At 31.6% G+C, this 72089-nt stretch overlaps 1 protein-coding gene across 1 annotated transcript; it reads left to right on the top strand.

Moving 5' to 3' along the window:
- Positions 1-22196: 22196 nt before the first annotated feature.
- On the top strand, positions 22197-50786 carry LOC124366787. The gene is made up of 14 exons (XM_046823389.1): positions 22197-22362; positions 24460-24566; positions 24724-24817; positions 27011-27190; positions 27964-28447; positions 29042-29374; positions 29988-30116; positions 37685-37745; positions 42611-42679; positions 42846-43011; positions 46334-46513; positions 46975-47048; positions 48074-48187; positions 50664-50786. The coding sequence occupies exons 1-14, from the start codon at positions 22197-22199 to the stop codon at positions 50784-50786; spliced, it is 2280 nt and encodes a 759-aa protein (XP_046679345.1).
- The last annotated feature ends 21303 nt before the right edge of the window (positions 50787-72089 follow it).

Here is a 72089-nt window from a genome sequence, read left to right as displayed (position 1 = left end):
TGTCGAAAGAATATTCTCTTAAAACAAACCTGTCTTTCACCATCCACTGTTATGCAATATTTTAAATCGGAAACAAACGTTTAAAGTTTTACTAAATATGATATCTGGTTAAACCTTTAACTTTTAAGCTGCACTTTTTTATAATTCGGTGAGAAAAGCTATAAACTAAATAAGAACACCATCCCGTTTCAACTTAATAAACACATTTTTTAAATTTCATATACATATTGTCAAAGAAAATTTCCCGTATAAATTTACTTAAATAGAGCTGAATTAATATAGACAGTCTGATAACCAAATATTAGTTTTACTTTTGAAGAGAAGGTTCAAATTTAGACCAGTTACGTATTTAAATTGAACCTAGAAATGTTTGTAATACTGACGAGATTGTCAACATTTCGACCCAACCTGGTTTGTTTGAGAATAAAGGTATTCTAATTTTCTTACTAAATATTTATAATGTAATGTTATGTATATCACACGCATACACACATTTATACATATAAATTTCATCACAGATATAGGTATGTGTTAACATATTATCGAATTTAAAATATTAAAACACATTATATTCTGTTAATAAAATATTAATTTTGAAGTATGAAAACCTGTTCAACCAAACCGAGAGATAAAACTTTAAACATACCAGATATGCCGCCTAAAGACATCGGCCTTTATTGCCAAACCACGCGTTTGTAACCACAAGACTATCATTTCACTGAAGCCAACATTAATTTCCTGAAGGTGTAAAGCTACCTCTCCATTACATTCTATATATATATATATTTTATCTACTATATTCAATCAACGAGGCACTTTTGAATTAACTCTACATTTAATTCAGTTTATAAACAATCTGTGGTAAAGAGTTCTATTAATATGGAAACATATTTTATAGAGTATACAATATTTCATCAAGTCATTTCTATAGAACTAAATATTTTACTTCAAAGCTCTATTATATTAATTAAATCGTATTATTTCTGACTATTAATGGTTATATGTTTAAGCACATAAAATTATATTTTTAATGTTAAAGTTATTAGACTGATATGAGCACAAAATATTATTATTTTTGTGTTTCAATAATATGTTTTACAGTAAATAAACGTTTTTTTTAAATGTAAATTTCCTGTTCACATTTTATAACCTGATTTTATAATAAATGCGTTCTTATATTGCAAAGATATTTATGGGGAATGTTTCTAACAACGGAGTTTTTATACCAAACCCTAAATTTCTATCAAATACTTTCGAGTTCGTGGAGATTAATTGTTTATTTAATTTAAAGCTTATAACAATTAATTACGATTGTTCCACGAATAGTTGTCAGCTTACAGTATGCAATGCAAAGATGAGGATATTATAGCCGCACATGCAATCATTCATATTCGTTGATATCTTAATACGTATCTCATTAATCTCGCCATAATTATTTTGTTACATTATACAAGTCAGAATATATTTGATAATACCGGAAGTCTTAATATTAACACCCACACCTCTCTTCAATTAATTGTCTTATGGATAGAGATGAATTTATCTACTGTGAGGGGCAGGGATTTTGATATGATCAAATGAGGAGTTTTCTGGTGTAAAAAGTTTTTGGCCCACCCAAAATAGGGTATTTTGGGAGTAAGTCAAAATTTTAAAATAAAAACCCCTATCAAGTGGCACAGTTCGCAAAGTAACTTTACTTAATGTGTCTCACATAATAACTGGTGACCAATGGCAAAACAAGCCATAGGTATTCTCATAACTTCCTAATGGGATTTGGTCAGACAAAACAAAACCTAATAAATGCTATGTTAATTATGGTTGTTGATATTTGATGATTATTGTAATAACTTGTTTTATGATTTCGTATCGTAAATTCTAAAAATAAATAGTAAGTGCATGTTTCATCTGCCTCACAATAAATGTGAAAAACATTCCAATTTAAATTATCCACCAACTTTGATTGAAAATCATTTTAGAACTCTAGTTTGCGCACCTCTTCTTCTTTTCTTAATATTTTACCTGATAGGTTTTCCTATTAAATATTTTTGACTTACCTTTATAATACTACATTGGGAGGGGAGAAGGGATGTTATGCAACAATCTTCATACATCATAGAACTACTCAGTTGATAATAAACATCTAAAATAAATCATGCCATCTTTGTTTATGAGAAAGTTAACAGGTGTTGGGACTTTTAAGACAACCGGTATAAATAAATTAATGTATTTACAATCATTAAATTTTTAGAAGTAGCAAAAGTCTTATTTAAATCTTATCAAACAATGAATCACAAAAATTAATAATGCAAACAAATTCACCCGGCAAGTGAGAGATCCGCATTCGAGTTCCGGTGGAGCAAGTAATTTTTTGTGATTAAATGTTTATTGAAATTAAAAACGTATTTAATAATGGAATATACGTGCGCGCGTGATCTCTAGTATAAACTAACCACCTTCGTACATTTGAAATTTGAAATTGAAATTAAATTTTACAAGGTAAATTGATTGTGCATGTCACTCCATGAGGTTTGGCTGAACACTAGTGAAAATATAAAAATCGTACTATGGTCAACGAGGTTACAACAAAAACATTGCAGAATTAAAACTTAAGATCTTTTATTGATATTTTTCCTTTTGATCCTGTAGAGCTTGATTGGTAAGTTCGTATATTGTAATAAGTATTTCTTATATTCTATTGGATCCTTCAATATTTATTGTATGTGCTTATTTGTTTACAGGCAAATAAACTGATATTTCGAGGATGATGCATGTTTTAGCATTATTCTGCTGAGTGTTGGCAATAGCCTACATAAAAATGATAAATATTGTTGAATAGATCTTGTGGTAACTGTGATGGTAATGGAAAATTCGTGAAATATGTAAATTACTTTGAATTAAAGTAGTATTACGCTACTTTTAAAAATGTGAGAGTAATACATTAAGCTAATGAAATGATCTATAGATTTAAAATAGTCTATGTAACCTTACCAAAGCCTGATAGGCGTCATGATGTATGATGCACTGCTACCTCAATTTAACGAAAGCCTTCTTCTCTAAAACGGTATAATTGTAATTCTCGACCAGTGACCATTTACACTTTTGCACCACGTTTAAAGTGATGTAAATATAAAATTCCAATGATGTATGACGAAATATTAGAAACAGTAATGTAAAAATTTAAAGTGAAAACCTTCAATATTAGTACGTGAAAAGTAATTATAACATTATAATATGTCACAATTAAAATCGAGAGAAATCCCGTATATTTACGACTCTCTGCTTATTTATTTATCCTTTATTTCCCCGACCAATAAACAGTTGTTTTACATAGTCTTGCCGCCTCACCAAGTTCAACAAAACTATATGGTACTTTGGACGGCTGAGGACCTGCGTTGAAAACAGCTATGATGTCACATTGATACAAATATTCAACTTTTAACTTTCATTTAATTTACTAAAGGCTATAAACTCAAATTCGGCTTTAGGGCAGCGCACTAGCTTAGATATCTTGGTTTGTATGTGTAATAAATTTGATCGAAAAAGTACAATTTTTTAAAATAATACTTAATAGTAATAGTTAAAATCAAACGCATATTTGAGTCCCTAAAAATCCTAATTAATTCTTCCCTCAGCAACGACGAATAGCAACCCTGTCACCAGGAAATCTGACAACGCCGGCTACCGGAATTCCCAAATCTCCTTATCTCTAAACAAATAAGCAAATAAAACCTGCCCTCAGTCAAATTCCAATATGTTTCTAGAGTGGACAGTGCGGTACCTCAATCCGCTACTCGCTTTAAACATGACTGAGGAGGTACGGGAACTCCGGCGCGCGGTACTGTGTGTGTGCTCCCCTTGTAGTATTCACGGTGTCGGTGTTTGTGATGTAAATAGTTATAGTGTGTGTCGAATGCTAGTGTGTTATAACAATTTGAAGTGAAAACCAATTAGTACGTGAAATAATTATAATTATAAAATAAAATAGTAATAAATTACATTATTTTATTTATTACCATAATCAACACGTATAAGTAATGTTAGAGGATAACTTTCAGTATTTTATTTATTGTTTTACTTAAGGGAAATAAAAACATTTGCATACCGATTTCGGAGCATAACAGCCAGGAAAGAAAGCATCATTGAAGGCACGCAGGAAATATCTGGTTCTGGTCTGAGTATGAATGTAATATACAGTTTTTTCTCAATATTTAATCAAAATATCTAGAACAATTTTTAATTTTATCTTTTATCAATCAATCAATCTTTTATTAAAAGAATATTAGTATTTCCAATTAATATTTAATGGTGGGTTAAAACTTTAATGAGCTGAACTAATTGAATGTATTTGTAAAATTTATAACAAGGCAAAAGCAAACATGGTGTTGAAAATGTTTGTTTTACTAGTATCACTTTTATTGCCCGTTACAATCCTAACGGCTGCTTTATCTCAATATCTAGAGACTTACTGTAGCGCTGTCGGCGTACAAACATCTGCTTTATAACGATACATTGTGTACGTTGTGAAGTGCTTAATAGGCTGTGAGATTTATGTATCATTTGTACATTTCCAATAAACCAACTGCACGATATGGGTCTAAGATATGAAGTATTTACATCTCTGTACCTTGTATAACAATGAAAACTGGCTGCAATTTTAGATAAGCGGCATAGGCTTTATCAGTCGAAGACAAATTAAAATTCATCGGAGAAGGAATCAAACCTGTTTACACAACTACTTAGATATGTTAAAGATGTTTGAGCATGTAATGTCAGTCTTAATAACTGATGGGTTCATTCAAATCAAAACTGCAAATATTAATTTATTCGTGCTTAAATTGTACAGACTTTGAATTAAATGTTTTTTATATTTATGCTGGAGAATGTTTGGTTGTTTTATCCTGGAGTTTTTTAAAATTGTGGTATTGATTTCATAGCCAATCATTTTGTTCCTTTTATACATTCCTCGAAGTATCATTAAATGTTAATGACAATTTAAAAGTTAGTAGTAAGACGTCTTTGTAACAAACTCAGTTGTAGTGAAAATAAGATTTTTAACTACGAATTAAATGAGAAGGGAGAAAATTTATAAGTTGACGGTTGTGAAGATTAAATTTTTGTTACAAACTTATGCTTCTACTCATTAAGATTATAAAATAAAAACTTACTAGATAAAATATCTTTGACAACTGCCACGAATCAAGTTATAAATGCAAATGTTGGTGACTGTCACAACAATAATAATGATACATTTGTAGAAGAGTATAGTCACGCGTTTTGATGAAGTACTATTTTTAGCACAGACTCATCAATCGATATATACGTTTTTATTGGCTATTGTCAGAGGTATTTAAATATTCTAGTTAAATTTGAATTGAATATCATTGTAGAACATGTAAATTCATTCCTCTCATGTTCACATGATAATTCTATATGAATCCCGTACTCTTATAAGTAACATCTTAACTTGTTTTAAATTCACAATGGTCCACCGTTAACAAATTTCACTTTCCATACAGTGATACACCTATAGAAAGAATCACATGCATCGCTCCACTTTAATATGTGTTCATGGTAACGCAGCTGAAGGTATCGTGTGCGATATTTCCAAATACCTACAATTGAAATTTAAAGCTAAAAAAGTATGGTTTAGTTCTTACTACATTGTTTACATTTTTACATGATATGTATTTAGAGTGGTTAAAAAATAGAATAACCAAGATTATTATGAACTTTTAAACATGTAAAATACGTTGAACTTTCACGGAAGTAATTATTTTGGATTTTGCATAGAAGCTTAAGCTCAGAACATGCTTAAAAACTTATAATAAAGTAACAATGACATGTAAACACACCCGTTTTTGTCTACAAAATAGTATTTTTAGGGTTGAGAATTCCTGAACATTACAATAGCAATTTGTAACATGTGCTGTACACATATATGCTTGAAACAAAGTGCAACAGTATTTAACTGAAACAGATTAAGCTGACTTATCCTGAATTTATTTATAATAACTTCCCAAATACACGTGTTATCTTTAATACAGATATTGTAATTTAAGACATAATTGGTAATACATTAGCGGAAGACACCAACTTAGGAATTAACTTTGTTACTCTATATAACTGAACGGTCCAATTCGTGTTGGCATAAAGTAGCTAAAAGCCACTGCAATCTTCCACTTGTAAGTAAAAACATCCACTGGCAAAAAGAATGATTAGGCACATCATACGCTCGGTTAGGCATGAAGTTTCCTTGTAGTGTCTTACACAAACAAAATATGACAGTCCAAAAATAGGACCATGTGTACAAAGTAATAAACTTATATAAATTGGTGATATTGTATGACAATGTGTTTATAAGTCATAATAACGACAGTATTCTCAATTATTTTATGTACACTACTAATGAGTTTTCAGAAATTTAAATTTTGGATAATGCTTTACACGTGGTTTGAGTACTTTTAAACCTCCCTCTTGCGTAAATTTATTATTTTACCTCTGTTATTTGTGTATTTTACTTATTGCTAAGATGTACTCTTGACGTTTTAAAGTTTCAAACGTATTTCTAATATTTTATTTATAATCACTTAAACGTACAGTTAAAAATTAAGTTTTCATCAATTGTAACAAATAGTGTCTGCTTTTACTATCACATTTGTATCGTAAAGTAGTTAATTAAATTTCATACAATGTAAATTTCGCAACCTAATCAGCCAGTATAATATAATATTATTTTACATCCAATGTTCCGGAACTAAATTATTGGGCGGAGTAACTACCTAATTGGCACGGGTATGAATTTTTTCTTCTAACCCTTTGTAGCAGCCCAACTACGTAACCGATCAGACCTCGCGCGCTTTGTCCGTAAGTAAAATTTATCTTTTCGTATTATTAAATTAGCCCTTTGATGATAAACGTATAAAATGGATGTAACGTAAGGTAAAGATGTGAATAGTAAAGTAACTTACCCTTGAAGATCGTTTATTTGCTTGATTGAGATAGATAAAGGTTGTGGCGTCGTCCTTATGGCGACAAGCACGTTGTTATAAATAGTAATTTGTATCATTAAATGGCTAATACCGTCGCGAATTTGTTTTAGGCGAGTTTACGTAGCTGATGTATCTCACGTGTTGTTTGAATAGATGGCTACCACTTCCCAACTCTACTCCTCTTCTAGAAATAACCGTTCTTAGACTACAGCTTCAATGTCTCGTGCCAAGACGCCGACACCCGGGTTGTGAGTCTACCTATTGCGAAGGGAAGTGAAATATTATTGTTTTGTAAAGTAAAACGTCGTACGCATAATTCAATAGAACATTGGATATTTTAGGCCCACCTAGAAGATATACTTTTTAGTTATTATATTCTAATTGGCAGCAACGTGGCTTTACATAACTTTTCATTTACCATCTAAAAGTGGTGCTTTTAAGTTTTCGTAATTAAACTGAACTTATAAGTAAACTTTGTATTTCTAGTATTTATTACTACGACCTCAGAAGTCACCACCCCCATGTGTTATCGTCATACGGTACACATTGTTATAGACAGTTAACCTCAAAGATGAAAGGTCTTAACTAGATTTCCCGCGATAAGCGGCTTCCTTAAACTACCTTCAGAAGAATCAAAGGGCTCTCAGGTTCCAAGATTTTTTGGAACTGTTAATTCTATAACAATCCTTTCAATGCCCTAGTTTCATTAGTAACATATAGGATTGTGCAAATCAGTTTAAACCCGTCAACGCGTTGTATACGAGGTATATCTATTAAATAACGGGACTGACGCTGCAGTGGAACGAGTGCGCATGCGTCAACCAACAATGACCAACAGCTGTGTAGTTTGAGACTTCCTCTTCAGAATGCAGTTAGTCTCGTTTCTGTAAACACCATCGTTGTGTCATAACCTTCATTTATGTAAGTGTTGTTATTTTGTTTTGCCGGAAAAATGGTTAGCGTAATAATAGAGCAACGAATTGTTATTAAATTTCACGTTAAACTTGGAAAAACCGCTACCGAAACCTATAATTTACTAAAAGAAGTGTATTTCAGTGAATGTTTATCGTGGATTCGTGTTTTTGAATGGTTTAAGCGTTTTCAAGATGGTCGACAAGACGTAAAAGATGATTTGCGGCCAGGTCGTCCTTCAACATAAAAAACGGAAGACAATACCTAAAAAGTTGCTAATTTGATTCGGTCTGACGGACGATTAAGCATTTGTGCAGTTGCTGAATCTGTAGGCATTGATAAAGAATGTGTACGGCAAATTTTACATGACAATTTGAACATGCGAAAAGTGTGTGCAAAAATGGTACCAAAAATTCTTACGATTGATCAACAAGCAGGTCATAAAAATGTTTGTACTGACACTTTGAATGCCATTGAAAATGACCCAAATTTATTTTAAAGAATAATAACATTTGATGAATCGTGGTTTTTTACTTATGATCCGGAAACGAAGCGCCAATCCATGCATTGGAAGTCCTCAACTTCACCGAGAGCCAAAGAAGCAAGAATGAGCAAGTCAAAATTTAAAGCAATGATGATTGGTTTTTTCGGCATTCGTGGGATTGTGTACCTTCACTGGGTTCCTGAAGGTCAAACAATTAATCAACATTACTATCTTGAGGTATTTAATAAACTACGTGAAAGAGTAAGGAAAAAACGACCCGAAATGTGGAAGGACAAATCATGGATTTTGCACCAAGACAATGCGCCAGCTTATTCCGCGTTATCTGTCAAGCGGTTCCTGACCAAGTACAGCATCCCAGTGTTAGAAAATCCACCTTACTCGCCAGACCTAGCACCATGCGACTTTTATGTTTTCCCTAAGGTGAAATCTGCATTGAAAGGTACGAGATTTGAATCCGTAGAAGCTGTTCAAGAAAAAGCGGCAAGACTCCTGAAAGAGTTGACAGAAGATGACTTTCAGCATTGTTTCCAACAATGGAAAATTCGCATGGAGCGTTGCAGGGATAGAAAAGGGGTGTATATTGAAGGTGATAATAAGTAATTATGTTTAAATGAAAATAATTTTTTTACAATATCAGTCCCGTTATTTAATAGCCATACCTCGTATAATACTAACTGGTCCAAAAGACTATAGTTTACTACACTTTAAATATTCAAGTGACAAATAATTATAATTCTATAATTCAAATTCCTTATAAGTATAATAGCAAATGTATAACCTCATAGTCGAAGTGGTGTTGTTAAGAGCATTACGTATCGTACAATCAAGCTTAGTTGTTTTACAGAAAATAATAAGCGTAAATTATGTTTTTATGTATTCATAATTTTAGCATACATTTCTGTATACGGGTATTTGCCACAATTGTAGGCATTGAAATAATTTACCTACAGTACCAAGGTGAAGAAGCAATAGGATTATTGAATTTGGTTTAAAGAACATTAAATGACAAATTTGTTTACTTTAAAATAAATTTGGGATTGCTTTAACCATGGGCTCTACTTAAAATCTAAATCTAAAGTTATTATTTGTCAAATAGAATAGTTGTGAAGGTGCAACATTGATTTGGAATAAATTAACTCATCTGCACTCAAAACTGCAACTGTTGACTCTGCCGTGTCTCTACATCCTAGAGACAATCTTTTTTTGTATGTCTAAATGTGCCATGACACGTGGCCGAGACATACATTCGTATGGGACAAGAGGCAGAGATACCTACCGAACTGGAAGTCACAGGACGGGGGTTTACGAACACTTGCCTTCGCAGGCAGGAGTTCGTTTTCTCAACAAGTTGCCAAATTCAATCAAAAACGCCCCAACGCCCAAGGCATTAAAAGCTCGTTTAAAACGCTTTTTAGCGTCTCAAGCATTTTATAGTGCGGACGAGTTTATGGCATTCGACTGGGTGACCGCACAATTGGAACACTGACAACCAGCGTTGGAAAATGGGAAAATTGGCATGAGAGAATGTGGGGCGACTGAATTTCTGTATGTTTGACTGGTCTCAATGTGGAGTGATTGGTCCAAATTATAAAAACATGAAAAATGACTATTGCTATACATTTTTGTAATGTTCTGGCAAAAATAAAATGATTTGATTTGATTTTGATTTGATTTGATTAGATTCCAACAATAAAATCAAGTAAAGATTTTTGATCTTGTTGAAAATGTGTTGGCCCGTTACAACTGAATTCTTAATATAATACAAATTTACACCATTATTTTCTTAACATACTCTGATTATGTCAAAATTCAGAAAACCTGTGGATTTTAAAGTACACTTTAAAGTACTAAATATGCACAAAACGTACTCTTTTTTACTTAAGATACAATTTTTTGTTGAACTTGATACCTCATACTGGCGTATTGAAAGCCCAGAATTAAGCTAAGGAATTCCAAAAGCGTTATTTGAGAAGATACTTTTCAACTCGCATTCTTTAATATTCTAAATGAGCTTACAGGATATTTTTATTTAGCAGTCAATGAAAAAGTCATGTCTTTTTCTGCTGATGAATAGTTTTATTTATGTGGCTGAAGTTTACCTTAAGTTTAGTTAGGAGAGTACCTAAAGCGTGTAGTAAATTTGGCTAAAGTTTGATTAGAAAAGTACCTGAGGTAGTAAGCTGTAAGTCAACTGCATATGACCCGATTTCCTTTTCTTATACCGTTCACTACATTTTCAGAAGACATTCACGGATGACCGAAAACTGTCGGCCGAGTAGCCTTCCTTGGATTAAGGATAGTAAAAGTACAAGCAAGCCAATACTTATTTGTTTAAAAAAAATTTTATACAAACAGTTATTAAACCGTAAAAATATACTTCATCGTATTAAAGTGGATATTAAAATATGATATACATTGACGTAGTTACAATTAAATAGCTTTATTCCCATAATTTTCAATGAGTTTAAATATAGATTTTTAAACAACACACGTGTATTATTCAAGATTTAACTAAAAAAAATACTATGGGCACCCATCAAGTCTGTCATTTCTCAAACAACATACAAAAAATAGGTTACAAAATAACTAAGAACATCTTGACACAGGAATACTTTTTCGTGTTGTTTTAAAAATTTGTAAGGAGAAATAGAATTTTAATACTTTGCTTTCTATGTAAATTTAAGAATCGTCTTAGTTGAACACTTTGCTGGAAATCGAAAATTCCCTATACGTAATTTTCACATTGCTCGAATAATTTTAAAATTCACTATTTAATTAATGCTCCCATTTACACTGGAATCTGAAAGAATCCTTTGAAAAGAACTACTATAATGGTAAAGATATAGTTATTTTTCACTATCCAATTTCATAAGTTTACCGACCACAAAATGTTACCGAACTTTCACATAAACTTTTATATTTTTTAGAACTGCAAGACGCGTTCCTTAATATATTAGTAATGTATGAGTGACACAACAAAAGAAGACAGTAACTTTTGTAATTAATTCTTAAAATAGCATAAATAGTAATGGAAACATATGATAAACTATATCATGCTCTACTACTAGTTTCGTCGTTGGAAGTTGAAATGAGGTCTGATATTGGCTGCCGATTGAACATCAAGTAATTATATCACCATATTCCTCTCCCAACTACGGTGACAGCAATTAAATGATAATTGTTCTCTAATTAGCTGTCGACTGTCATTAGCATTAACGTTGACATGGATTCCCGGTATATCATTAACCACCCCCCTTCATACATACACACACACACGCGCGCGCGCGCGCGCGCGCTCGCACGCACGCACTGTGTTAAAAGATGTCCATTACTATTATTTAAAATCACGTTATAAATAAAATTAGTATTGTTACCGTGATAAGCATTTTATAGACATTTTAACATAGTAATACAACACTGTTATATAATATATCTAACTTTATTAAGGGATTAAAGGATTTCTGTCAAGATTCGTGCAATGCTGATATATTTGTTACTCACTCAGATGGGCACAGTATTGAATAAATGATTAACATTTTATATATTTGTTTTACAAGTAAACTTTTTTAAATTTAAACTTATTGTGATTTATAAAGTTCAAATTTGATCTATTTTGCATACATATAATTTAGAACTAGTATAAATTTTCAAAATACACTACGCAAATCACACTTGGGAAAATGTTTGTATTAAACTTGACATCCCTTCCAATTACATCGGGACAGAATTAAAGCTACCAAATGGTTTCAGGCCTAGTGTTATATCATGCATATTTACCTGTGTGACCACTGATTTGAGCTACCTCTAACAGCAGCTCTTAAAAGTACTCACTGTGGAGAGATGATGTATTTCTCAATGAAATTTAACTACATCTACGGCAAGTATAGAAAATAGAAGCCATAAATCTCATGTTATTGTTCAAACTTGTGAAGGGATACTATCCCTTGTTTTAATAAAATTTTGACTGGACTACTAATAAATTTTCAACCAAGTGATTTATATACGTAATTGACAGATTTCGGTACAGCTACTTTACGACTTAAAACATTTAAAAATTATAATTAAATTGTTTCCTGTATTATCATTAAGAACAGGGCTCATTATGACTCACAGGTGGTTATGTGTAAGTAAGTTGCCTTGTTCCAAAGGTTGTAACAGTTGCTGCTTAAACTCCACAACGCATAACAAAATACAAAGAACGGCTTATTATATATCATTCTCTTTAGAATTTACTCAGTGAAAACTTAAACGAATACCTTTTTAGTTTTAAAATAACTATTGACATGCTGATTCAAGTGCACAAATCGTACTAATATATTCGTTGTAATAAATACTGATAGATTAAATAGAGAATCCTTAGAGTTATGCCATTTTTTACAACCAAGGAAGATTTTAATTTTTTGTTGTTGTTAAAATAACTATTGCAATGGTGATTCAAGTGTACAAATCGTACTAATATATTCGTTGTAATAAATACTGATAGATTAAATAGAGAATCCTTAGAGTTATGCCATTTTTTACAACCAAGGAAGATTTTAATTTTTTGTTGTTGTTAAAATAACTATTGCAATGGTGATTCAAGTGTACAAATCGTACTAATATATTCGTTGTAATAAATACTGATAGATTAAATAGAGAATCCTTAGAGTAATGCCATTTTTTACAACCAAGGAAGATTTTAATTTTTTGTTGTTGTTAAAATAACTATTGCAATGGTGATTCAAGTGTACAAATCGTACTAATATATTCGTTGTAATAAATACTGATAGATTAAATAGAGAATCCTTAGAGTTATGACATTTTTTACAACCAAGGAAGATTTTAATTTTTTGTTGTTATTAAGTTCCATTAGCGTAGAAACTTAGGATAATTAATAGGTTGAAAACTATTTTTATTCAGATCATTAATCAATACGAGCTAATGTTTGGTTGACAGATCTATTTGATGTAAAATATAAATAATTTCTCAAAATACAATAACAGCGATACTCGAGGCCGGCAAGCTGCGTTTTAGTCCAGCCAATGTGTGGTGTTCTGAGAAAAATGCATTAATAAAGCTAATTTTGGCATACCGACTATTGAAACATAGAGACAACTGACTGGCTAAAAGTCCCTATCCATACACTTTTTGTTACTCTCCACCTTCCCTTAGTACCGTTTGCAAAATTTTTGGTTTACAGCCGATATTTTTATAAAGAAGAATCAATGTTACCTTCGATAGAATGTAAATTTTCGGTTTTACTACTTTTAAAAGATTTTGAAATTATTAACATCTAACGCACATCTTGGCTTCTTACAAGGATTTCACACGTTACATTTATTTCATGTTATTACTTTTTGGTTTGTCTTCATAGTTTAATTTTGGTCTAGGGAGAAATTAGTCATATATATATATATATATATATATATATATATATATATATATATATATATATATACATGTATATATGTGTGTATATATGTGTGTGTGTGTGTGTGTGTGTGTGTATGTGTGTGTGTGTGTGTGTGTGTGTGTGTGTGTGTGTATGTGTGTGTGTGTGTGTGTGTGTGTGTGTGTGTGTGTGTGTGTGTGTGTGTGTGTGTGTGTGTGTGTGTGTGTGTGTGTGTGTGTGTGTGTGTGTGTGTGTGTGTGTGTGTGTGTGTGTGTGTGTGTGTGTGTGTGTGTGTGTGTGTGTGTGTGATTTAAATAAACTAATTCGTGTGTATAATAAAATAAATAATTGCAATAGCCAAATTTAATTTAATTTACAATTTTATAAGCATTGAATCACAAAAAGTACTTGCTCCGCCGGGACAACATATGACAAGATATATACATATCTCAACCCACTCAATATCTCACAGACATTAGGGTGTTGAAGTCAAGTAAAATATATTTTGTGTTGTTTTGACTTGTTTCTTGCTTGGTATCAAATTCCATTGTTACGAACAATGCTTAGTGTTAAAAACTATTACTGAGAGACCCATTGTTTAGTTGGCATTACTTTAAGAACGTAAGAAATCTTTTTGCTTCTTTCATTGACTATACTATTCGATTAGGATTTGTACTTAAATTAAAATAACCTGCTTTTTGTTCACTTCCTTTGATATCTAAGTTACTAAAACCTTAGAAAAAAGTGCGCATACATGCATATAAAAGAGTAGCTATCGTAGTGTCAACACGGGAACAGTTGTATATTTTGTTACAAATAAAAGACTGATAACGAGGGAGTTCCAGATACGATCAGTAGTAGGAGCATATTCAAGTTAAAAAACGGAGCAGAGAATTAGGTGAGAGGGTGTTAATTTTCTCTATAGGTTTAATAGAATGCATTTCCAATTAGACATTTAGTTATACATAGTTTATTAATAACTAGCAGTTATCCGCGGTTTCATAAGCAAATTTATTCTGAAAATAGGGACATGATGCGTGTATTACTTTTAAATGGTATTATAAACACTTATTTAGGTTACCATCACTGATGCATGGAATTTATTGCAGTTTTCTGATCCGTTTATGATTTAAGATGAAAGAACAGTTTTTGGAGCCCTCAGATCGGAAAGTGAAACAATTCATGTAAGTACCGTGAAATAAGACTCTCAGAGAAAGTTGTTTTCATTGTCTCCAATGAAAAAATTAAATTTACATGAAAAAATATTTCAGTAACAATCTAATTTTTTTAGGCCAGCGTGGAGGAATCTTAAAGTCGAAACCTTAGGTTTTCATTTAATACAGTTATGACGTAATGAATAATGTGGTTCTTTGTCATTTTGTAATAGAATTTAATTTTAATTTTCTGGCTTCTTCAAGAATATATAGAGTTCGTATGTCTGAGAAGTCTATATCGGTAAAATATCAATACAGAGTTTACAGAGTTTACAAAAACCTTTATTTAAAAAATGTACGTACATTTACAGAGTCAGGTGCTTGGAAGCACGTGTGACTTATTTACAATATAATGCAATACCTTAGGCAAAATATACATGCAGTAGGCAATTCAAGGTTTTTTTTCTTATTTTTATGTTTTCTTCCACCATGGTGCACAAATACTATACTCTTACTACCAGTCCATAATATATAATTAATTTAATACTTATACAATCTAGATTTTAACAAGAACCATCTCTCAAAAACGAGGTAAAAAAAATTTACAAGCATAAATATATTAAGTTTTAACAAATAAATATATAAATAATAAAATATTAAATATCAAATATCAATTTTTTGGCCAGAACACTTTCTATCCCCATGAACAACCCAAAACAGTAAGATCAACAAACAATATTCAAAATATCAACAAGCATAAAAATATAAATAGATTTAAAAAACAAATAATTATCAAAACAGCAATAGAGTATTAAAAATTTCAAAAATATTAACAAGCATAAATATATAAATAGATTTAACAAACAAATAATTATCAAAACAGCAACAGAGTATTATAAATTTCAAAAAATATCAACAAGCATAAATATATAAATAGATTTAACAAACAAATAATTATCAAACAGTAAATAACAAATATAAAATACCAATGACAAATATAACACAAACAGACAACAACATAAAATAGTATGTAAGTATTAATAGAATATATAATTTTCATTACTTTCCGCGACATACATTTTAATCTTCATTTTAAATCTGGGTCTCGAATCAAATATTATGTCATTTCCTAATTTTAAAATACATGTATTTATTATTTTTTTTCCAATATAACAACATTTTTTTTGAGCGATTTCCTTTCTAAAACATGGGACAAGAATTGACAATATATCTGATGATTTTGTATTGACCCTGTTTTCCTTAATATGATACTTATCTATGTGTTTGTGCATATGAATTGCTGAACATAATACATATATTTTATTTAAAGTTAATATGTTGTTTTCAAAAAACACATGAGAAACTCTATCAAATTTTTTTAAACTAAAAACATTTATAATAGCAAATCGTTGTGTCATACGAATTGGTTTTAAAACATTTTCATTACTCCCCCCATAATGGATTATTCCATACCTTAACAGACCCTCAAACCAATAGAAATAAAGCTTTAATAAATAGTTCGAGGCAAGGAATTCTCTCATATAAAATAGGGCATAGTTTACGTTTCTCAATATTTTCACTAAATAATTACCATAAACGTCCCATTTTAACCACCTATCAATAATCAAACCTAGGTATTTAATATTACTAACGATTTCAATTGGTTCACATACACAATTATATTTACAAAGGTGCTTGTGACAATAAAAAGTAAAGTCGTGTTGTAGATCTTCACAGGTTTTCTCTCTTTCTGAATATACCAAACACTTTGTCTTAGATGTATTTATTAGGAGTTTATAATCTATTATCCAGTTTTACACAGCTTCCAAATCATTAGAGACCTTAAACTAGTCTTACTATACGATGAACATACTAAAGCTGTATCATCTGCATATGCAAAAATCTGAGAATTTAGTTTTAATTTTAATAGTTAATTTATATATATAATAAACAAAAGGGGTCCAAGAACACCTCCCTGTGCCACTCCATACTTCAATTCCATAGCTGCACTAGTATGATTTTCGACTTTTATTACTTGCTTCCTATGTTTACAAAATGATTCCAACCAGACCAATGCATTACCCTTAACTCCGTACCCCCTCAGCTGCCTCAACAGTATCTCTATGGCCACAAGGTCAAAAGCTTTACGGAAATCGAGGTAAATTGCAACTGTAAATTTACTTACATCCAGCGACTCAGCAATATATTTTATATGTTTCTCTATAGCAACATCTGTACCTTTATTATGTAAAAACCCAAACTGATTATAAGCTATTATAGAATTGTTTAAAAAATACATTAACAATTGTTGTTTTATAATAGACTCAAAAATCTTTGCTAGAGTGCTAATCACGGATATACTGTAAGTCGCTATGACGAGAATTCTTGCGGATTTCCAGATTTATAAAATGGCACAACAGCTGCGACCTTAAAGGCATTGGGAAACACATCCTGCAATAACGATTTTGAGAATATATGATTCAAAACAGGAACAAAAACAGTTATATTTTTCTTTATAGTTATTATATTAACGCAATCCAATCCACAACTTTTCTTGTTCTTCATTTTACTTATTATGTCATAAATACAATTTTCTGTAATATGAAAATCCTCAAAATATTAATCTAATTCAGTAAAATTTAAATTATTAAATAAGTCATTGCCAAATGACTCTTCTCTCAATTGGGCCTTTACATTTACAAAATATTGATTAAACTTCTCAGCAACCATTACTTCATTACCCTTCACCTCTGTTACAGCCCCGTTGCATATAACTTTATGTATTTTACTTTTTTCTTTATGCGTGATACTCTTAACGATTTTCCAATATTTTTGTGTGTTTCCATTACTCCTATCCACCAGAGATGAATAGTGACTCAATTTAGCTTGCTTAACCAGTCTGCACACCAATCTAGATAAAGTAATGTACCGTGTCTTAATAAACAAATTATTTCTATCTTTGGCATATAATTTATATAAATATTTTTTTATATTTACTAACTGTACCAAATCATCTGTAATCCATGGATTTCGCCTTCTATTACTACTATTAATCTTCTTCAGTCTACAAGATTGATTATAACACGTATTGTAAATATTACAGAAACATTCAACACTTTGATTTACATCAACAGACTCATAAACGCTAGACCAACTCGCAGCAGTAAGCCTATCGCGAAGTTTATTGTAATCCACAACTTTACAAAACATATACTTAGAATAGTTATTTATACTGGGAATATTATTTTTAATACTTATTAAATTGGCATGATGATCAGTAATACTTGACTCTACCACTTCACAATCAAAATGTATTGCCTTTGTGCTGTGAATTAGTACATGATCCAAACAAGATACACAACTGTTAACTATTCTGGTAGGTGACTTTACATAATTTATAAAACCATAAGAGGAAAATAATCAATATATTTAGGTCCAGAGCCTTTTTTCTTTAAGAGTACATATATTCATATCTCAAATTATTAAAGTTGGGTTATGTGTGATTTTCAATATATTTCCAAATTCGTCTTTAAATTCAGAAAATGTAAATTTGCAAGACCTATAAATGCCATATATTGATATGTCAATCCCAGTACCATCGCATGCATAATGAAACAGTCAGTAGGACATTAACAACTTCAGCCGTTCGAAGGGAGATAAGCTGGTGTTTGTAGTGAAGGTCAGAGTCCACATAGATGATAACGCCTTCTGACTGATTATCAGCTCTAGGCTGTAAGAGCAAGTCGAATCCTGGGATCTGGAATTTACACTCTTCACCGGTTCCAATCCATACTTCACTTGGTATTATAATTTTGAATTTAATGTTAAATGTCTGCAAAAAAATTAATGTTTCGTCAAAATGCATACGTACAATTCTTATATTTAAATGAAATATATTTATGTCTGAGTTTTGATTGCAAGAAATCATAATTAAATAGAAATTAAATATACAGTTTGTCCACCAGGTACAGTTTTAAAAATATTTAGGTTGCTCTCCCTCCCTTCATCATCCTTTCTACATCCTCTTCACAGGTCACAACCACAGTCCTGCTAGTATGATCCCATCTAACAAATACCTTTCCCTCTCTGAACCAGACAAACTGATACCCCAAGTCTCTAAGTTTTTTAGTTTTATATAACAAGTCTTTATTGTAGGCGGTAAGATGTTCTCCAACAAACACCTTAGCCTGTGGTACATTATTCACAAAAGCAGTGGACTTTAGGCAATCCCTACTTTCCTTAGCTTTGGCCAACACTAAATTCCTTTTTTTATGTTTACAAACTGAACCACAATTGGTTTTACACCTGTTTTGTTCTTCGTTGGAACTCTGTGGCATGCTTGAATATCCTTAATGTAATCTATAGGCTCCTGAATAATTTCCGCAACCTTAGAAAGAACCTCAGGCATTGTTTCTTTCTCCAATTCGGGCACACCATCTATCTGAATATTACAATTTCTATTGTATTGATCCAAATTTTCAAGTCTCTGCTTCAAAAAACGGACTTCTTTAGAAAGGGTTACATTTTGTTTAACAATTTCAGCACGAGAATCATCTACAGTCTTTAATTTGTTCAGAAAGGTTTTAACATTTTCTTCATATGTATCAGTTTTGCTAGAAAAAAACTCCAAAGATTGTTTAAAAGTGTTTATTTCATTTGATACATCCTTAGCATGAATGGCCAATTGTTGCTTAATAGTACTTTCCATTTTTGTCAAATATTCCTTATGGAGCTTAGTGATAAGATTAGAATCAACGGAGTTACCTGACCCAGTTGATCCTGGCTTTACCTGGCAGTTTTTACATTTCCACTCACTCTTTCTTTTCTGCCCCCAGCGTTTCCAGTTATACTCAGTGATGTTAGCACATTCAAAATGAAGTATACAGTTATTCACAGAGCAAACACAACACTCTTCCAAACTAGGAACGGGATCTTCACATGCAGAACAGATATTCATTTTGAGGTTAACTCAGGAGCAAGCAGACAACAGGTGTGCACTTCACGGCAGTCGCGCGCCAACTGAAAAGTAATACCTTTACCATTGTAGTTTATTCCGTTATAATATGGTTCCCCTGTAATAGTTTTGTTTGTGTGAAATGCCAAATTCAGTGAAAAATTACTATGATATGTCTTTAAATCTGTAGCAAAATTTATACCTAGTAACTTTATCTTTGATATCTGTATTACGCAAATTATCAAGCACAGCTTACTTAAACTTTACAGTTAAAAGTATACTTTTACTGGAACTTCCTATTTTGTTACGTGGATAACCACTGTGCTCATCAGTGCTAAAGAGTATATAAAACCAAGGAATGTACTATAAGTACCAAACATTCGTATATGTTGCAATAGAATGAAACCCTTTTTTAAACTGTCTAAAATAACACAAATAAAAGTAATTCCAGATTCTCGTACTAGAAACCTGTAATGGACTCAGCTAACTGTAGGGGTAAAAGTCGTGCAAATGACCAGCATGATGCAAGATGTATATTCTTCATAAAAATACGAAGAAATACCAAATTCACTAATTGAATATGTAATTTTAAAATTATTTTTACGTGTCAGTAAAATACAAAATTAGGTGTTTGAGTTAAGAATTTATTGTATAGGGTTTATGTAGGTGATTGTTAGATTGAGAACGCAATTTTCAAAGGAAAGAAGCCCTGTAAATAATTCTCCTTTTTTGCCGATAGGGGGTGGAAAAACTTCAAAATAACATCTCACACATATAATCTCTCTCTTCATATTACACTCTCAGTCTCTTCCTATCTCTTTCTTTTTATCTTATAACCAGAGAAACTCCTTTAAGATAAATTACGAAAAAGAATATTAATCCCATCCACAATACTACTACGAAAGTTTGTTAAGATATTTCCTAGTCAATTCAAAATTCTTAGACTAATTTTGACAAAATTTTCCTAGTGTATTAATCAGGTATCGCAAAAAATCATGGGCATAATAGTATTAAAAATATTATCTACAAACACTGTTAAAAGCGATTAAATAAAATCGATTTACTATAATATGGAAATATTATGTTCCAGTATTCTCCAATTCGATGAGTAAATATTAGCTGCCTTTATGGGTTAAACATTTTTAATAAAATGCAGTATTATTTACACTAACAAATTGCAGCAGAAATTTAATTAAAGTAATTTATTTATTCTGCAATTAACTTGTGAAGAAATTTTGAACGTTAACGTGTAAGGTACTAGAAATCAGGTTTTTATTTAATTTGTGGCAAAGCGTAATTTCAGTGGCTAAAGGTTCAAAGACGGAGGGACCGGGCATTAACGTGGTTTAAATAAGCATTTGCTCCTTGGCTACAATTTGAGGAAATAAGCGAAGTATTATGATACCGAGAAAATAGTAGAAAATCGATTCACAATAAAATACACCAAAAACTGAGGAAGAAAGTTGGAATGAAACTAATCTGAAATAATGAAAAGACTCAGGGCTAATGATTTAGGTTTATTGAAAAGTTAATCTCTTCCCAAAGTTTTGATTTTTCACTCTTATACCCGAATTTAAAATAGACGATTTTAGATTTTAATGGCTTCTAAGTCCAAGATACTCTGTAATATACATACTTGTAAATTTTGTCGCAATTATTACGTCATCAAAGAAATCACTCTGTTAACAATAAAGTACATTATCATTGTTTAATCATTCCTCACAAACGGTCTGAGGGACGATTATCTGCATATGCGGTTCAACATAACTATACTTATTTTGAAACTGCTTGAATCTGAAAATTGATCCTTTAGAATTATTTCTAAACCTAATTAAAACGTAATACGTTTATATTAAGCATGTATTCATTTAGATACATCGTTCTATCTGTGGCTATTATCATTCGTATTACCGCTTACCGGTTTATGAATGTTAAACTCACAAATCAGCGAACTGGAATACCTATGCAATCATATCGTCATATAATAGCATATAATATGAATCCTATTCAATTTTATTTCTTTTACGAAATTTGCATCATGTTCAAAATAGCAGGTGATGGCATATTTGTTGTTCATATTTAGTTAATTAATGACGATTATCTCTAAAATTTAATTTTGAGTTCTTTTTGATTTTTTATTTTGCAGGAAATTTCAATTGTTAATAGGTTTTATATAATATATTGATATATTTGACCTTTTACTAACAAAAATCATCTATTGAAGGAAATTTATTGTTTCAAAGCGGAAAAGTAAAAGCATATTTTGATACTAGTGGACTACTTTTAAATACTCATTTCAGGACAAACTAAAATGGCGCTACTTCTCCTACTGTCTTTGGCAAGTATTCTTCTGGTTATGTTTTATCTCCAGTTCCGATGGCGATACAGATATATTTTGGCCACAGCCAACAAACTGCCTTGTCCACCAGCCTGGCCATTCATTGGAAACCTTCTTTTCCTCCTAGGGGATGTTCCTCGTAAGTATCCCTTAGATAAATAATAAAAGTAATATAGCTGACGCTGATGCGTCGTCAATAGGTGTATGGTATTGATAGTATTTCAGTAGCACAAAGTGTTTCTGAGTAACATTTACCAGGAATGAGTCACCTCGGGCGGTACCGCCCTCAAAATGTGGAATAACCACATCAAATGTGGAATAACCATTGATGGAAGAATGAAATTATTTTTAAGAATAGTTGGAATTAAATTAATAAATTTAAAAAATAATTTTATCTGATCTAATCATCTTAATAGTAGTGGAAATAGTACTTGAACACCATTAAAATTTGGAAAATTAAGTAATAATAAAGTATTAAAGTTACTATGTGTAATTTTGTTACAAAGAAACCTATGTGTAATTTCAAAAATGTAGTATGTGTAATACTAACTGAATATTACAGGATAGACAAAAAGATTTATTTAATTAATTAATTCTCGTTAATCACTAGTTATAATATAGTTACAAAATAATAATCTTTAGTTAGCTTATTGAAAATTGTGTAGTATTATCTGTATGATACTCTGGCAATATTTGTAAAATACGAGGTTAAATGATTAGCTACAACTTTTTTATCATATTTAATATATAAATAAACAACTATTTAACACTTAGATATTATTATTAAAGTGTAAGGTTTTTAAGTTTGGTTTAGTTTAAGATTAAGGTTGTGACATATTATGAGCAAGGGTTGCTGTGAGAGGATTTAATAATAGGTTAGATTGGCAGTACAATACCCTCAAATGAACCAACACATATTTTATTTGTGACAACATCTCATTAAAGTGATTAAAATTTTTAATTAACAATTGATTGCATCAACCGACATATTAAGCACAAATTTTAATACCTTAATACTTTGAAAACATAATTAATATTAAATTATTCATTACAATTTATTTTAAATTTAATTCATTATAACATTTACTAGTAATTTTGTAGTGTTGCAATAAATATGAGTTCATGGACTAACGTGAGAAACTTTCTTTTAAAACAGCTAAACATTTACATGAATTTACATTTTCGAAATTGTGAACATTTAAATAGATATGAAATTTTAAATGATTAATGAACCCTGATACATACTAACATTACTTAAATTACTTAAATTTTATTCCACTTCACACTTATTACGCCTAGAGATATTTTTCCGCACACGAACAAAAGCACTAGCACTCCCGAACGTCGCTTTTCGAATTCCTGTTCTCGACTTCCTCCTCTCCTCCTTGTTCTTCAGTTTTGATGTTATTCTCCCGCCAGCTCATGACCACGCCTCTGCCAAATCTCTCCATCATAATTGGTGAGTACCAATTTTTCATATCAGCATGGCTGCCCCTTACATCGTCGCACGGTTTTTTTTTATATATATAAGCATTTCCGCTGTTTAAGCAAGCATTTCCTTTTTGTTCACCATCGGTGTCTGGGCGGATGTGCGTATCCACTTACATCCGGAGGATGTTTGTCTCGAATTGTAATACAAGACTTCCTTTCCAGCAACTATCTGTACATCGATTCTACGAATTTTATTTTACTAATAATTACATATGTCTTACAAAAGAAATCCTTTTTGTTTACACATTACATATTCCGTACCAGTAACGTTTTTAATCAACATTACAGTTGTAATATATATATATATATATATATATATATATATATATATATATATTTTTGAGCAAGTACTTTTTGCGATTCAATGTTTATTGGAATTAAATAAGGCAATTGCCATTTATACAATTTAATGTAAATAAAAAGTCGTTTGACAGGTATTTGGTTTTCCGATCATATGTTAGTTTGCTTATTTAAACGCATATGTGACAGATACGGCCAAATACAAAATAATTGAATCGGAAAAAGTAAGCGCTCTGTGGTGTAATGGTAGCATATTCACCCGGCAAGTGAGAGCTCCCGGCGGAGCAAGTACTTTTTGCGATTCAATGTTTATTGGAATTATATATATAATATTAAAAATAATATTAAAATATAATATATAATATATAAATTAATCTAAGTGTTCCTTATTTATTTACAATACTAGAGATATATTATTATAATAATGTGCGTATAATATTTTTAGGTACGACAAAAAATCTGTTCAGAACTTTTACTGAATATAAAAAGCATTTCTGCCTTTGGATTGGACCTTTACCACTTTTTGTGATATCTGACCCCTCAGATGTACAGGTACGTTTGAATAATATACGATTAAGCTTCTTATATTACATGCTGTTCTATTAAATATTTTAATTATCAGTTAGATTACGGTTGCATAGTCTTTATATGCTTGTACTCATTAAGTATGTACTCTTATATTAACATTCATCTTCTAATTATTTCTTAGATTATCCTAAATAGTAGTAATACTCTGGAAAAGGATGATACATCTTACAAATTTATGAAGATCTTTGGAGGGAATGGCTTAATAACTGCACCAGGTGAGATTTACCGATAAGTATTGGTCACATATAATTGAACAATTTGTATACAATCCCTATAAGAAGTACTAGAACTATATGTTTTGTGTGTGTGTGTGTTTGTGTGTTTGTGTGTGCTGTGAGCGCGCAGATTTATTTTAACTAGTATACCAAAAGCTATAACCAAATTGTATTTATTTCCTTTATGGACTATTACTTATAATAGAAACTATAATATCTCACATATCTGTGAGCTGATAAGATAAAAAACGTATACTGAATATTACAAAAAACGAATAAGAATCTCTAATTAAAAGCTGACAATAAGACCTCACTATCTAGTGTAAATCAATACAGAGTCCTAAAAGTAAAAGCTACTAATCCCTATGTAAATAATTCAGGGTATCGAGGTGTGACAAATTTCATTTTTAGAATATTTATGGATGTTTTAAAGTTTGCTGATACAGAATTAATTATTAACCATACATATAATGCTGTTATTAGGTGTATATATTTTATGTAAATTTGAATAATGAAATAAATTTCGGACAATTCATGAAATTCTCTCAAAAGATTAGCAATATCTTGGGGACTAAACCACGAATTTTAAATAACGAGAAAAGGTATATTATATTTATTGAACTCAGATTGAGAAAGAGAGACAATTTGCTGGTGCACTTTGTAATTCTCTGGATTAGGTATTTGAATTATTTAACAAGTCCTTTTCCATTCATGTGGACCTCATATATTTTTCTCAATCAAAAACGATTTGTATCTATCCAATCAAATATTTACCCTTCCCTTCCTGCGTCATGAATTTAACGATGATAACTTATAACTTTAGTTAAATGTCCTTTTATTCCAACTTTTAAACATGTTTCTATTATTATCACATACCTACACTACTTACCATTTGATTATTTCTCTGGGCCTAATGAAGTTTTTTTTTGTCTGCATACTACTTCTTTTCTGGACATATTTAACATAGATCAAATTTTAGGTTTTTCATAAAAATCACAATGTTCCCCCTGCATTTCCTGCTTCCGTAAAGTGAGAGTTCACTGATTTTTATCAAATCCCTTAGCCTTAAAATTCTAAAATTTGGTTTAGTATTAAATCTCTCTCTCTCTCTCTCTCTCTCTCTCTCTCTCTCTCTCTCTCTCTCTCTCTCTCTCTCTTTCTCTCTCTCACGTGAAGGATATATTTTAACACTCCATTTATTTTATATGAACTTATTTTCACCTTTGACATACATCCTAAATTGTAAGTCCTCGTACTATTGTCCAAAATTTTGGTTCTTCACGCTTTAGTCAACAGATCTAAAATTATTCATTTTACAATTCATACTGACGTTTTCTTGAAATATCTTACTGTATATGATACGCCTAAAACTGTTTTCGTTTTAAAACTAATCATATTATATCAGAACTAAAGTTCACATCATCATTATAACCGCTCAAAAACGAAGCTATAACAAATATTAATACTTAAAATGTAATGTTCTTAGATGGTCAAAACGCATATAACTGTTCGCTCTTGTATTTCAAAAAATATATACTATTTCAATGTGACTCTCTAGCAAAAGTAGATTTTCATGTTTTTCCTTCCAATACTACGTTTTTTCTTAAATAAAACTTATATTCCATATTTAAATACTCAGCAACGTATCAGCCATCTTTCTTTTAGCAATAACATTACAGTCATTATCTTCCTCGATTGCTAGCTGTCAAAACATTATAAATAGTACATTCAAGAACAGTTCTATAAGTACTGGTCCTTGCGGGAACATCTTTTTAGCATCTTTTGCATTTCGTTATTATTCAAATTCTTCACATTCTACGTAAAAGGCATTTTCTCAAGATAATGTTTATCTACTGTTTACAAGCTTCTTGCATACTGCTACTCATGGTCAACCTCTAAACACCTGGAGGCCATCAAGACAATAAGACGTTCTGATAAGTGTGCGAATGTTCACATCTTCAAAAGTTTAATACTGCATCTGCTGATACATTTGATAAACGGTTCAAACTGCATACAGCGATTTTAATAATTTTTTTTATTTTAAAAAGGAAAGAAATAAATGGTAAATCATAAATGTGATTAATGGTAATATTTATTGATATTATTAATAAATAATAATATTTTTATTATTTTATTTATTATATTTTTTCAAAAGATAAAACCGTCATACTAAGTTTGTTGTGATGTTTTCAGTTTCAGTTTGGAAAAAGACTCGGCGTTTGATCAGTCCAGTGTTTCACCCCACAAACCTTGAGAACTTCCTGCCAGTGTTTAATGATGTGAGCAGAGAATTGGTCCAAGGTATTGACGTGGAAGGCGAGATAATTGACCCTTCTGGGCTTTTCTCAAATGCGGCGCTAGATGCTATATCAAGTATGTATCTTTAAAATTAAAAAAGGGTTTCTATATATATATATATATATATATATATATATATATATATATATACTATATACTAAATAATATTATTTTCTAAATTATCCTAATTTTTCTGAAGCCAATTTCTACTTATGCGCTGTTATTCTTCAGATGCATCTGTCATCCAGAAACTTTTGAAAATGGTTTCATCACATAAAGTATCGAGTATGCATATGCATGAAGGTTTTCGGATTTCTAGTTGTATATGACAAAATTACAAATAAAATGCATACTATAATTTCGGGTACAAACAATTCGTATACAGCATTAAACTGAAAGAACACTGCGCTTTATAAAAGGGTATTTTTCATGGTGTTTAAATAATGTTAAATTAACACACATATTAACAAATTATGGAGCAATTTGCACACAATAATAAATTATACATACAAAATTTGCTGCTGCCTTTCAAAAAACTACATTTTAGCCGCTCTTGGCTTGTGAAAGCATACCTATAAAATGATATTCTTCGCTTGTACATTACAGAATGCGTTGTTGGAATACACACTACTACATATATGTTTCTTTTAAATATTTTATGAATATATTAGTTACATTTCAACAGACGCCAGTTGAAATGAATTTTGAAATTGCAAGTGCTAAATTCTTCTTTGAACAATCGCTTGAAATTGACATTTTTGGTGTATACCGCTCCCCAAGTCGTAATTGTAGAGATTTTACACGCCTAATTGCTGAATTCTTTCAGAGATTTGTACGCTTCAATAAAGCCAACACTGTTATCACTGGCGATATAAATATTGATTGGTTGGCTGGTTCAAGTGTGCGAGATGAGATGCAGGACCTTCTTGCCTCCTCTAACTTAAGACAGCTAGTTAACTCCCCAACTCGAGTGGATCATATTGCTGGTCGTCAATCATTGCTGGACTGGGTCATGACTGACATAGTCGATGAAAATGTAAGTGTTCATGTCTTGGGTACTGAGTTATCGGACCATTTCGCTCAGCTAGTCTCTATATCCATGAACCTCCTGAAGGAGCCCGCAGCGGTTCCGTGTGTCAGGCGCTGTCTAACATCCAGTAACTTGGCTACTCTGAACTTCATATTAAGTCACGAGACTTGGGACGCTATCGATGTTGCCGAGCCAGTAGATGAGCAGTTTAATTCTTTCATAAGTGTTATTAATTATGCTCTTGATTTTGCTTGCCCTAAAAAACAAATACGCAAAGGTCGAAGAAATAAGATAAAGGATGGGTAACAACAGGTATTAAAGTGTCAAGTCAAACAATGAAAACATTACATGAAAATTTAAAATTGGATAACAGTGAAGCACATTATAAAAAGTATAAGAACGTATAATCTAAAACAATTAAACAGGCTAAATCTAACTATTTAAAAAACATACTATCGCAATCAACTAATAAAAACAAGGATGCATGGAAGCTAATAAAGTAAAAGTACAATAGTAGCAATGCTTATTATTAGCGTGCGTATCAACGACAGAATAGTATCAGATAAACAGGAAGTATATAATATATTGAATAATCGTTTTGTATCAATTTTAGCTAATTTAAATGAAAAATCAACTGAACCACCACTTAATAATGATTATTTCTTGGCGAGATTGGAATATCCCCTTTTGTTACATCATGTGAGCCCTGCTGAGGTTGTAAATGCCATCATCATTGTAAAGCTCTTCTTCCCAACAAGCTACTTTTCCACCTTTACTTAAAACTAGTTTAGTGATACCTGTATTCAAAGGAGGGGACAGTACGTCTCTTGACTGTTACCGACCAATTACACAAATTTCAAGTCAAAGTAAAGTATTTGAACTTATTTTTTAAATAGATTTTCACCGTACTTGCTCAAAAATAATATTCTAACAGACAAGCAGTTCAGTTTTGTCAAGGGCCGCTCTACTGGTGAGGCATTGGCGACTTTTGTATTCCATGTGGTCAAGGGACTGGAGAGAAGACAGCGGACACTTTGTGTAATGATGGATCTGACTAAGGCGTTCGACTGTGTCAGTCATGACAGACTGATGGAGGGTTTGCAACGCCTAGGTTTTGCAAATGAAATACTGAGGTGGCTGGAGTCGTATCTTGGAGATCGAAAACAATTTGTCAAACTCAATAACCACTGCTCGGAACTGTTTGAGATTAAATTTGGAGTTCCCCAAGGGTCAGTACTTAGACCAATTTTGTTTAACCTTTACATAAATAATTTATTGCTCACTATAAACCACGAAAATACTGTTATGTATTATGTACGCTGATGATATTGCCTTCATATTCTCTAATTACAGTACAGAAGAACTCCAAATTAACAGTAACGTAGTCTTATCACAGGCCTATCAATTTTTAAACAATCTGAATTTACATCTTAATTTCAAAGAAACACAATTTACAGAATTTTCAAAAAATAATCACCAATTATCAGTAAAATATTTGGGACTTTAGGTGGACGATGACTTGACTTGGCGATCCCACATAAACTTTGTGTGTGTCTCTTTGTCTTCATCGTCCTACCTGATGTCCCAGTTTGCAAAATATCGGCATGTTCAGTTATTAAAAATAATATACTTTTGTTTGGTAGAGTCACGGTTGCGGTATGAACTTCTTGTTTGGGGCTCGGCACCTCAGTACTTACTTAAAAAGGTTTTCGTTTTACAGAAACGAATCGTGCGTGTTGTGGCTGGCATATCTCGCAGAGGTTCATGCAGAAATGCATTTAATGAGCACAGCATTTTGATCTTTTTGTCTTTGTATATCTACGAGACCATTATCTATGCCAGGTTTCATTGTACAAATGTAGTAGATGGAGCTTCTATACATGACCACAACATGCGAGCCCGAGTAGACCTGCGACAAACCCAACATTCCTCGGCTCTGGCGGGTGGACTGCCTCAAAATTCAGGGGCTAGGTTTTTTTGGAAGCTCCCCAGTCATTTAAAAAATATGACTGAAAAAACAATTTTTAAAAACAACTAAAAGAATACCTATTAGAGGGTTGTTTTTATTCGGTTGGGCCTAAACTCAATTTTATTAATCATTTGTATTCTTTTATTATTTAATGTAAAATTAGTTCTTACTCAGCTTAACTTTCATACAACTATTTTATTCTTATAAATGTTAATTATTAATAATGTACTGCTGACTTTTGTCATACATGTAATACATGTCTACGACAATAAAAAGATTTAAGTTAAAATTGAAGTTACTAAATATTAAAATACAAAACTATTTTTTAATTGTTTTTATTAATTGTTTAAACCAACGAGTCTAATTTAGTTACTTTAGCTTGACTAGTTTTAAATATCATAATAAAAATAAATAAATAAAATGTCGGCTAGCGGCTAATCAAGATATTTCTTGACCTATGCTTTAATGATATTTTTTTGTTTTAAATAATGAATAGTATCACTCACAGAATATTTTAATAACCTTTAATGAAAAGCTTGCATATACATAAACTGGGTATTTCAAGAATAACCGGACAAACATTCCAGGTGATTTCTTCCCTTCTAAATAATGAAAAGATTTCATATAATCATATGTCCAGATACGCGTTATTTAGCGAACTAAGGATAACGAAAGGTTTCGCCCATTTGTTTTGGAAATAGCAGAAATACAGAGAAACTGACTTATTTATGGAGTAAAGTTAGATGATAAATTTGTTAATATAGAATGAACTGAAAAACTCAATAAAATACGTCCTAGACGTGAGATACTTCCCATATCTGAGATATCAGGCAATATATGCAAACCTCGGTATCGAATACCATGCTTTGTTTTGATTTGAAGTACAATAACTGCATTAAATGGGTGACAAACAAGCAAAATTACTATCCAAAACTGTTAGAGAATTAAAACTACGAAGAGATTAATGTAAAATAGTCTAATAATAAACAAGCACAAAGTTTAGAATATGAATGCCTAATCAAATCAACAAATACAAAAAATATGACAGAAAATACATTTATTATTTAAATTAATTAAATGAACGTCGTAAATAAAACATCCTAATTTCTAACCTTTTGTTCTAATTTCCATGTCATATAAATAGTGTTCAATATTATTTCCTTGGTAATTTATGCCCAATCTGATGTATCTAACGAAACCACGTGTTGCGTTTCAGATAGCATCTCAGTTGTACTTAAGTATTTCACAAACGTTTAAAATTCTGTTCAATAACTCTCCTTGTGAGGTAACTGGTTCTGCGTATAAAATTTGCTTTCAATAACCCCAAATGGGCAAATTACATAATCAAGGAACCTAGGAGATCAATTAGTTGGTCCACATTGACCAATCTATCTGCCTAGAATACTTATCTGCAGGTTTTCTCTAACATTTTGTAAATAATGTTTACTAATCAGAGACAAACAGACTGGATGTCAAAAAAAGGGAACCTGTGGGTCAACTAGAATCTGGCGGTATTAACCGGAAACGTATTCACAATACATTGAAGCTAGAAAAATCTGCTCGCAATCTGACATAATTAGTAGGGCATTAATTTTATCTCAGTTTTCATGTTGTTAACACCAAAGTAGCCTGGTGGAGCTGTGAACTGGCCTTTGTGAGGAAGAGAGTCAAGGAAAGCAAAAACGTGGGGTACTTAGGAGAACTACCACGAAGTTCCTGCTACCGTACAACCTCAATATTCGACGGCTGTGGGATTAACCTAAAAAACGTTGCAGTGACTAAAAATGTAATAAAATAATATAAAATAGTAAAAATATTCGATAATGCTCAGCCAAATCCCATGAAGTGACATGCACTGTCATTGAACTCATTGTTGCCAATATATAAATAAATATTCACTGAAAATTTAAAGTCTACAGATCAGATATACTGAGATACGTAAGAGATATTTTTATATTTTAGATATGCTCTACAAGGCCTGGATTCAGAATCAGAATTACGCAAAAAATATAACAGTTATGGCTACAGCTGTAAAGTAACAATTACTGAATTGTTAGAGGTAACGATATGGAAGACAATGTAGTTATTTTTCCTCTATTATTCATCAATAGTGCTTAGTTAGATTAAAACCACGCATTATGTAAATTACATCAAGTTGTTAGTTCGGTATGCATGTTTGTGAGAAATGCTGTTTTTACGCTTTCGTGAGGCTTTTAATGTAATATATGTTGTTACCTAATGTTTCACGTATATTTATATATCTAATTGCATACTATTTATTATTCTTCATACATAGTAAATTTGATGTTCATGTTATGTTGTACATGATGTTGATGTACATAGTAAAAATTTCGAATTAATATAAATTATAATTGATAATACTGAAGAATTAAATTGAAATTTCTTTACATAACAAATATAGTTTAACATTTTTCAGGAACTGTTCTTACAAAAAAACCTATGGACAAATCAATTATGAAAGCACTTCAGAAAGTAATGCATAAGTAAGTACAACCATAATAACAACAATAGTGTTATTAGTTATATTTGGAATAGTAGTTCAAAAGACAATGTTCATTAATTTTTATTGGACCCCTCTATACATTTCTATTGGTGTATCATTGGATAAACATATACAATTCAGATATTGGTTTAACATTACGTTCTTTTATTTTGATATAGTCTTCGTTTCTTAATTAATAAACACTGTAATTTTATAATTAGGTGGAAAATGGTGAAATGTATTGGTAGAAAACATTCTAAGCAGATATATATTGTGTATAGGAAATATTGAACAGAACCACTGGTAACATGATACTATGATAGAGAGATTATTTAAAAACATTAGGCTAACTGTTTTGTGATGTTAAGAACCGACTGGAAGCGGTATACATATAGATGGAACATAACAATGAGTTATTCATATACCACTTTTAAAGTAATACGAAATTATCCCACTGATCATGCTTCCCACTTTGTGGAGAGAGTAACAAAAGTGTGTAGAATGAGATAGTATGGCACGTATATCAAGTTTTCGTTTTTCTATTTAAAAATTATATGTATTAAGGAATACACATATGCTAAAACTTGTTAAATCACTTCAAAGTCACTCTGAATTTAATGAATTGGCCCGTCAATTTATTGAAATTGGCCCTTAATTTACATATGGTATTTATAAAAAAGAGGCGTAATTTAGTTCTTTCCTGCAATTCTCTTGTTTTGCAAAATATATGTCGTGCAATAAGTGAAACAAAACTATCATAACGATAATTGTGGTTTAATTAGCTTTTTTACTACGAAAGCATACAAATTTAAACGAAAGTAAAAGTAAGTGTATTCATAGAACTGTTGTGACAAATAAGTTAGTCATTTCTCTAATTATTACTAGTATATCACAATTATACGTAATAATGGAAACGAACTTTTTATTTTGGATTTAACGCCAAATTTAGGCAAGATAAGGGTGACTGTGTGTGACAAAGTTTAATTAATAATTTTCATTTAAATATTGTAAAAACCATACCTTGATAAAGAAATATCCCTGTTGAAACAATTTGAAAGTTAAGATTGTAAAATAATATTTCTTTTACATCTTACTTTTGGATTAATATGATCCTAGTGGGCTATTTAATTGAGTGCAAGCCAAATAAGGAGGAAATCCACGGAATTGTAAACACAATATAAAATGCATGGTTTATAATCTGTTGCAATAACAGAGCCAGTACATTAAAAAATAACATTTGTTCCAGCAAAGGTTTTAATATAGCCCGATAACATTGCAAAATCGCTTTCATATTGACGTATACAAAATTCAAAGATACTTTATTCGTAGTGGGAAAGAGGGCGATAGATAAAAGATCAGGAAAATGTTCAAATAAAAGGAATTGGCGTACTTAGAAACTGTACATAATTTCGTGAATAATTAAAATGTGCACCGTTATCATCATAGCCAGCATTTATGGGTAATGGGTTTGTTTTCACTAGCATTAGAGTCAGATGCTTGGAGCTCTTTAACAATAAGATAATATTATAAAAAAAATACATAGGAGATGCTGGGATTACTATAGCAAAAGTAATTTTGTCACTAAGCTTACGTGTGAAGATCAATCTTTCTTTTATACTAACCCAAATTGCAGTAGGCTAAGAGATCTGGATGATATGGAGAGAGCTAGGAGTATGCTGAAGAGATATACTGGAGGGTGAAAGAAATTAATTTATGAGATTTTTCTATTGCTTTTAAGGTAGGGCGAACGAGGGGATGGCTAAAATTCGTAGAAAGTTCGTAGAAATGAGGAAACGCCTAATACTCTAGCGAGGATAAGGTGAAAATGAATGCTAGGATTTTTCTAGCAAGAGCAAGTGGGTAATTAGTAATATTATAAAATTTTTAGCTAATGCGAGGTAAGGCGTAAAGGTGGCAGTGATCACAATTAGCACACTGGCAACGCCGTCGAATGGTAATAATTTTCTATCACAGCCAAGTTAAGGCAAGCGAAGGAAATGCTAAGAGTTGTGTAACAAAAGTGAGGCAGAAAAGAATGCTAGGATTTCTCTAGCAAGGATGAGGGTTGAAAGAACGCTAGGATTCCTATAGCAGAAGTAAAGTAAATTGAAAGGCAACAATGGTAATATTCCCATACCAAAAGCAGTCGGGGTGAGAAAGCTGGAACGCAAATATTTAACTAGCAATGGAATCAGGAGGGTGGATACCTGAAATGATAAAATCTGTGAACAAAATGCGAATTCTACGATTTATCTAGCATGGATGAGGTAAAGGAAAATACAAAGAGTTCTCTAGCAAAGTTTCCTGTTGGGAAAAGGCGGAAATACTAAGATTCATCCATAAAAATCAAACCAAACTAATGTGAGTGTACCTTATTTAGATGATTCTAAAAACTAAATGCACTTCCTTTTTTACAGTTTTATCGTGGAAGGGTTTGAGATTTTTTGGGGTGTTCAAGAGAAATTTCAGTGTATGCAATAATTAAGGGCTCTCTGGCTACTCGGGGTGAATAATCTTGGATGACTGTTTAGTAATTATCTTGGGTGAAATTTGTTTTTAAAAAGATTGCAGGACAACGTCATTTTAAGTAACGTAAACCAGGGGATGATGGTTTAGTAGCCAAAATTTAAGATAAAGCAGTTGAAACGGCGGGGACCGAATTTAGGTTTTGGGGTGATTTATCACGTCCATCGGTGTATTGGTTTTACGGATGGCAAGGAAGATATTGTGAGAAGAGATTAGTGATCTGAAGTCATGAGGAAATGTTGCGGAAATGCAGAGAAGACCTACCTCTTAATAGCAACTCTTGTCAAGGAGAACACAACATAACGTTTAGGAAGACGATGATAGGAAGTGAATTGCAGGGGTAAGATGGTGCTATGATATTGAGGGTATAATTTTTTACTGTGCAGCCAACGCCCTTAGTAGGAAGCGAAGAAAAGGCAGGGTGTGTAACTTAACGCTGGTATCTTAGTAGCAAAGCTTGAGATGATGTGAAGAGTGCAAATGGTATGTACTGGACGGCAGATAAATTTTGTTCAATAGAAAAAAAAAATTGATCTGCCTAGTTCATTTGCTAGTTAATTTGATACGGATAGTATAGAACAAAATAATAGTGTTATCAAAATCTGGAGCGGAGATGTTCTCTATGATGAGACGGAGAGACGTATGTTCGGCAGAGGCTGGCTTTGCTTATATTGTATAGGGTATATCTGCTTAGTTCTACCCTTTTAGGTTACGTATAGACTTTTAATGTACCTTGGTGCTGGAAAGGATTAATCGAGTTCCTAATAGCGTTGACCAGACGTTTAAGAAAATGATGATAGGAAATAACTTAATGACCGTGGGGAAACTTATAGTAGGGAAGGTGTAATGGTGGATTCAGGAGACATCGCCGTCAGAGGGAAAGCGACGCAGGACAGGAAGTGTAAGAATTAATAGTTGAGGAGGCGAGAAAATTGAGGAAAGAAGGCAAAACTTTGAATAAAATAAATGAATTAAATGAGAACCGTAATTGCGCATACATATGGAATGATTTGTATATATGCCTTTAATATCTTTAAACATGTACAAGTTATAAAATTCTTTCTAGTGTCCCACAACATGTTTCATAAAACTACTGGTGGTCATAGTTTAGCTAATTAAGCAATTTATAGTTGTAACGTATTTTAGTATGTCGGTAACCTTAAGTAAGTTAAACCTCTTCACCTATGGACACATAGGTCCATATAAGTAGTTTTTATTAGACCACTCTAGTCATACGAGCAGGCTACAAACAAATGGAAAATTAAAGAAAAAAGTACAATGGTACTTTTGAATTATAACCAAAAATTTTAATGTATTATGAAAATAGTTAGCTAGATCAACTTCTTAGTATGACTATAAATAGTTTATTAAATCATTGACTATACTTTGTACTAAAATAAAGGGATTTTTGCCTTCCATGTGTTTAACTACATATTCAAGATGAACATGGCTTTAATTATAATAATAATTACAATATTTATTATATTTATAGGCTAAAGCTTAAAGACAATTCTTGGTCTCTGATCAGTACAAACTTCCATTTTATTCTACACTATGTTAAAATATAGAGATATTGGCATTGCGTTAGATAGCTTTTTCCAATCTATTCCTGGCCCAAATTTAAACTAAATATATTGCAGATTTATATTTTGTAGAAAACGATAGTATAGGGTTAAAATAATCATTTTAAATTGTATAATAATTTAAAATAGTATACATTAAATTGTTGATAGTTTTCATGTGTTTAACAGTATTGGCGATATGGTTCATGAAAGAACTCTCAAGCCATGGCTACACATACAATGGATTTCGAATCTACTGGAAAATAAATTTAAATACTCATTCCAGCTTTATACGGATATAACAGAGTATTTTGATAAGGTAGGATGTATGCTAGTTCCTAATACTGCCATTATAGCAGCTCGTACAAAATATTTTCTTGATGTTTTTGGCGGTGCTGCCAAATCGCTGCTGAACGCTAACTGTTCCTGCTATGACGTATTTATGGTCACATAGAGTATGTTTAGTTCATAATTTTTTTGCGAAACAAACTAATTAAATTATATGTTTATTAACAATTTTATTGTAACACATGGTATTAGTCTATTGCCACAGATGTTTAAACGGATTAGTAGTTTTCCTTACAAGCAAAACTGTAAAAGTGTTAGATGCGGAGTATAGCAATAAAATTCATTCACGTAACCCACCATCGGACTAATTTCGTGCGGGCTGCTCTATTAGTGTAAAAGCGAACAAATAAATCATGGTAAATTTATTTTAAGTAAGTGGAGTAAACATATTATGAGTTAGACATGTGATTTTATATCAGTGCATGTAAAATATTATATAGTATACTTTCGTACTAATGCTATAAAATTCGAATATATTCAGTTTTATGTATTATTTGTCATATTCTCAGAAGTTTAACTCGGTTTCTTTCCCTACGACTGTAAACATTGATTCAATCTTTATATTTAAGTTTTCCTAAACACTGCGTTATGATCTGTTGTTCATTATTAATAAATCAATTAATTTTTACAGCTCTGGAAGGAAGAGCTTTCTGGAGAAGAACACTACCAAAGAAATAACTTTGGATATAAGGGTAATAAAACTTACAAAATGTGGTTTAGTTACCTTAATAACACATTTTTGTCAATATAAAAATTATTATTCTAGCATTCACAAAAGATGTTTTCTCCTATTCACAATGATGTAAAAAAGAAACTAAAATTTCCAGCATAATATCTTTGTTATTAAAACACTCCACCTCATATTTCAATTTAGTGGTAATTTAAGTATGTCAATAATTTTGTTTCTTAAAGTTTCAGAATTTTAATGAAGGGGGTTCGGTATGCCCTATCCTTCCCATGTTAATTTGGCCAATTTTATGTACCTTTTTCTCAGAAACCTTTAAAGCTATCATCATCAAACTTTAGGACACTACTATTTAGACCTTTGTTAACATTTAGAGCGGAACAAAGTTAAAAAAAAATTTTATTTAATTTGTTGTAAATAAAAAATTTATTAATTTTTTGTAAAATAATTTATAATTATAATTTTTTTTATAAAATTTAAAATAGATTTTTATAATGTCTTCCGGATAGGGCATACCGAACCCCCTTAAGAACGTTAAAATATCGTTATCAGACTAGCTTAATGGAATTCTTAAACATTTTTATTTATAAGAGAGTACATTTATTTCAATAAAATCGCGTTTTCCTATTTAAGTAAAATTTGTGTTTGGATTTCTAGTTTATTTTAAATCAATTATGCAAACCTAGAGGTATGAATAGTTAAAGTTATCAACATTATCATGCTTTAACTTCTTTTACAATATTTCTGATTCGCTGAATTACTAAATGTAACATAATTGTTCAGTTTTTTACAGTATTATTAAATTAAAGTAGAATCAGTTTAAAAGAAACATACCTGGAATATAAATTTATTAAAAATCGGTTGTTTGCAGTTTGATAATTCGTTGGGTCAAAATTAAATCTGACGTTTTATTTTTAGACACTCTTTTTTAAGTAATGAACTGTAAAAATCCCTTATTTAACAACCTTTTAAATAATCAAGTATACATTAGCATTGCTTAAAATATATACTATTTTTGTAACGAATAAAATTTGTTTTGATAAGCCAAAAAAGCTAGTAAAATATTGTAACATGAGTAAAATATTACCCTACTATAACATATGTATGTTATACAAACATATTTACATGTATTTTAAAATAAGTTGTTTTTGAAATTGCCACATTTGATTTTCAGTTTTATTTGTTCAGTCATATTTTTGTGATGATAAATGATTTTATGGAAATGGTTTTTAAAGACTCGTATTACAAAACCCTTCTGGATGTATCAATGGATAACCCGTCTGTTGCTGGAGTTGAACTTGACTGGAGGGATGAACGGCATACAATGCTGGCTGCAGTAAGTAATCTAAATTATGTCGGCTGCTATAATAAATTCGTAATTCTATTTTTGAGAGAGTGTGAAATTAAAGGATTTAAGCTGCTTATAAACATGGAATCTAGGTTGACTGTCAGTTTCTCACCTTCTTTGATCCATTTTTCACGACGTGTGCAGTGCGTACGTATTGTGGATGTGGTTTATGGTTCAACTATGAGCCTCAGGTACACGACCTATGTTTTGTTTATTTTCGAAAGTCTATATCTGTAAGATATGGTATTGTTACATAATATAAAATGAGACTAGACGAAATGACTAGATTAGACTATAGTAATTTAATGGTTGAAATAAAATTTGGTCTATGCAGAGAACAGGGCAAAAGTAGTGTAATGAGGTTTATGCATATTATCTGAGAGTGGGAATATATAACTAATGTGGACTTAAAGAATGTTAGCTTGCTTCCAGCTTAAAAGTAAGAGGGTGGATTGGCTTATCTCCTCTGAGAGAGGCTCTAATAGACACAGTCGATTATATTACTGATATTTACTATTCAGAACATGACATTTTTAAATATTGTTTTGTAAATATTATGTAATGTATAAAAGGTAAGTAAAAAATGTAATTTTGAATTCGAATTTAAATTGTCTGTAGTGTGCTTGTGGCATCACACAATATACAGAGTGTATGCGTGATGCGCGGAGATATTTAAAGAGGTGATTCTATGTACCGAAATAAAGAAACATTTCCTATAAATGTATGTCCTAAAATGCTTCTTTTTGCCCAGATATTCGTCATTTTGTTTTTTTAATAAATAATTTACATATTTAGAACGACTTGATTGATTAAGTTTAATTTCTGCATATTTCCCATCCACAAAAATGTGATGTTTGTAATAATAAACATTTAGATCCTATATTCCTTTTTAAAATGGTGGATATAATAATTTTTAAAACTTAATAACTCCAAAACCTTTACTTTTTATAAAATTTGTCTTGAGGAAATTTGTGTAGCCTACCCCATTTTATTTTATTTCCATCTTTAAAGCATTTTAAACTATCAAGCAAAGATTTTTGTTAAAACAGTGTCCATAATTACGATGCACTTAAAGAAGTTGAGTGTACAAAGGTACAAGTCAGTATATAAATAAACGGAGAAAAACTAGACAACAAATAATAGTTTAGTTACAATATATTTCACCTGTTTACTATGGGCAATTTGGCGAATTCAACTTTATCAATCAAACATTTAAATTAACTGCTGGAAATGGCCACCACTGAATGTAATGTATGCATTAACGGGCATCTCATAGCTATTTGAAGAAACCAGTGACAAAACGTCATAGGAGCTAAGAAGTCAATAGGAGTAAAAGCTTAAACTCGCTGTAAATGATAAGGATATCATTGCCGTTCTGTCAATAGTTTCCATACTGTAAAATGAGAAAGATGTAACGTCCTAGCCAACAGCCTTGTACTTACATCAGCTTCTTCTTAAACACGTTGTAAAACATTCAGGAGTCCGAAATTTTCCTTTGCTTTTCTCTACGTCTAAGTTCCATTTTCTGCAAGTCTTCTAAATACAGCAGCATATGAGTTATGATTTGGCCGTTGTTTTTTTGGAAATCTTTCTACAAACAACTGAGCAGCTTTATCATAGTTTCCATCAGCAGGACTATAAATAAAAATCACATCTGGTTGATATCAGAAAGGATAGTTTGATATATTGTACTGGCCTTGTTATTTTGAATAGCGAAACAAAGTTTCGATTCAATTAAAATAAAAAATAACAAAAAAGTTTAAAACAAAAAGTAACCTCTATTTCACACTTTGAATGTTATTACAAGAATGCTTGCGTTTGTTTATTAACAATGCATAACTGTCGGCTGATTCGTTATCACTTTAAATATGGTATTTTGATTAATATCATAGAGAAATTAAATAGTAACTTTATAAGGGCTTAACATTGTGTTCACTATATTTACATTTAAGAAAGTAATTACATTTTACATTTAAAATTTCAAAAATTTTGTCCCTAGTTAGTAAATTTAATGAGCTATAAGATTGATCTTTGAAAAATGTAATAATAATTTACGGGTTTGAGTTATTTCAGTATAAAAAAAATAGTGTGGCCGCAATTTTCAAACGGAATATAAGAACTAAATTATAATTTTTTAATAATGGATGAGAAATACTCAAAATTTAAACGCAATGGGTTATGACCGTTCTAGCTATTAGATATAAATATTTAGTAAAAAATGGCAGACATCTGGGAAAAGAAACATTTTCAGACATACCTTTCCAGGTATTTTTCCTTTAGTTTGGTCAATGAAATCGCCGCCTGAAATATATCCGCGAATCACCGGAGTAAACCGTATATATGTCATGAAATGAAGTCAGGATATAGAGAGAAAAATAAAAAGCCATCTCTTATATGCCATTTCAACAAACTGGCGTTGAAAGTAAAATAGAGAATAATTTCAGAATATACATGAACCTACCACGAATACAACACGATACTGACAACTTTACTGCATGGAGAACTCCATGCCTGGAGTACTCCAAGTGCCTGAAATCAAAGAGTAAAACAAACTGTACGAATACTAACAAATATAAGCATTAGAGGCCAGTATGGAGGAATAATACAGACGTATCAATAAAGTTTGTAGCGAAATCACTTGTAATGTAATATCATAGAGCTCTATAATGATTAAAAAAAGAATTAGGCATATTGCAAGTAGATATTCTAGTGGTAATATTTAAGAAAGTCATAGATTAGGCTTAATTTCCAATTTATCATGAATTTTAAGATAGAGTGCTTTATATATATATATATATATATATATATGCATAAATAGCATTGCTTTTAGATTCTTTTATCCATAGTCCACAAATGTTAATAAAACTAATTTAAGGAATAATAACTTTTATGTACTCGTCATCGCTGATATCCTCAAATTAAGATTGATACTACTACTTTCATATCTATCACCACCACACTACCACTAATGGTATTTTTTCATATGTTTGTTTATGATGAGTAGTAGTTTGGAAGAAAAATATTTATATGTGTTATTTAGCAGTTATAACAGCAACTGTTCTAAAAGTTAAATAAGCATTATGCATGATAAATTTACCTAAATATATTTCTCTAGTTTTTTTGGTGATTGTTTATCAAGGATTCAAACACCCCACATACAAATATCAAAATATTTAAAAAAATTGTTTTTTAACATCGTAACGATAATATTAGTTAATAGGTTATATATTAGGCGTTGCCTCTACCTCTAATTAAAATGGAGACAAATGGTAACAAACATTTCACTTAGAGTTAACGCTACTTATTTTGTTCAAAATAAAAGCCCATTTAAATTGTTTCACACAATGTTTTTTAGTAATTTAGTTATAGTTGTTTGATATCATTTATTTAATTATGATGTGAAATATTTTCAGATTATATCTCAGTTAGGTTACTGCAGCTTTTCTTTATTCTTGAACCGATATTTATTGCAGCATAAACTAAAAATGTTATTTGTAATACAATTTAATTATTTATGCTTCCAGGGATCAGAAACGGTTGTCTCGGCTCTTTCATTTTTTTCAATAATTCTTGCAAACCACCAGGATGTGCAGGTATGAATAAAATAACACATAGCTAAGTAAAATATCCGGAATTTTTCCTATATATTATATTAATAACCCTTTCCACTACTTTTAGTAATAAACAATGTAAATTTGCCGCAAGCTTTAATATTAGTGTTGTTAATTCTATAATATATTAAATACCTTTTCTCTACAGGAAAAAATCTATAGAGAGATCCTACAGAAAGTTGAGGATCCCAGTAACGTCACTCACTCTGACCTGAGATCTCTGACATATCTGGAACAATCTATAATGGAATGTCTGAGGCTATATCCAAGTGTTCCCATAGTTTTGAGGAAAGCTACTAAAAACACGAAACTATGTAAGTAAAGTAATATAGCCCACAATCTTAATGTTGAATAGGTATACTTTAGGTAAACTAATAGATGTATTTCTCTTCAGATTTAATATCTATGTTTCTTTTAACTTGTATTAATGTACGAATCTATTAATGTACATTGACATGTAAGTAGACACATAGTAGTTTGCGTGTATGTAAACGCATTAACAAGTAAGAAGTATAGCAACGATCTATTTTAACCGACTTTCAGTAATTCATTAGCATTACACACATTGGTTGTAATAGATAAAAATAATTTAAATATTCTGGTCAAAATCATTTATAAATTAAAATTTTATGTAATAATTTCTCTATATACTATAAAAAGGATATACATAATTTTAAGTGTAACATTTTAATCCCGTACAGCTAATTTTTGGGAGTTTATTTAATTTTCAGTAACAAATTATTATGTATGAGGAGAGCAGTATTCCAAACCATTGAAATACCATGCGTTTCGTTACTCCACGAAAGTTACTATCAATTATTAGGCGAACCCTGATACTTTCGTTCACATTATGAAAAAGCACATTAGGAACAACGCACAGTTAAAACCTTTAGAACGAACACAATATCACAAAAAATGGACTTGTGTTGATTTCCGTTAGAAAATCATTCATATATCTGTACTTAATAAGTTATAACTAAAAAGTATTCATCGTCAATAAGTGTTTGTAAAGAAATTTTAATTTATGGGGAGGACACTTATTAATAAAAGTTAAAAAAAAGAGAGATCCGACCACGGAGGAACATGTATAATTATGCTAAAAACGATTTAAGAATAAAATTATGATATACAGTCATTGATAGATAGGTGTATAAATGAGGGTTCGGATCAAGGGTTTTACCATGATGCCAACTCACCGACGTTGTTCCAGCTGTATACCTGGTTAACGGGGCATCACCTTTAGCTCGTTCAGGGCCTCTATCTTTAACCAGTGTCTATGGAAAACTTACGATATCTCTCTCGCATCAATATTATAACAGTCACTGGCATGGAGGTGGGATAACAGTTTGGACGGATCCATCTGTCTATCGCAAATGGAAATAATTTAAGAGCGGTACTACTAGTAACGAATAACAGAGGAGCAGCGAGACCTTTGGACGACCGTTTACGGTCATACTGAGACGAGAATCAGATCTTCACGCACTGTAAATGTGTAAAGGGAGAGAACTTTGCCGAGTGACCGCTCCTGGACCATGTATTACTCATTACGTCCCCTGCGGTAAACTGCCGACATGGACCTTCAAGGAACACTTATAACAAACTTGGACTAGGACCAATAAGAGAAGACTGTTATATCGGGTGAAGTAGTAAAGGTCCATTAAATCAGATACTCAATTTATACCCTGGAATGCCCTGAAATATTTTAATAATATAAGTAAAGGTTTATTTATCTAGATATATTGAAAAGTTCATACGGCAAAGTCTTACCCTCAATGTGGTATAAAAATCCAATACACAACCTATCGTATTATGAAACAGACGGGCATAAAGTGAGATAGTCTTTCATCGTTTGACTCTAACATAAAAAATCAGTACTTATACTAAGAAAACATATGTAGTGATTTTAAAGTCACAGGGATTTACCTATTGATAGTTATCAACACATAACAGATAAAAAGAGATAGTTACGTGAAGACATAGTTTGACAGACATACAGATGTCCTATTCTTTGCCTATTTTCTTCCTCGTACCTTTCTATCAAAAGGTACCTTACCAACAGGTTGTCATCAGGCAGGCAGTTAGACACCCGTTTCATCTTCCAAGACATTGGTTCTTTCCTTGGATCAATATGAACCTCTGTACCAAGTGTTAAACCTCTAATGTCTTTTTTCAAGAATTTGAAGATATATGGACAGATACACAGAGTCAGACCGCCCTTTGACCTTCAACCCTATAATAAATTCGTTCTTCCTTGGACCAATGTGAATCTTAGCTCTAATTTAAAAATGTCTACACTCTCTATCAAGAGTTATGTAACACAGGTATGTGGACAGACATACAACAGCAACACCGCCATTTGACCTTTAACCCTCTAGGAAATTAAATCTTCCTTGAACCAATATGAAACTATGTTGTGAGTTTAAAACTTTTTCAAAAAGCTTTTTTTAATCTCCTTGCCTATATTATGTTTATGACCACATAATTAGGCTTTTTTCTAGACATTTACACATGTCCGTTTAAAACACACATGCTGTTCTAAAGTGCGTTCTAAAGAAAAAAGTGTATAAATATTGAAACTAAGATATCCTGAAAGTTGAGAAAAAAATTAGTTTATAGAAGCAGACCAACTAAACGCTACGCAATGAACTGGCATGTATAACACAAGGAACAACGCTTGCGGATTTTTCTAGTTGATATGACAGACCAGATTTATATTATACTGCAAAGTTTTCACTTACTATTATACCTAATAAAATGTCACATCGCATCATTCCAATTTTCTGACTACTTCGTTGTACATATTTATTTATCCTTGATTTTACATGCCCTTCTCAATACGAAAAATCCTGTTCATATAGAAACGCCGTTTGTATAATTGTTTTATATATTACAACAAACATATAAAACATGTTTTTTGATGGATTTTTGAAAAAAATGAGGCAATAAAAAAAACTAGCATTTTACAGTTTTAATAGTAATGGCAAGTTTCCAACTGTAGATTTTAATGAAGATGTAATGCTTAGGCTCCTATTGTATCTTGATCCATTTGAATCCTTTGTACAACATACTTTGAAATTACGGAAGATTTATTTTTATAAAGAATTAAAAAATACCCTTGGACATCATATGAAAAAATTGGTACTAAGAATTAGAGTAAACTGTACAAAATTAATATTACTTATTGAACAATCATGTATGTGAATTATACAAATTAATAATTAAGATTCTATTGATGGAGGAGCTCTTCTTATTAGAATAAAAATTAGTTTCTTAAAAATTATTGAATAATTGTGAGTTTATTTCTAATAAAGTAGTGTAAATAAGAGTTTTATTTTTGTTATTTATACTTTCTCAGCCCGTTTTAGGCCAGATAATACGGTAAAAATCAAAAACTTGGAGGAGGACTCCAACGGCTACATTATGATGTTACTTAAAAAAACTATTTAGAATGTGTTTATTAGTATACCGTACAATAATTTGTGGGAGCTTTAAAACAGTATGATTAATATATTGTAAATTTTGTTAAAAACTTTACGTTGGTTTTTTTCTATTACTTTTGTATTCTCTTCTACTTTCCGTTCCAACACTATTAATTTGATACTACGACTATCCATAACTGTTTTCTTCACACTGTAGCTACGTTTACGCTGCCAGCCAATAGTCGATTGATGATTCCTTTCTACGCCATGAGTCGAGATGAGGACCAGTTTCCCGAACCTGAAAGATTTCTGCCAGACCGTTTCTCGCCAGACGCCTTAGGAGGAAGACATCCGTATTCCTTCCTCCCGTTTAGTGGTGGTCCACGAAACTGCATAGGTATTGTCACGTGCATGTCATATTGATATTGAAAAGATATTTCCTATGTCCTAAAAAACTACGCGTACTAAACTCAGATAGATAAGTAATTTTAAAGATAACGTGTATACAAATATCAATGTAATCATAAATTATGTATACATATATGAAATGAAATGAAATATGCCTTTATTTAAGAGGCGGAGTTAGGGCTATTTATCCCTCTCTATCACTCAACCTCACACAATATACAGATTATATATGTACATTGAATGTTGACCTTAATTAATAACAAATTTAATTTTAAATTAAAATAAAGGCTTAAAAATTTACCAAATATACATACCATGTAATCATTAAATTTGAAATTTATTAGCTTAAAATGTACAGAATTTATCGTTATTGCTATCGTTTATCGTTATTTATCATATTATATATGTGAGATTGTAGATTTTATAATAATTTTGTTTTGTGATTTACAGGAAAGATGTATTCTATGTTCTTCATGAAGACAGTCATAGTGCATTTGCTTACAAATTACAAACTGCACAGCAATGTACGTATGTGTGACGTAGAACTTGCCGTCAGGATTGTGCTAACATCTAACACGAAGCTCCTCATACGATTTGAAAATCGATAATGCTTTTTAGAATAAAATTACTTCAAGGTCTAGCCTTGTCCCATAATATTTAAATACTCGTACCTGTATGGAGCTTTAGATTTATAAACAATTATAAGCTAACTTACTTACATTAAAACATTAAACCAATATTTAACACTTTTATTATTTTGTGAGACCTTTCGATATCAAAGATATCTTCTTCAGACTATAAGCTATATTAAAACGGCTAATAAACGAATTACTAAAGATTAATACTCGTATAATATACATAATACATTACCATTGACTACTTGTATTTTGAAATAGTTGCAGTGACACGCCTTTGGCCTAACGTGCAGTCATACTTAGTTGTCACTCCCAAGACTGCTTTATGTAAACTGTGCAAATTTGTTATAAATAACCGACAATACGATTTATAACATTTTCACGCCTATTTCGAATTAGGAAACACGTCAAAGTGTGAATTCATCAAAGATCAATATGAGTGAAAAGGTAGGATAAATGTACTTATTACAACCAATCAGTAGTTTACAGGTTATAATGGACAAACCCTGAAAAGTTTAACCACATTGGAATTAAAATATAGTTATAATCAGAGGTAATTGTGATAGAGAGTGAAATTAAGTAGATGAAGTTGAATATATGCCAAATAATGAATAAAAGTTGGGTAATCAAGAATAAAATGGTGAATTTAGAAGTAAGAGGAAGTGGGAATAACTTAGTACCAACAGGTTTTCATTGCAATATCAGAAAACAATACTAACTCTTAGTCAAAATTTTGCAGTAAAATATTTGGTACAACAAACGTTATGTGTTAAAATAACTCACCCCTTTCGCAGTAGTAAGCAGTAATTGCACATTACCCTTAAGGTACAAAGATAGGCTAAATAATGTCCTGTTTAACCAGACTGACAGATTCAGGTTTTGCCATATAGTATGATTACCCTTTAATTACGCAGGAGAAGAGCTGGAAGCTAATGGAGGTGAGGCGTGAGATAGAGAGGATCGCTGGTAGACGTCGAATGTTCCTTTTATTCAACCGTCTCGTGATTGAAATACACTCTGGGAGGAAGGTGAGTTGGTAGCAAGTAGTCGAGATGGAATTAAGCAGCACATAAGACATAACAACGTGAAAGACAAGAATAGAGTGATTACAGGGACAGAAAACGATATAGACATGGGGACTGCGGAGATGATAGGCGTCGACTCAAACTTTCATGTAAACGACGGGGTGTGGCTGAAGTTCAGAAGCAAACCCTCCAACAAATTTTTATTTTCTCAAGGGACTTAAGAGTTTTGGTTTAAAATGTTTGTGTACTCAAAAATAAGTTAAACGATTACTTCATTTCTAGAATTAGTTCATGGGTTTGACGATATCTTTTATTTTAAACAGTTATAGATTAGAACAATAAACAGTTTATTATAAATATTGTTATACTACACAAAGTTAATTTGAAAATTTTGAATAGGCAAACTCAACTTGTGCGCCACTAAGGTGGTTTAATTACTTTAATTAATTTGGCATCTCTTCTATCAGTCCACTTGATTTTATAGAGTTATAAAATGTCTCTTTCGTATATTTAGGTAGAAATAATATGGATTTATTTATTTTAATTGTAAATTTAATTTATAATAATTGGGAGATGGTGTACCTTAGATTAATACAGTTTAGGGAAACAAATAATTTTATTATTCTATTGCTTGTAAGCAATTTAAATAGACAGACTTTTATAGAACAGCTTACATTTGAGGGGGTAATTTGAAGTTTTTATAAGAGTCTAACATATTTAAGATATTTTTTAATGAAAGATCTGAAAGTAATAAGAATGGTTATTATACATTCGTGGGCCGATGGGCAATTTTGAAATAGACCTAGCTCTAATGACGGACAATACTACACTTAGTTTGGGACTTTTATTTTGTCTGCCACACAGATTCAGACCACCAATAAAGTTTTTATAAAAAAATGAAATAAGTTGATAAATTTGCAAAAGTTGTAATAAGAACAGGTTAATGCAAAAAGTAAATAAAAAACTTCACTTAACAGCTGTTAGTGAGGCTGCTTTAAATTTAAAAAAAATGACGTCAAATAGCTGTTTTTATCTCATTTAAGCATCAGCGTTAGCTATGCCGGCTTCGAAGTGCACTGATTTTTGCTATTACATTTTTGGACCTCCCCGGTATTTGAACCCGTGATTTCTTGATCAGAGAGCCGAGCCTATAACCAATAGTCTATGGAGGAGGACTAACAATATAATCGATTGCATTAGGAGGTTACTAAACAATTAAACCCACTAAAATGTTACACGAAATGAGGAGATAATTTTTAAACAACCGTGGTATCACTTCGAGGCAGACGGAAGGGATCTTTCCCACCAACTATGAGACAATTTTTAATGACGTTTAGCAAAGTCCAATTGATGGAAATGCGCATTACAGAACTCATTAATAACTATACATGAAATAAAACTTTATCGAAAATGTAAAAATTACAGTTGAAATCTTTTTTGCGTTATCCGGGAAATACACAGTCCATATGTCTTATTGTGTCACAGTAGTATATTTCATCAGATTTTTTAATATTGTAATATGTTTGTTTACTAATTTACTTATTCTGCTTGTTCCTCGTTGTCATCATCGTTACCCATAGTACCTACGTACTGCTCATTAACGCTCAGCCAAATCCCATGGAGCGATATTCACCACTATTACTGAATTTGGCACCACTATTCTTGCCTATATAGAAATCAAGCAACACTTATCTAAAGGTAATATCGTTCTTTATATAACGTGCAAAAAGACAAACCAACATGAACTTGTCCTTCCCCTCGAGTTATACGGTTAGCAAATGCTCAGGCTGCATCGCAATTTATTCGTCTTCTCTATTTCCTTACACAGGTACAAGAAACCTATGTTTAAGAACGTTTTAAGGGCATTGTGAATTGTTTATTTTACACATATTTGTTAATATTCAGTAAGTTTTAAGGCAAGAAAGATATGGATAAGGTTCAGGAAAAGTCAGTATTTTTTAGATATTTAATGGTTTCAGTGAAACGAAGTTCTTTAGGGCATACTGAGCCCGTTGGTGTAGCGGCTTTGTGAGCCACAATATCCTCGAGTCGAACTGTAAATTACATGATGTAGAATATTTCAATATAAAGCTTTATGACACTGTAGATCAAATTTCAACGTAATCTAGCATACACGGTAACGGAACAATTGATATAAAATGTTGAAAGCTCTTAGTTTGCTCTTTCATGAACTAACTACCTTATATAACAATATTATCTGTATTGAAAGTTAGTATTTAAATAAGGAAATTAAATGTAATTAACCTTATTTTTTTATAAAAAAATGGTTAATAACTCGTAAATAGAGCATATACACAACTGATGATAACTACAAACAAAATTATTACCAAAGTAATATTCTTATCTGCACTGATTCATAAAACATTATAAAATAAATGTATATATTAATAATAGTAAAGTAAAGTAAAATTTCACCTTGTGAATATTGCCAATATGTAACTCCACAAATTGATTATAGCGTCTCACCTACTCCAGACAGCTGTATTTTGTTGATTTGGGGAGGCGTGATAAAGAAGCTGCGACTCGTGATAAGCGCAAAATGTTCGAGCTCTTGGATCAGCGCATCACCTCAGTTTTATAATACTATCACAGTATACTGCCCAGTAAAGATTTAAAGACTTTTGCAAATTTAAATCAGTCATATACTATTCTGTCTAAAAATATTACCTACTACATTTCATTTACAACCAGCATTATGCTACATTTTAACACTAGATTTTAAAAGTCAAACAGAATCACTCTTGATACATTCTGATATACCATTCTAAAAGATTGTTCAAGAAAAAAAGGAGCTTTCTGTAGTTAAATTTAAGAACAAATATTTACAATTATACAATTTTTAACTATATGACATCAAGAACAATCTTTTAATAATAAAACATGTATATAAATACATATTTCAATACATCCGGCAAGTATAACGATTAATCTTATTCTCAATATTTTTCACTTATAATTTATTTTAATAATTACAAAAATACTTTAAGTATATCGTAAATACCACTTGGGGCCGGACGGGGATACAGGCTGAATTTCAGTAAGCTATTTAATATTACATTACACCCTAACATGAGCGTAAGCTGCTTGACCACTGTAAGCTACTTACATGCCATAGAGTACCGTCGAAATTGGGCCAATACATACATAATACTATTTCTACTGGGAATTAAATGCGATTACGTATTATAAAGCCATACATTCGGTACATTCACAATTAATTTAACAACGATTGTTTATATATTAAGTGACATGGTTTTCTTCATTATTAGCTTAAAAATGGCAAACGTTTACTACTTAGTAAAGTATATTTGTAAAATTCACAATTTTTATGATTTCTTTTTTATTATTTTTTTGTGTTTTTTAGGTTTAACTGTGTTTAAAAGTTAAATTACATTTTTTTCTATTTATACAATGCGCATCATGTTTTAGTATATTAAAATTACTAATTCAGAACTGTTTACTTATATTCATAAAAACTTAAATCACTATCAACAACGAAATATGTTATTCCATATAGTGATTTGATTTTTGGAATAAAGTAAAAATATATACTTCTTGCCGTTTTATATCTCAATAATAAGAGTAAAAATTATATACATTTCTAGATAAGAAGTTAGGTATGCTACCAACAGATGCATGTGCTGTAGTTAACTAACTATTGTCAACTTTTTATGGCAACCGGGATACATTGTTGACATATTTAAATAACAAAACTTTTATATTGTAGCATGAAAAGTTAGGTGCATGTGACGTAAGAATATTATATCTTTGAATAAAAGAGAAAATTTGTTAGGTAACCCTAACATCATCAATTCCGTATTAAATAAAAATTTTAGAATATGCTTCATAGAAAAAAACAAAGTTTACATATAACATCGTATTAAAGAAATTTAAAGAGAATCATAACTCTTTTTTTAATAAGACTTTTCAAGTTTATTTCAATACGATTTCGATACTGACTATACCTAACCCGTACAAATAAAATCTATGTTTAAAGATCCTATACCACTTCCCAGATATGAATGTCTTGTATCTTAAGATGAAGAAAGTTTCCAACTGAGTTTGTTACGCATCGAACTAAGGGAGGATCATACAACACTCGGCATTGTTCAAGTTTTGGTAGAAAAACTTACACAATACAGCGATACAGTTAAAAAGACTTACTTTAGAAAATTATACTGGTACAAACAAACATCTTTATATTCTGTAAAACTATTTAAGTCAAACGAACTTATCGAACATAGTTCAAGGTTTATTTTTAACATATAATTCATGGTTTTAACTACAAAAAACGTTTACTTTTTTCTTTAATTATAAATTTACATTTAAATAATTAAGAAGCAGTGTTATTATTTTCAGTCAGAACAAAAGTTTGTAATGTATAAGGCAATTTCTAGTATTCTTAAAATAAATAGATGAATTTGTCTTCAAAATATTAATCAATAGACGCGCTACTGGTTTTTGTGGCATTCAAAAAGGAAGTTTAACAAATGGGTACATGTATAAACTAATAGTTTTCTTGTCAAAGAATACGTCTTTGCTTGACATACAGAAAGTGTAACGTTACCATAACAGATATTGAATCCCGCATATCGAATATTATACTTCACTGTACTCGTTAAATTAATCTTGTAAATGTGTGCATTCCTCTGAAGTATCAAATTACTGTGAAATCCGCAACAGCATGTCTATATTCCAGAAGAGTAGCTCACATTGACAAAGACAAAGACAAAGAATTTATTCGTACAATTGAACATAATGTTTTTTGTACAAGTCGATTACAAAAAAATGCATACATGTGACTACAAATCAATCTAATTTGAATTCAAATAATGTGGATGTGAATGGACAACTGTAGCAGTAAATTAAAATTAAAACTAAAATGGACTTGCTGGCCTCACAACCCTGTTGGGCCTATCGCCTCCCCAAGGCTGTAGAAAGCTGTGTCATTCAAAATTCGTTTAATTTCCGATTTGAATAATTTTAAATTTTCTGAGTTTTTAACCTGGTTTTCTATAGGCAACCAATTAAAAATCTTTGGACCGTAGTAAAAAATGGAATTTTTGAACAGACTAAGTTTGAATCTGTCGGATATTAATTTACCTTTGTGTCGGGTAAAGTGGTCATGTTGAGCTATATAGGGAAAAGATTGCGGTTTTTGAAAACAAAAATTGATGATGGTAAATCAAAAGATTGGTTTAGCGTGAAAATTTTCTTTGAAAGAAACAGCTCTCCACAGCCTTCGCCTGGTCTCAGTCCCCAAACAACTCTTAAAGCTCTCTTTTGTAAGATGAAAATCCTATTAACATTTTGGAAGGTCGAGAACCCCCAGAAAATAAGGACCATATCTTAGCCTTGATTCGACCAAGCCGAAGTAAGCCGTGGTTAGAGCTTCCTGAGAGGAAAAATTTTGAAAGACACCTCAGAGCAAAGATTGACGAGTTGATCTGTTTAGACAAGGATTCTATATGAGTTTGCCATTTCATGAAGAAATCTATATGAACTCCTAGAAATTTATAACTGAAGCAATTATTGATATTTTGATTGTTTATTGAGTATATGTTCGGAAGATTTAAGCTTTTTTTGAGATTGTAACTCCATAACCTGTGTTTTTGAAGTGTTAAGAAAAAAGCTTATTTACTGTGAACCAGTGAGAGAGCGAGGACGACACTTCAGAGAACTGGTTGGAAAGGGAAACTGAATTTTTGTTGCTGAAAATCAGGCTAGTATCATCTGCAAAGAGAGATATTGTGGGACAGACATTGTTTATTTTGATTTAGAAGGATTGTATCTGGAAGATCATTAATGAAAATCAAAAATAGAAGGGGACCAAGAATCGAGCCCTGAGGTACACCTGTTTTGACGATAGAAAATTCGGAAAAACACTGATTGCCGCTATACACTGGATTTGGACATATTGGATACGACCTTGCAAGTAACTTTTGAACCAATCCAAAGTAACACCTCGGAAACCGTATTTTTTGCAATTTGGAAAGTAACATTTGATTGATCAACTACATCAAAGGCCTTACTAAGGTCACAGAACAAGCATAGAGCCTTCTCACCGGCGTCGAGAGATGAAAGGATCCTTTTAATCACTGCAGCAATGGCTACTTCAGTGTTCATCTGTGGTTTGAAAGCCATTTTGAAAAGCAGATAAAATTTTGTGTTTCTTTAGAAAGTTGAACATTCTATTGTGTACAATTTTTTCAAAAACTTTGGAGATAACTGGGGTGATGGCTATTGGTCGGAAAGAAGATACATCACAGGTATTTTTTGATTTGGGTATAGGAACAATTTTGGTTATCTTTAAATCGTAGGGAATTTTCCTTCTGAGATTGATGAGTTAAAGAGATACGTTAAAATCGGAGCCAAACCTACCGCGAATTCTTTTAAGAAAGGGGGCTGATAAGTTGAAAAAAAAATCTTTTGATGTGCTGTTTTTTCAAGGCTTTGATTGCTTTTAATGTTTCGGGTATGGTGATGTCGAAAAGAAGAAAGTGTCTAAGATAGTGGGCAATGGTGCTGTTGGTGGATAAGGGCCAGAATTATCGGGTACATTAACTTTGAGTTTTTCTGAGACATTAATAAAAGAAATTATTAAGAACATTTGCAATTTCAACTGGATTTTTGAGAAGTTTACCTTCAGCCTCAAGTTCAAACTCCTTGTTAGCTGATTGTTTTTTTCCCTGGTCGACAACTGTTTGATGATGTCCCAGGTTGCCTTTCCTGTTTTTTTCGGCTTTGGGAAATATACTCTTGGGCGAGTCTAGATTTGGATTCCCTCAGAAGTGCTTGATGTTCTTGCTTCAGGCGATTGTAATGGGCTCGCAGCTCTGGTGGACCTCTCAGCTGCAGGAAGTAGGCATCCTGCAGTCTTCTTCTGCTTTCCAGAACTGTTTTCGGTGATCCACTTCGGTCTTCTAGAAGCTGGCACGGTTTTTCTTCTTAATAGGGAAAGAAAGATTGAAAAAATTGATGATAGTGTCCTGAAAATTTTGAAACATAGAATCAACTGAATTTTCTTGGTATAGCCACTGCTCCAGTTTTCATTGCAAAGATACTGATGAAATTTATTCTTGTTATTCAAACTGAAGTTGCGAGTAAAGAATAGTTTATTTTGATGTTTCTTTTTATTTGGAAATGTTTTTGATATTTGAATGAAATTACCCTCGTGATCTGACAAACAAGTTTGATGTTATGCCTGAAGAAAAATCTTTAAGAGGAAGGTTTGTGAGGATATTGTCCAAACACGACCCACCACTGGGAGAAAATCTGGTTATACCACGAACTGTTTGGAAGAAGACTGTGACCGTGAAGAAGATCTAAGAAAAGTGCAGAGTCGCGGGACTGAACGAGAATGTCGACATTAAAGTCGCCAGCCAGGATAACACTATTTGTTTCGTTGTTTAGTTTTTGCTAAAAAAACAGAAAGATGGTCGAAAAAAGAGCTAAGAGAGCTTGCTGGGGACCTGTAAATGCTGACCACTGTAATTTTTGAGTTTCTGGTAAAGTGATGGCTGAAATTTCTAAGATGAGCTCGGTACTGTGCTGCATTAGATCCTCAACGAGTTTTTATTTTTTTCCAGGAAAGTCATCACGCAAGAATATTGCAGATCCTCCCCGAAAAGATTCAGATCTGCTGAACGATGTTACGAGTTTGTACCCTTGTAGTGAGAGGTTTGATGCCTAGTCACTTGTTAGCCAGTGCTCGCTAGCACACAAAATGTCGACGTCTTCTGCATGCAACACAGTCCTCGACCTCCGCACATTTGTTCCCTATGCCCCTTAAGTTTTGATGGAAAATTTTAATACATATTTTATTTGAATTATTGCTAATTTGTGGATTGTTTAAGACATTTGAACTTGTGCTGGGATCTGTTAATCTAAAAAACCATTGTTTGATAATGTACACAATTTTGGTGATGAGCTGAACTGCAGCAGGCAAAGGGTTCAAAAGGTTTGGGTTCTGGAAGGAGTTCTTTTTTGTGTAGGGGAAGTGGCGCGCAGGCCGGAAGGTTGGGGACTACAATTTGGGGTGTGAGAGTTGTGTGTAGGCAAAACATCAGATATTGATACGTTTTTCATTCCATTTTAAACAATTAAGTTTTTAATTTCTTTACAAATTTTAGCTTTTTCCTTCATATGAAAGTGAATACCTCTTTTATCAAATGAGCTCATGGTTTTAACTCCTAAATCAAGAATTTTTACATTTGTAAACCTAAATGGCAACTTTCTTATTTCTACATTTACTTTCCCTTTCCTTATGAACTCGTATGCTTTAGCCAATGGACTCAAATCAAAACCTAGGTGGGATTGTTGAAACTATTACCTTTAGGTTGTTAGCAGAGGCCAGCAAATCATTATAGGCTTGTATTATGCTGATGTCATCATACTTGTCAACACTGTTCGTACCTCCAATGACAATCAAAAATTCATTATCCTTCAAGCCATTTGAGTCCATCTTAGCACCTTTCACCACTTCTTCCAATGGAGCTCCAGGTCTCACAAGTCCAGGTTTCACCAGGCAGGTTTTTTGTCCAAATTCCCTTGCCAAAATTCTTGACATATGACGTCCGTGACTGTCACTATGTATTGAAACTGCCATACTCTGGCTGAACTTCTTCTTCCCATGTCTCCTAGTTGCCGGTGAGTTTTCCGGGTTGAAGAAACTGGAAGCGAAGGTGTTTGGTTTTCTTCAAATACGGGCGTCTTGTCAGCCAGTGATATGGAAGCAAAACGGTTTGAAATAGGCAGTCTGTCAGGTACATAATTTCCATAGGTGTTATTTGGTGTTTTCTTCAGACTTTTCTTGCAGCTGTGATATGTCAAGCATAAGTTTTTCATTAATGTTTCGGAGAGTTTCTACTTCGAGATTTAAAATATTAATATTGTCATTTAAGTGTAGTGTTATTTCTTGGTGGGTTTTTAATTTCTCTTTTAACCAATTTCAGCTCTTTTTCAAGGTCTGTCACAATTTTCTTATGGTCATTTACTGAGTTAAGGCTTTCATTTTCCATGTTGAAGCATTCATCCTGAACTTGCTTACGCAGCAACTTTTCCTTAGCCAAACAACTCTGTATGTCCTCATTCTCGTTACTTAGTGAGTCGTTGGTAACTTCTAGTGCTTTATTTTTCTGTGAAAGATGGTTTCATATAATCAAGTACAGCTATACATACAGGCAAAATTTTAATTATACTATCCTCTCCATAACGGTCCTTTACATAAGCTTAGGCAGCACGCAGCTCCACAGCATGGTCCACAACACCAGAGTCCTAAGTTTTCAGTTTAAAGAGCTGAGGTCACTATCAAGCCTTTTCTTTCTTTCAATCACAGATCTTCTAGTAAAAGCCATAATTTACTATGCTTTGATTATTATTATAAAACATATGGTGGCATAAAATAATGATGTTTTAATAGCGCCATATAGAAGCCCCTTCAAGTATTAATGCGCAACAAGACAAACTAGAAGTAAAGATGAAGCAGTCTGAGAATTGAAGGCAGTTATATAATTGTATCTGTGGGAATGTGAGGGAAACAGTAGGTAGAGACAGTAGGTTTGGCGTCCTGCTTGTCACAGTGCGCGTGCGCAGGCCTGACTGTGCGTGACAGTCTGAGTTCAAGCAGCAAGGTCCAGCTTGATAACAGATCCACTATCTAATCTACTGTCAAGAGACACTTGATAACGTCTTTGTAAAAGTAAAAGAACTTTACTTACAGATGAAGTGAAAGTTGTCACTGAAACTGGTTATGTTGTTATTACTTTTAGCTTGACCAATTTATAAATGTAGTCACTTAAATACGAAATATAGTTTAAAGTTTTAAGGAGCAAAAACTCCATCAGCTTTTAATGTAGGTGCAGGCCTACCAACCAACCTTTGAGTTTCCTTATTGATTGCTGCAGGGAAGACATTTCACCAAGATCTAATCTGTGAATGTCGCGTCAGTAGCCGCATTGTTTACTTAGTTGTCAATTCTCAGAGATACGATTGTAACCGCAATGTTTGTGTACATTCAATGTAGGTCTCTGCTGCAATGCACCGTGTACGTGGTACCACACCCTGTGTGCACTTTCATGTAATATAACATGTAATTTTTATTACGATCTCTGATCTTTTTGAGGGGTCCGTAAACTGTTAGAGACGAGAAAGGACTATCTAATTTCACCATTTGATTTCTCAGGAAAAAACAAGTAAGCATTTCTTATAGTTATAGTCCGATCTTGCTACTGTGTTCGACTACAGTAATATATATTGACATGGAATATGAATTTAACATTCAAAATTTTCCAAGTTTTTTTACCCTGTATAATTAAAACCTGTACAAAAAATGTCTGAAAATTAAAATGTTCAGTTTAATATGACAAAAATAAAAATATTTAAAACTGTAATGAATCATAAACGAGATATTTTATTAACAACACAGTGTGCAAAACAATAATGATGATGTAATCTCAACTATAAATATTTTTATTCTACTGAATACGTTGCACAGTTTTCTTCTTCAAATATGAACTTCTGCTTAATATAGTCTAGCATATTTAACAGAAGATTAAAGACCAAATATTAAATTCTCTGTGAAGCTAAATATGTTTAGTTGTAGACTTATAGTATAATATTTAATGTTATCGTGTGATAAGGAAAAGAAAATATAGTAAAAATCTCAAAACCAATAATTTACCTCTTTTTGACATCATAGACAATACATTCACCTATAACACATCAATTCATTTAATTTTCATCTGGTTTTTCCATTATTTAGGAACAATATATATTGTTCGATTAGACCACCTTCATCGTCAGCATTTTTGGATATCTTCAGTTAAAAGAATCCAGATTTCAGGTGTGAAGTCTGTGACTGCGTCATATTCCAGACGGTGCACAAAGACGATGTTGAACTGGAGCTAAACGCAACATTCGTATAGATTTAACCTTTCCAAGTCTGTGACTCCATTGCAATTAGAGATTGTGTCGTGAAAATAGAAGTGCCTCAATTGTGCACTTAATAAGACATGAGAATAAAAATTTACCTCGAATGAACTACATTTAAATATTTTGTAATCTGGGTTAAACTAATGTCGAAACTATGTGAATTGTTCGTTTTAAACATCTTCGTCGTCGACATCTTTTAGGATCTCTTTAGACGTACGACTCCAGATTCCACAAGACATGAGAATAAAAATTTACCTTGATTGAACTAAATTTAAATATTTTGTAATCTGGGTTTAAATTATGTCAAAACTATGTGAATTTTTCGTTTTAAACATCTTCGTCGTCGAAATCTTTTAGGATCTCTTTAGACGTACGACTCCAAATTCCAGAAGTCAACTCTGTGCTTGCGTCAGATTCCTGTCGCTGCACTAAGAAGAGTGTGAACTAGAGCTAAACTCAACGTTCAAATTTTGTGTATATTTTTTTCTCATGCTATAATAAAGTTAAGAGAATTTATAATAATAACATTTTAAAATTAAATTTATATTCAATTTATTTTTTATTTTTTTATGATTTTTATTTCAGCCCTGCATTTCTCTGATTTTGACATGGTGGCCTTTCATCATGAATTTCATAGTCTATTAACAGAGATTTTAACTATACACTCACATTTTTAGAAAAATTTATAAACACTACATGCATGCCGACCGAACTACACAAGCACTTAGACTATACCAAATGTAAACATTTCTTGCTTTAAATAATGTAATTTTTGGAAGATTAGATAAATAAAGAATAGATGGGGTAAATATACCAATGATGGATAGTAATTACATGGAATTTATATTTAAATAGTGTTTATCAAATAGGAAATACTGTAGGAAATATAAAAATAATTATTACGATAACTTCTTCATTCACTTCACTCAAACTGAACTGAAAGCTTCACAGCTGCAGGCTGCAGTCTTGTTTCCTTAAAAGCTTTCACCCGCCTTGGATTATTTATGATTTAAAAGTACGTAGTGCATAAATTAATAAAGGGCAAAATATTAGAAATTACTCAAAAATTAACTACAATAAAACGGATATTTTATTTCAATTTAAGTAAACCAATACCTGTGAAAGGGTTTTCATTGTAAATTAAATGTATTCTACCTCAGTAGAGCTTCCGGTACAAGAGAGAAAATAGCTTATTAAAATAAGACACGTTTTATGAGAAATCTTCTTTAATTTGGATTTTTTATGGTTTAATTCAGTACATCGAGTTAGAATCTTTAAACATCGTTCAAGTTAATTCAATTATCTCACGTTCTAGTTCTTGAGAACGTAGAATAACATGTACCAAATGAGCCTGTACTTTTAACAATGTGTGGTATTTTAATAATACAACTTATAATGGAGAAGCGTTTAATATAATATACAAGATTGAAAATCTTCATATTTTTTTTAATTCCAATGTCATCTTATCTGAATGTATCTTCAGTTTCTTATGTTTTGTTTTATTTTAATAGTATGTTGTTTATAGGCATATTTAATACTACCCAATTAAGAAAATGTTAAATTCTCTAAACAGTTTCCATGAAATTGTGCTAAATGGTGTAACTAAAATAATATACCAAAACAAAGAATGCTTTTCTTCTGATATTACCAATATAGTGATATAAATAGTTTTGTATTTTAAAATTCTAAAATTAATACTTATAGTTAATCAGACTCATATCAAACTTCTCTCATCTATTCAAATTCGTTGTGTTTGTATAGTTTTAGGTGGCTTTACAAAGTGATAGAATATGCAAATTCAATGATTCAATTTCATTTCAAATTGGTAAAATATATGTTATTTCTTCCTACTTATTTTTGTACTTACATCATCCAACGAAGCCTCCTTAGGAAGAAAATATTTCACACCAAATGAACGCAATAATTTAAAAAATCTTAACCATTTCGTCCAAATACCAAAATTGTTATTATGAATAATGCAAGTCAGAAATCTTAAATTTTTATGTAATTGGCTTTATATAGGGGGTTATTATTTTGTAATAAGTCTCATACTAACAGGAGTGACCTGATGGTTGGTACGAGTACGTTTAATCGTTCAACCTCCCTTTGTACTTGGCCCCAAATTTATAGACTTTAAAAGAGTTGTCTTTAATAACTCTCACATAAAAAACCGTAATCGCAAGGAAATATATTTGAAAGAACATTATAAATTATCATATATGCTTTTTAACAGTCGCTGATGATACAAATTGTCCAAACCTCCATTGATCTTTTATAGCGCCAAGAAGGCTAATAAGCGGGCGTATCAGATTTCATCGTATTTGTAGATTATTGGCTCGCCTTCATTCTTTCCCATGCATGAGAGTTACTTGTTTGTGTCCAATCAGTATCCACCACTCCATCAGAAATAACTTTACTATCCTAACTTTGATTTAATTGAAAATAGTTATAGTAATAGCGTATATACATCAAGAGTTCATAAAACGAGAACATATAATAGCAAGTATGGGTTTCTGTCTAATCTTATAAATACAAATGAATTCCAAAATGTGTTGGTAAGCGCAAATCTCGAGAACGGCTGGACAAATTCAGTTAATTCTTTTTGTAAAATGTTAATTGATCAAATTTCTATATTCTTTGTTACATTCTGAGCACTGATTCAAAAAATTTCAGGAATTTTATTACTTCATTGACAAAATTTATGTTAAAAAATATCAGTTCATTTCGATTATAAATAAAATTTTAGTATGTGTGATGTATCCTAAGATAGTGGGAAAGGTTGTATTTTGTATCACAATAACAATGAAATAGTCCCCGTTGTTGTGCAATTACTGCAAAATCAGATAAGTATACTTGTGAAAACGGAGACTGTGATTTGATGAAAAAATAATTACAACACTAACTAGTGAAATTAGTCAACTGTAAATTTAATTACTCCAGAGTTACACAATAATTTTGTTTTCATCCATAATTTCACGTTAAGTACAATGTGACGTGTACTTTTCTGTTTTACCTGAGCAATTGTTATGTAGAACTGATCACTCTACATAACGAAATTTTACATCCAAATGAAGAAGCGCGCATTCATTGTTGCTGCAATAACAGAACGGTCACTGATTAGGACGCCAATCAGCTGTTCAAATAAAGGAGTTAGGCTAAGGTGAGCCATTACCATGCCATTGATATTTTGTCGCTTGCGTATGTCAGTTAGTAAAATTTCAGTATAATAATTTTGTCTTTACAGAATTAAATATCTACGGTAAACTAAGCCTTGGGCCTCGTAGTAAGATTGTCAAGTCCTGTCGATAAACGTAGGAAATTAATACGTTATCTGTAATAAAATTAATACTAATCTAGTCTTTTAATAGTTCACGGAGATAAATAGTTGTAAATACGTGTTTCATAGTGTCAAATACTGTAACCACAAATTGTTTCTGTAAATTGTACATAATTAGGCCGAGATATTATCTCGTAACAATTGCATCGTCTCTCATAAATTTCCTTACTAAACTTGTTAACTGTTCTATAAATAATTGAATCGGTAACTTTATGTCCTAATGTTTGTATATTATTATTTAGTTTTTACTCAGAATAATGTAAAGGCAAGTTGTCATGAAATTTATAACTACCATTTGCCGTGAAAGTGCATACATTAATGCATTATGTTAATACTTCAAAACACTTTACTATAATTATTGTAATTAAATTAGTTTAAGTAAGAACAAACGTAATAAATTTTTTCTGTGTCAGAATAATTATGCTTTGTGTTTAAGACCAATATTGTATATCATTGTAATTGGCAGATTCTGCGCTTTTTTAATGTACTTGTGTTTATACATTAAACGTTTCTTTACATTTTACTGGCCGCTGTAAGCTAAATACGAGTATGTTAGACACACCAACAATAGTGACAGATGTTGCTGTTTTAGTCAGCTGGTTTCTTTTAAGTTAAGTTTGACATTGCCTCCATGATTGATTATAAGTAGTGTTTACTGATTTCAATGAGCCGCAGAAAATGAATAAAAACTGACTTTATGAAATTAAAGTTTCAATATTGGATTGCACGGACGATACAATCGACGGCTCGTGTGTGTGTGTTTGGGTTCCGCCCAGTTGGTGAGTAGACTTTACACTACTTATTCCATCGTGCTCCCCTGGGAGGTCGGACTAACTCCGTCAATGTCATTGTGGAGCCTCTACCTATCGGACTAGGCCTGAATAACTGCATCATGGTGGATCCAGTTTTCGAACTTTGACAAATGGGACTCAACTTTAATTTAATGTCTAGCCATTATGTATTCATGTGAATTATTGTTTTGTAATTTTGTAGTTCAGGAATATGGTCATCATGATTTTGGCCACTGTAATTTTGTATTAGTAATCGGAGCGCTCCTACCGTAAATAATTTTTCGTATTTTTATTTCAATTGGCCAACGAGTTAAGTTTAAGTTTAAGTTAAATATATATTTGTTTATTTAGTTTAAGACCTGTGAGAGAAATAGGCAATACAGAATGAAATAAGTTGAAATTTTGGTTTTAATTTCTAATTGCTTGATATTTAATTTAGAGACCTTGCAACTTACTATTAGAAAATAATCAAACAAAATCTGTGGCTAATTTTAAGTACCTAAGGCTTAGTGTCGTAAACCTAATAGTTCTTGCGTGCATGGTAGTGGTCTCGATTGAGCATACCTGAGGGCAGGAAAACTGTTCCTTGTTGGAGACCTGCGACTATCACACCCCATCAACAAGGTGGCGCCCTTATTACCGAGCAAACCGTAACCATCTGGGTATCCGTCAATCTTAGTAGTCCTCTGTCACTGCGCAAGAACTTGGATGTCCTGGCGCTCTAACCAATACTCACGCCCTTCTCCACTGAGCGAGGCCGACAAATATTGCTAACCCGCGAGGAGGGGTGGCAACATTTGTTTAATAATTTGCTACTTAATTATGTATTTATCAATGACAAACAAGAAGGTTTTCTAAAGTGTTTGTTATAGCTGGTTTTGTTTTAATACCTAAGAAATAGTCAGTATTCTTTTCAAATATAACTAAAGAAACTTCATGATCAATTATAGTATAACCTGTTTAAATTATATACATAACTGAACGAAGCCTTTTTATTTGTTATTGTTTATTCTATAATTTGTTCATGGACACTATAAGACTAATGTAAAAATGTTCTTTAGTCAGTCAAAACTCACGGATGTCATGAACCATCATTTAAATAGATGTGACTTATAGAAATATAGTATCATGCAAAATTTTTAGCTTACAGGTCAGTTTGTTCTGGAGATATTGTTAGGACATTCAAACAGATATACAAAAAGAAATACGGAATTAAATTTGTCCAGCCCCATCATTAAATTATATCCTTCTCAGATAGCTTAACTTCAACTTTATATATAAATATAAATATATAAATATATATATATATATACAGGGTGTATATTATGTCTGGAAACACCCAAATATATCCTTTAATAATTTAAATATAAATTTGAAACCTCTTACCATCGTGATAGAGATTGGGCATCTACTTTTTGGAACAATGTTTTGTTATGTCACACCAACGGGGGACGTCCTGCCAAAAGTATCGTGAATATTCTTAATGGAAGCCTATTACCTTGTGATACATAATTTTAAAGTAATAGCTTACTGAATTGAATGCCCACAAACCGCATCTCAAAGGAATTATTTCTATCAGAAAATAGAGCATTTTATAGTATTGAAAATTTACTGATGTTCAACAATGTTAATTTTAAACATGGTTCCTTGCCACAAAATGTGTTACACTAATTTTTTAGCATTTTTTTAAATGTTCAATTAAATAAAACAAAAATTTCATTTTAAAGCTGGTTCTATTAGCACAAATTTGCCAGTTTTTATTACAGTACAATTATGGAAATACTTTTATGTTATTGATTTCTTATTACAAATAAAAAATAATGTATGCTGTTAGAAAAGTCTTACAACAAACGTTTTACCTGCATTTGGTGTCAAAGCAATTGTTCGAACTGTGTTCCTTCTACGGTTTGACAATGAGCCAATCTTGTGTAAAATGATTCGACAGAGTTGCCTAACATTTCTTCAGTTATCAAAGCAATCTCCTCTATAATCCTGTTTCTTAGGTCTTCCAAATTATGAGGCTTTCTTCTATAAACATTGGATTTTAAATGACCCCATAGGAAATAATCGATTGGTGACAAATCCGGAGATCTTGGAGGCCATTCGATTTCTCCTCTTCGGCCAATCCATTTATGAGGAAACCTTAAATCAAAATACCTCTCTTACCTGTTCTCCCATAATGGGGTGGAGCACCATCCTGCTGAAACCATACATTATCAAAGTATTCTCCTGATGCAATTTGAATAGCTGGGATTATTTTCATTTTGGAGCATATTGTAGTAAAGTTCGGCATTTAAATTTCCATTGATGAAAAAGGGTCCAACAATTTTGTTACCTAAAATTCCACACCATACGGTTCATTTTTTGTGGTTGCTGTGAATGGGACTCAGTAATCCAATGTGGGTTTTCACTAGCCCAGTAACGGCAATTGTGCCTGTTAACATTGCCATTTAGGAAAAAAGTTGCCTCATCAGAAAATAGTTATGTTGGTCAGAAAATATCTATTGTCATCACATTTGCGCATCACAAGTTCACAAAACTCAACTCTTCTGTCGTAATCATCCTCACTTAACTGTTGACTAAATGAACTTTAAATGGTTTGTATTTATTAATTTTCAAAATCTTACTCACAGACATAGGGTGCATATCATGTTGCTGTGCAGCTTTTCTGAGCGATGTATGTGGGTCTTCAATAAAATGTTTGCAAAACAATCTAGTGCATGTTCTTCATCTGTTGCAGATTGTATCCTACCCGACTTTGGCCGATTACGTACACTCCCTGTCATTTCAAAACGCTCAATAGTTTTTTGATATTGTTGAAACACTTATGGGATTCCTTTCTGGGAAAGTGTCATTAAACAAATTACAAACTTCCGATAAGATCTTTGACGATCGCCATATCCTCGCATCATCAACAGAGTAATTCGTTCTCTTTCAGACAATTCTATTAAAATGCCAAATAAAAACTGAACTACTGTAATTAGATAACTTGTTGACAGCAATGGCTTCAGAGACACTGATTAACTCGACAGGAATGATATGACCTTTGTCCATTTGGTAATTCCCAAGCTTAGACCTGTCTAGTGAAAGCTCCCATGCTCAACAAACTGAAACCTTTAGACCAGATGATTAATAACACAATAATGTTTCTCACAGCTAGTGACCTTTGTCTCTTTAAACCTTCCTGCTGACTGGAAAACACCAAGTACAGATTCATAAGTAATCAGAGAAAGTGACTCATAATGTTTTATTCATTGTAATAAAAACTGGTAAATTTGTACTAATGAAACCAGCTTAAAAATAAATTGTTTATTTTATTTTTAATTGAACATTTAAAAATGCTAAAAAATTAGTGTAACACATTTTTGTGGCAAGAACCATGTTAAAATTACATTGTTGAACATCAGTAAATTTTCAATACTAAAAATGCTCTATTTTCTGATAGAATAATTCCCTTTGAGATACGGTTTGTGGCATTCAATTCAGTAAGCTATTACCTTTAAAATTATGTATCACAAGGTATAGGCTTCCATTAAGAATATTCACGATACCCTCGGCAGACGTCCCCCGTAGGTGTGACATAACAAAACATTGTTCCAAAAAGTAGATGCCCAATCTCTATCACGATTGTAAGAGGTTTCAAATTTATATTTATATTATTAAAGGATATATTTGGGTGTTTCCAGACATAATATACACCCTGTATATATATATATATATATATATATATATATATATATATATATATATATATATATATATATATTACATTGTCCTTATTATCAAGTCTAATAAACAGAGGCCGTTTATAAATATTTTAATACTGCAAATATATCTGTGTCTCTTCTATAAAATATCGCCCACGAGAACTAATCTTTATGACAAACGTTCTCATGGCAAAACGAGTCAAAATGTAAACATAGCTTCAAGTAAGTTTGTTATTACAAAATCCAAATATTTTTGATACATTACTTGGCTATCATCGAATCATATTCTTCTTAGATAACTTACCTTTAACTTAAACCTATTTACTGTAGACCATTACAAATATCCTTCTATAGTAGAACATGTATAAAACATTTATTCTTCAAATTTTCTTCCCCATTAAGTATTAGGTTAATAACTACACTACTACTTAACATGATATAACTACGATTGGACGTTTTTGTTTATACCAATTAGTTCACAAAATACCCATAAAAACAAACAAATATAAACTTTCCTTCTTATTATCTATTGTCTATGAATGTCAAATATTTTCTTAGTAAATTTAGTAGTTGATATATAATTCATTTATGTATGATCTAAATAGTGGTATAATTCTTTGAGTGCATATTAAAAATTATTTAAACCGTCCTTGTCAATATTATTTATCATAATTCAAGAACAAAAGAGTAACATAAGTAATATGAAAGTAATTTGTTATTATTTGAAATAGTAAATAAATTCTTCTTTTTAAAAGTATCAAACAACGTTTTCCTTGGACAGGGGATAAAATCAATTGACGTCAACTACAATCAAACGGACATTCTGACAACTGAGACGTCAAAACTTCTCTGTAACAATGACAAGTTGACAATACCTTTAGGAGTGATGTCAAAATTGTCGTTAAACTTATTTAATATTACATGTTGCCTTGACAGCCATTTCTGAAATAAATACCAACAGTTTGATTTGTATTTTAGACGAATAAATATGGTTTTGACGTATGGTTACTTTCAATTCTTTATATTTTATTTCACTTTTATCGATTAAATTAATAAATATTTTCTTCTGTCACGTTATATACTTTTTGACGTGACAACGTCTTAAATTAGGTTGCGGCTCGGAGTCACTCATGAAAAAGTGTAACGCCCGGTAACGTTACGATGCCCGTCCAGTGGGTCCGCCGCACGGGATCCGCACGGGATAAAGCAGATAACTGTGGGTCCGCCGCACGGGATAAAGCAGATAACTATGTTTATTCGTGAAAATGTGGAGTGCTTAGATTCGTCATTTACAACAACTACAACAATAAAGGTAAATAATTGTACACTGATATTTCATTATCGTAAACTATGATTGATTGATTAATTGTTAGATTGACACAAAAGTTGAGAAACTTGAGTTTTTAGGTTATGTCATACTATTGACAAATGTTGATAGTGTTAAGTAAATTATTAGTTTAAATCACTCTGCAATCAATCGTAATTCAGTCGATTTGAGAAGAAACAGCGCGTATTGCTAGTCAAACATATAAAATAACAAATTATAACCTCTAACCTGTCATAACAGTGCGACCAAACAAACGAACTAAACCGACCAATCACCACGCGCGGAGTTTGTGTTTAGCAAGAATTTCAAATTCCAATTTTAGTAAATGTTTTATTCAACTTTACCATTTACAATAACAAATTTTAATTAATTTCAAATTATGTACAATGTTTTAGTAAACAAAATATATTTCTATAGTTAAAATTTGTGCAATTGTTATTTTCATTCAATTCCTTGTTCCTATTGTGCAATTTAATAATATTCATATCAATAAATATTCTACCGAGAAAAAGACGTTGTCACGTAAAATCTTCGCCCGTAAAACCGACTTCAGAGGCAACCATCCATTTTTTTTATCTTAAATTAACAAATAACCGAGACCCTCAGAATAAGCAAATTCGTGAAAAACTGCATTATATATATATATGTGTGTGTGTGTGTGTGTGTGTGTGTGTGTGTGTGTTTGTGTGTGTGTGTGTGTGTGTGTTGTGTGTGTGTGTGTGTGTGTGTGTGTGTGTGTGTGTGTGTGTGTGTGTGTGTGTGTGTGTGTGTGTGTGTGTGTGTGTGTGTGTGTGTGTGTGTGTGTGTGTGTGGTGTGTGTGTGTGTGTGTGTGTGTGTGGTGTGTGTGTGTGTGTGTGTGTTGTGTGTGTGTGTGTGTGTGTGTGTGTGTGTGTGTGTGTGTGTGTGTGTGTGTGTGTGTGTGTGTGTGTGTGTGTGTGTGTGTGTGTGTGTGTGTGTGTGTGTGGCATCATAGAAATGTATGTTTCCCCAAGACAGGGATTTAGAAACAAATAAGTAAAAGGGTGAATCATTGTAGGTGTGGACAAATTCTATTTTTGTCTGTCCGCACAATAAATTTCTAAATGTTTAATGACAATCTATTTATAGATATAGACAAAATGGGTTTCAATTACAGTGTATTCTACCCTAAACGTTAGACTGAGAGTTGGGGAAAAGTTCGATTTTCGTCTCATGAGTAGTAAAGGATGAAACAGGAAATTGCAAGATAAATAAATGTATTACTACATTAAATACAGTTATATTGAATATTAATATAGTAAGACAAGCATTTTAACAATCCGTAAGATGTGCAGAAAAACCTAAAAAACCATTTTTTGTGTGTGATTAATACACCCATTATGGTTATATAATACATTTTCTCACCACAGTAATTGTTATGTGAATTATAATAAATCATTTCTCCTTTGAAAGACCACTAAAGACCAAAGTTCCCTTTATATATATCAAATAAGATTCTACAAAATTTAACTAGCCCAAAGAGGTGTAAATTACTACAATCAAAGTTCCTAATCTGAAAACAAATTATTACATGCCATAGTACATTAGTACACAGTACATTACATCGGTTGTCTGTGATAGCAATCAATAACATCTAAAACCCTCTAGTAAGTGAGAGATATATAAAAATCATATTATTTGTTTTCATGATATATACCTTCATCCTATATCATCCGAAACACATTACCAAACACTGTGACATATTGCCGAGTAATAAATAAAACAAACACAGTGACACTTGGTGGTATTGTGATTAAAGATTTATAAAAGCACTAAATCAAACACAAACCCTATGTAATCGAGTATGCTTTACTGGGCAATGATATCGAATGGAAAACCTTTTTCAAAATTCATAATATTCAATTCCGTCCATCACAACTATGGCTCTCAATCCTTCCATTCTTCAGTGATTCATAAGTTGCGTCCTGAACATCAATATTCAACATGTGGAATACAATATGAATGACAACTTATTTAATATGAAAGATGCACTAGCAATACAACACTTATTATTCAATAGAATACTTCATAACGAAACAACCTAACTGTAACTAAAAATTATGATCTCTTATATTGTTATGTTTTATATATAGAATATAATAACACAAATTTATGTTTTATATATATAGAAAACATAAATATGTGTTATCATTTCTTTAATACTTCCTTTGGTACTTAAATTGACAGAAAAAAATTTGTGGTGAGAAAAATATATTTCCATTATAAAGTAACAGAATTCGCAAAACAATTTTGGTTGAATATATTAATTGTAATTCCGATAACACCTCAACGGTGACTCATGAACATTTTGGACCTCTTGATAGTTTATTGTAGGTCTGCGCTGCAAGTCTCTTTGTGAAACTGGTGGTACTTAAAGATTGTTTACATATGATGGAGCTCCAACCCCTATTGGGTGTACATTTTAACTTCACAAGTCATGAAACTAACTGTCAAGTGTCAATGACGCATGACGCACAATGTTTATATTTAAGTATACCGATATTGAATTATTTAATAAACCACAAATATATTTTAAATTTAAAGATCTACCTTGAAACTTTAGGACTAATGTAATATCGTAGCAGACAATGGCATAAGGAGAAAACTGCACGACATGAGATAAAACTGTGCATGTTTTCGTCACCGAGGCCTCATGTCGCATAAGGGAATAACTGTGTAAGCAATATAATTAATGTTAGGGAGGAGCCATCCGTGTTTATTTATTGTAAACATTATAAAATACACTTCATTCTCCAACAAAATCTGTAAAAAACTGTGAGCCTTTCTCCGGAACGGTGGATGCTATGAATAGGTAACAGATAATCTGGTGCAACTCTTGTAGATGTATATCATCGAGAATAATTAGAGCATCCATAAAGTGGATCTCTATTTCTTAAATATATTTATGAGTTTAGAAAATACATAGCTGCGTTTAGCAATCCCATTTTAACAATCATTTTATTACAATATGCATATAGCAGCAAAGTTAGATAGTGAAAATACCTAACTGATAATATTTCAATCTAATTAGAATAGTTTAAGGAATTTTTTATCAATAACATGTTTTAGGTAAATTTACTATCAATAACAATGTTTACCATCAACCAAAAGTTCAGGGTTATAAATAACAATATTTAAAGGCAATGATGTAACCTTTCATAGTTAGCTAACATAATTGATGTAAATTATCAATTATAATTTCACGACACTAATAAACTATAGTCATTTTAATGTCGTATTTAATATTAGATACACAGAACAATCATCATATTATTTTTATATACACTGGCAGTTTAAAAAAATGTTAATTGGATGATATGTTTATCTAAGTGTTATTGATAGCTTACCCCCAATAAACATAGTACCTCTCCACTGCCTCAGTTCATTTCCCTTATCTGTATTAATGAACAGAATATGCAATTTAGACTTCAGATATGTGTTGTGTATTGCCACCCAGTATGGCACAAAAGGATTTATTTTTTGTTCTCTGATTGAATAGTAAAGAATTAGTTAAAAATATTTCACGTTAACTTCTTTTGACGAAATCCTTGTATACCATCCTCCATTGTATGTGAAAAGTCAATAACTACCTTAAAAACTATTTATTAAGTCCAGTATTCATTTAAGGTAATTTTCACAACCTAACCCAAGACAAGAATGTTAAACCCCCTAGTAAAGGATCTACATTGTAAATGTGTCTAACTTCAAACGGGCGTAATTATTTAAAGACCGAACCTTTTGTGGTCGGATATGCGGCATTGTACTCTACTA

The sequence above is a fragment of the Homalodisca vitripennis genome, chromosome 7 (assembly GCF_021130785.1).
Source record: "Homalodisca vitripennis isolate AUS2020 chromosome 7, UT_GWSS_2.1, whole genome shotgun sequence".
In the NCBI taxonomy this organism is placed as follows: Eukaryota; Metazoa; Arthropoda; class Insecta; order Hemiptera; family Cicadellidae; genus Homalodisca; species Homalodisca vitripennis.
This window is presented reverse-complemented; position numbering and strand designations above follow the sequence as displayed.

Excerpts from the sequence above, each read along its gene's own strand:
- LOC124366787 (XM_046823389.1), top strand. The coding sequence starts at position 22,197 with ATGGCGCTACTTCTCCTACTGTCTTTGGCAAGTATTCTTCTGGTTATG. Across the intron at positions 28,448-29,041 it reads AGAAATAAGATAAAGGATGG|ATTTTCACCGTACTTGCTCA; the intron begins GTAACAACAGGT and ends TTTTTTAAATAG. Across the intron at positions 37,746-42,610 it reads AAATAACTTTGGATATAAGG|GGATCAGAAACGGTTGTCTC; the intron begins GTAATAAAACTT and ends TTATGCTTCCAG.